The sequence below is a fragment of the Staurois parvus genome, unplaced genomic scaffold (genome assembly GCF_062004578.1).
Source record: "Staurois parvus isolate SC_StPar_1 unplaced genomic scaffold, SC_StPar_1.0 ptg001215l, whole genome shotgun sequence".
Classification (NCBI taxonomy): Eukaryota; Metazoa; Chordata; class Amphibia; order Anura; family Ranidae; genus Staurois; species Staurois parvus.
Window position 1 is genome coordinate 483,997 of NW_028319011.1, and position 72,089 is coordinate 556,085.

The 72,089-nt window shown below is 45.0% G+C and overlaps 1 protein-coding gene and 1 long non-coding RNA gene across 2 annotated transcripts in view; both read right to left on the reverse strand.

Annotated features, from left to right (window-relative positions):
• Positions 1-4,658: 4,658 nt before the first annotated feature.
• On the reverse strand, positions 4,659-30,931 carry LOC149438123 (forkhead activin signal transducer 3-like). The gene is made up of 4 exons (XM_089660223.1): positions 30,855-30,931; positions 30,663-30,754; positions 30,142-30,269; positions 4,659-5,533 (listed from the first exon to the last, which is right to left on the reverse strand). Exons 1-4 carry the CDS (start codon positions 30,929-30,931, stop codon positions 4,886-4,888), a joined length of 945 nt encoding a protein of 314 aa, XP_089516349.1. The 3' UTR covers positions 4,659-4,885.
• Positions 30,932-59,723: 28,792 nt separating this feature from the next.
• Positions 59,724-72,089, reverse strand: part of LOC149438124 (uncharacterized) — a 20,176-nt gene continuing 7,810 nt past the window's right edge. The window contains exon 2 of the long non-coding RNA XR_016307953.1: positions 59,724-60,086. This is a non-coding gene — a long non-coding RNA (uncharacterized LOC149438124). The remainder of the gene's footprint in view (positions 60,087-72,089) is intronic.

Consider the following 72,089-nt stretch of genomic DNA (forward strand, 5'->3'; position numbering starts at 1 on the left):
AATATCTTGTAATATTTGAAGTAGTTCCAATCTCAAGGGTCACCAGAGGGTCCCTAATACTAACAAATCAGCTAAAAATATATGACCGTATTTCCAAATGGTGATGGCCAGGGGAGTCTCACCTGGGAGCTGTGGAAGGATGACTCCGTGAGAACCCAAGGGGACAAACCAGAAGCGGATTGGGTGCTATCAGAATTGCACACCCATTTTCAAAGTAGTTACTATGGAAAGAAATTTGGATATACATTATATAAATTATCCTCCTTTTGTAAGCAATGAGAAGTTTATTCATTTATTAGATATTTATGTTGGAAACAAGTTATTTGTTAGACGTGTGTTGTGCCTCATTTAAAGTCCCAGGACAAATAAATTGGTTGTATGGTATACTCTGTTGGGGAAGCATACAAAGCTGTTCCATTACCTCATCTTGGCCACTCAGATTATTCCTCTCTCATTCCACTGTACAGCCCAATCAGGCAGAGAATTGTTCCAGAAAGCAAGGAGACAAGGATTTGGTCAGATGGCTCTCGAGCAGTTACAGGACTGCTTTGAGAGGACCAAATGGGAAATTTTTAAACATGGCCTAAATAGTGTTGGGCTGTATGTTCTAGTTGAACCTAAGTTCGACTTCAACACGGGCCATTTGTGTGTTGGCTGAGCACACAAACAGTACAGGTGTTCGGTAGGCTGTTCGCCTGCCATGCCCCACGATGCACTGCGCCCTGACAGTGCATTGTGATTGGTCAAAGCAATGCACCTGACCATACCAACAGTACCATGTACCACATACTCATTCACATGGGGGGGGGAGGGATCTGGGGGCCCCCTTTTTAAAGGGGGTTCAAGATTCTAATAAGCCCCCCACAACCACAGCTAAGAGTTGTGGGAAGGAAACCCTTTTCCCCATCAACATGGGGACAAGGTATTTTGGGGAAGGGGAGCCCCCCCATGCCCCAAAGTACCTCCCCCATGTTGAGGGCATGTATCTGGTATGGTTCAGGCGGGGGTGCTTGCTCGTACACGCCTTTCCTGACCTGCATGTTCATATAAGGGTCTGGTATGGATTTTAGGGGGGACCCCCCATGCCATTTTTTTTTGTTTTTATTTTGGTGTGGGGGTTGCCTTCAAAATCCATAGCAGCACCGAAGGGCTTGGTATGGATGGGAGGGGGAACCCCACGCCGTTTAAAAAAGAAAAAAAGTTTAATTGTTGGGCAATGCCAACAATTCTTTTTACATTCAGCTGTCAGAATCCCACTGACAGCGGAGACATTAATGAATGTCTCACTACTATAATACCGTGTGACTTAATATGACTCATGCCGGATATTTGTAACTGAGCGGGATCCTCCCACATACTCAGGTGGTACCGCTCAGTAAATTGTGTTTGAAGTTTGCGGTTGAACATTCTGTAGGTTTGGATGTTCAACCACGAACCGAACAGGGGGGTGTTCGGCCCATCACTAGACCTAAATACGTACACTGATACAATACTGAGTTACATCAGCACTTGTGTAGACTTTGTTACAGTTAGGAGCAGTGGTGTATTTAGGTTTAATGCTGCCCTAGGCAACACAAACATTGTCTGCCCCCAGGGACACCGACCAACAGAACCTGTCCCCCTTCCCCCTCCTGCAGAGAGAGCCTGACAACATTGACCAACAACACCTCTGCCCTCAACCCGGAAGAGCCTTCCACTACCCCCCCCCCCAGTGGTAGAGACACTCATCTTCACAGTTCTGGACATCCCTGCGAACAAAAGTTAGGCTCTACATACACCATCAGTCTATCGGATCCCATCTGGTTCCCACAGTGCGCGTCTCCCTCTCTTTCATCCTTTCTTCAGGGGGAGGGGGTGTAAGAGGAGCTGCCCCCTTGAAAAATGCCACCCTAGGCAAGTGCCTTGTGGTAAATAGGCCCCTGGTTAGGAAGCATATCAAGGTTTTTCCTAATCAGAAGCCCTGGATGACCAAGAGAGTACGTTGTCTTGAAAGAACGGGATGGTGCCTTTAGGGATGGGGATACGGTTAAGTATAGTGTTGCTAGAGCAAACCTAAAATTGAATACTGCAGAGAGAATGATGTACGGGAAGGTTGGAAAGGGATACAGGATATCCTAAACCACAGAGAGAACACTCACCAGGGTGCACATTTTATTATCCAATTGTCAAGGTCCTACCTTTTCCATGAGGTTATGTTACTCCATGTGCTGGCGTCCATCTTGGATTCTGCTGTGCATGATGGGAATCCTTTTATGCCTTCAGGTCTCTGTGGTCCATCCCCCAGAGGGGTGTGGCTGATGACATATAAGCCTGTGGCCCGCACATGCTCTTTGCACTTGTGTCTTTGTGTTGCTATTACTCTGTTCTGACTCTCGTGACTCTCCTGGTATCTGATTCGGCTTGTGACTTGACTATTCTTTGTATTCTCCTTTGATCTGACCCTCTGTTGCTGAACCCGGCTCGTGACCTGTGATTCTCGTCTGCTGTCCTGTACTGTTTTGTCCTGTTGCTGAACCCGGCTTGTCTGACTACTCTTTTGCCTCTTCCACCAGCTACATGCCATTGGCGGCGGCCATTACCGCAGCTGAGGTGCCTCAGGGGCCGCGACCTGGTTCCTGGCTGCATCAAGTCCATCCCCACCATCAGGGGCCCTGGTGAAGGGCAGCCTGGGACTTAGACTCCGCGCCCTGAGGGACTTCGGTCTGTGGGTGGTGGTTGTCGTCAGCCAGTGCGTTACATTGTTAGGCCTGCCTGTCCGTTCCTCGGCCCCTGCCCTGACACCAACGGGCTGAAGAATTCAACAGCTTTTTCTCACAAGAGGATGCAGTACCCCGGCAAACAATTTCTTGAGCTCGCACATGGGTGATGCCGCACCTGTGATACAGGAACACGAGGTGAGTCAGGCATTTAAATCTGTCAATTTGTGGGTCCAGATGGGGTCCAAGGGAGGGCTGTTAAGACCTGAGCCAACCACCTTGCAGGGGTCTTTACTAATATATTTAACTGATCATTATCATTGGCTGTGGTTCCAACTTGCCTAAAATCTACTATTACTCCCATACCAAAAGTAGCAAACATAGATAGTTTGAAGGATTGTGCTCACCCCGATAATGAAGTGCTTTGAGGGATTAGTGTTAAAACGTATCAAAACAGCCTCACCAGGTAGTTTTGTGACCAGGTGACCATTGTGGTGTGAGGCAAACAATTTGTCCCTAAACATTGGGGAGATCAAGGAGTTAACGGTTTTTAGGAAGACCAAAACTGACATGGTTCTATTCTACACCAGAGGAGACATGGTAGAGCCGGTATATGATTTTAAGTGTTTAGCTATTAAAGTTTTACTAAACCCTGCATTCACTATATCTGGTCCCCCCATTCCCTATATCCGCTCTGCCCGGACCCTGCATTTCCCTATATCCAGTCCCCCCAGACCCTGCATTCCCTATATGCGCTCTCCCCGGACCCTGCATTCCCTATATCCGCTCTCCCCGGACCCTGCATTCACTATATGCGCTCTCCCCGGACCCTGCATTCACTATATGCGCTCTCCCCGGACCCTGCATTCACTATATGCACTCTCCCCGGACCCTGCATTCACTATATGCACTCTCCCCGGACCCTGCATTCACTATATGCACTCTCCCCGGACCCTGCATTCACTATATGCACTCTCCCCGGACCCTGCATTCACTATATGCACTCTCCCCGGACCCTGCATTGACTATATGCACTCTCCCCAGACCCTGCATTGACTATATGCACTCTCCCCAGACCCTGCATTGACTATATGCACTCTCCCCAGACCCTGCATTGACTATATGCACTCTCCCCAGACCCTGCATTGACTATATGCACTCTCCCCAGACCCTGCATTGACTATATGCACTCTCCCCAGACCCTGCATTGACTATATGCACTCTCCCCAGACCCTGCATTGACTATATGCACTCTCCCCAGACCCTGCATTGACTATATGCACTCTCCCCAGACCCTGCATTGACTATATGCACTCTCCCCAGACCCTGCATTGACTATATGCACTCTCCCCAGACCCTGCATTGACTATATGCACTCTCCCCAGACCCTGCATTGACTATATGCACTCTCCCCAGACCCTGCATTGACTATATGCACTCTCCCCAGACCCTGCATTGACTATATGCACTCTCCCCAGACCCTGCATTGACTATATGCACTCTCCCCAGACCCTGCATTCACTATATGCACTCTCCCCAGACCCTGCATTCACTATATGCACTCTCCCCAGACCCTGCATTCACTATATCAGCTCTCCCATAGTACACAACATGGAAATGCAATTATTTTAGTAAATACTAAACCTGGAAACCATCTGGCAGGAGGTTCAGAAAAGAAAAAGGTGAGGACAAAATGACTCAGAGCGGGACTGAGCAGCTGCTCTGTGTCTTATGAATGCACAGAGTGCGGCTCAGGAGTTAGCACGCACCAGTGCCCCCATAGCAAGAGGCTTACTATTGGGGGAACTGGTCAAGAGGGGAGGAGCCATGAGCACCGGCAGGGGACCTGAGAAGAAGAGGATCCGGGTTGCTCTGTGCAAAACCACTGCACAGAGAAGGTAAGTATGACATGTTTTTTTTTTTTTTCAAATAACAAAGCTTTTACATCACTTGAGATTAAAAAACAAATTCAATTTTATTTGAAGTAAAAAGAAACAGACATGATAGAAAATGACTGATATATACATAGTTGACAAATGCCTTTGGACTGTAGGTCATGTTTGGTGCCACCTCCGCTGGACCATGTGCCACATTGGGTGCCAACATCATTGGGTAAGACTTGAAGTTCAGCTAGTCCTTGAGGCAAAAGTGACTAGCCCAAAACCAGCCTTGTCTCAACAACTGGCCAATCAGTAACCATTGGGTCTGTACCCTGGGTACACCCCACCCTGAGAAAATTTTGGCCCATAGATGTTTTGAGTATGTAGCCCCCCCCCGTGGTGTGGATACACTGGGATGTCAAAGACCGTATTATTGGGAGGGAAATCTGAAGAGGATATTCTGGTTCTGGCTTCAGAGGGTCTGGGCAGGGGAGGCATCAGACTGGGAGTGTAAATATCCCTCCGCTCAGGTGGAGCTTGAGTATGGGGTAGGCATGTAGTCACAGAGGAAGAGGGGAAGTTGGAGTAAAGGAGAGGGTGAATGCTGGGAGGGGACACCACATTAGGGGCCATGCATTTTGAATATGACTTTGGAAGGTTCCATAAGATGTTTGGGAAGGTTGCGGCAGGATCTATATTTGGGGGTTGGGTTTGTACTGAGGGACCAGCCTCTGCATCTGATCCGACCACAGTATTGTCTTTTGAAAGATGGGGGTGGTGAAAGTCTACAGATCTGTAGGGCTGTCCATGCAGGATACAAGGAGCCAGGTCAGGAGGGTAGCCTTCTTGCCGGGTGCCTCCCGTTTTCTGCAGCTTCATGGCATCCTCAGGAATTTGGCTCACATCAACCATCCAGTAGTTGCCCTTAGCCTGCGGCTTTAGTGGATCTTTTAGGACCTGCAAAGAGTGAGAAGACATTGGAGGCGTAGGCCGGCACAGCAAATTCACACAAATCTATTACGGGTCAGGTAACCAATCCTTATGGCCTATTTATAATACAGACAAATAATTTCCCCGGATCTGCCCCTATTATCATAAATGGTTATACTTTACATGGATAATATATGTACAAAATTAAAAAGGTTTGCTTTCTATAGAGTGGAAAACCGTAGGATCCCCCATCAGGTGTGCTAAGATTTTAGCTGGAGTTCTTTTTTTTTTTATCAAAATTGTATATAAATCTAAGTATGCACAAATATACAAAATACAAAAATCAACCTATTGCAGTGTTGTCTCTGCCCCTCCTGTGATGTTTCTGGCAATTTGAAAATTCTGGGAGAATGGTAAGGAATGGTTGCTGCAGGAGGGGCAATTCCCTCCACTGGAAGATAGAGCAATGCCCTGCGCTGGGGGGGGGGGGACAATACTCTGTGCTGAAAGGAAGAAGAGGGTCAAACCTGCAGTAGAGGTGGTGGCAATGCCCTGGGGTGGTCATATGAAGAATATAATGATGCAATAGGTAGAATCAGTGTGGGGTAATGGGAGGATGAGGGAGGGTAAAAACACAAGGTAGAGTAATGAAGCAGAGTGCACATCTACACATACCGGGGTGTATTTACTAAAGCTAGAGAGTGCAAAATCAAGTTCACTTCTGCATAAATACCTAATCAGTTTCCAGGTTTTACTGACAAATCCTAATTGAGCAAGCAGAGGTAAGAAGCTGATTGACTACCATGCACAGCTGCACCAGATTCTGAGTGCACCAGCATTAGGCTGGCCATACATTATACAATTTTCTTGAGCCAACCACCTTGCAGGGGTCTTAACTAATCATCATCATTGGTTGTGATTCCAACCTGCTTAAAAATCTACTATTACTCCCAAACCAAAAGTAGCAAACAGATAGTTTGAAGGACCATAGGCCAATTGTGCTCACCCCGGTAATAATGAAGTTCTTTGAGGGATTGGTGTTAAAAATGCATCAAAACAGCTTCACCAGGTAGTTTAGATGCTTGTTGTGTGGGGCAAACAATGTGTCCCTAAACATTGGGGAGACCAAGGAGTTAATGGTTTTTAGGAAGACCAAGACTGACATGGTTCCAGTCTACACCAGAGAAGTGGTAGAGTGGGTATCTGCTTTTAAGTTTTTTTGGGGTATTAAAGTGTTACTAAACACTGGACTCCACATTCACTATATCTGGTCTCCCACAGTACACAGAATATGGAAATGCAATTATTTTAGTAAATATAAACTGCTAAATACCTTCTCATCAGCAGTATATAGCAGTCTTGACTTCTATCAGTGTCCAGTAGAGCACTGGCTTAAGCTTGTAGGAGCTTACTTTCTTCTTTAGTGGCATGCAGAACCCCTGACCTCTGGACAATGCTGATTGGCCCTGTGCTAATTTCATGTACTGTCCCAAGAAAAAACCTCTAGCAATACACACCAAACTGAGCATGTGCAGAGTGTCTTCACACGATATGTCTTATCAGGATGTAACAGGGGGAACACTAAGGGGAGAATCAGAAGACAGGATCAAACAGCATTTTTACACACCGCAGAGGATTAACCCCTTAGGTTCCACGGTGAGTATAACAAGCATTCTTTACTGCATATAGTTAGTTAGGCTGAAAAAAAAAGTAATAATCCTATACCCACAGTTGATCCAGAGGAAGGCAAAAAACCCCAGCAAAGCATGATCTAATTTGCACCTGCTGGGGAAAAAATAAATCCTTCCTGATTCCCGAGAGGCAATCGGATATTCCCTGGATCAACTTTACCTATAAATGTTATATCCAGTTATATTCTGTGTATCCAAGAAAGAATCCAGGACTTTCCTACAGCAATCCACTGAGCTGGTCAGAACCAACTCTTGAGGGAGTCTATTCCACATTTTCACAGCTCTCACTGAAGAAACCTTTGTGTTTTGGAGATTAAATTTCTTTTCCTCCAGACATAAAGAGTGCCCCCTTGTCCTCTGATGACCTCAGGGTGAATAACTCTACACCAAGTTCACTATATGAACCACTGATGTATTTATACATTGTGATCATATCCCCCCCCCCTTATGTATTATACATGGTGATCATATCCCCCCCTTATTATACATGGTGATCATATCCCCCCCTTATTATACATGATGATCATATCCCCCCCTTGTGTATTATACATGGTGATCATATCCCCCCCCCTTGTGTATTATACATGGTGATCATATCCCCCCCCTTGTGTATTATACATGGAGATCATATCCCCCCTTATGTATTATACATGGTGATCATATCCCCCCCTTGTGTATTATACATGGTGATCATATCCCCCCCTTGTGTATTATACATGGTGATCATATCCCCCCTTAATCTCCTCTTCAAGAGAATAAACTCAGTTCCTCTAATCTTTCCTCATAGCCGATCTCCTCCATGCCTCATATCAGTTTGGTTGCCCTTCTCTGTACTTTCTCCAGTTCCCCAATGTTCTTTTTGTGAATTGGTGCCCAAAACTGAACTGCATATTCCAAATGAGGTCTTACTAATTATTTGCTCCGGGGTAATATGATCTCTCTGGAGTCTATACCTCTTAATATAAGAGGATTTTGCTAGCTATAGAAGCCTCAGCTTGGCATGGCATGCCATTATTAGGATTGTGATCTACCAGAACCCCCAGATCCTTCACCATTGATTCCCCAGTTGTACTCCCCCTAGTAAAAAAGGGTTCCAACACTGAACCCTGGGGTACACCACTGATGACCCCAGACCATTCATTAACTACTCTGAACACGATCTTTTAGCCAGTTTTCTATCCATTTACATATGGATTTTTCCAAGCCCGTAGACTTTACCTTACAAGTTAGCCGTGTGTGGGGAACTGTGTCAAACACTTTTCCAAAATCCAAGTATACCACGTCCACCGCCACCCCTGTCCAAGGTTTTGCTCACCCCCTCAAAAAGAAATCAGATTTGTTTGACAACTTCTGTTTTTCATGAATCCATGCTGTCTGTTGCTTAAAATATTTGTTTCCAGCAAGAACTCATCTATGTGGTCTTTTATTAAACTCTCCAGTATCTTCCCAACTATAGAAGTTAAACTAACAAGTCTGTAATTACTTGGTAAAGATTTTGACCTTTTTATATATAGGCACCACATTGGCCTTACAGCAATCCAGTGGTACTATGCCAGTCATTAAAGAGCCCCTACAAATTAGAAACAATGGCTTTGAAAAGACAGAGCTCAATTCTTTAAGGACCTGTGGGTGTATGCCATCTGGTCCAGGGGCTTTAGTCACCTTTATTCTGTATAAATATTTTTAGATCATATCAATTGTGAGCCAATGTGGATCATCTGGAGCTGTATCAGTACCATGCCCATTATGAACAAGAGCTCCCACATGCTCCTTTGTATATACAGAGCTGAAGAAGGCAATAAATTTGCCTTCTCTTTGTCCCCAGTCACCCCCTCTAGATTATTTAGTAAAGGGCCTACATGCTCGGACCGGACCTTCTTACTATTAATATATTTGAAGAATTTTTTGGGGTTGGTCCTGCTATCTTTTGCAATCTGTTGTTAGTTTTCAATTTTTGCGGCCTTTATTTCCTTTTTCCATATTCTGTTATATTCTTTGTAATGTTTAAACGATAATAGTGATCCTTCATTTTTTTATTTAATAAAAGTTCTTCTCTTATTATCTATAGCCTTTTTAACTTTGGCTATCAGCCACATAGGTTTGATTTTTAGCCTTTTAAACTTGTTGCCCATGGGATTATATTTTGCAGTGTGAACTCCCATTTCTGTGTTGTGTTCATCAATGCCAATATTCCCTCCCAGTCTAAGTCTTGGAAAATTACCTCTTGAACTTAAGCGGTTTTTATTTTTCCTGTATGTGCTCACCGTTTACAGTTAATAAATGAATTCATGTTATGGTCACTGCTAGCCAGATGTTCTTTTATATGCACATTCGTAAAAAGCTCTGCATGGTTTGAGATTACCAGGTCCAGCAGAGCATCATTCCTAGTTGGGGCCTCTATGAATTGTACCATAAAATTGTCCTGTAGTAGGTTTAAAAAGGTTTGCCCTTTAACTGTTCCTGCAGTACCATTACTCCAGTCAATTTCCAGGTAGTTAAAATCCCCCATTATTATCACTGTCCCAGACCTTTAGATCTGTGTAAGGAGCCGAGTCTCCATCTCCTCATTAACACTGGGAGGCCTATAACAAACTTCAATGACTACCTTAGTATGCACCCCCATGTGCAGTTCCACCCATAATACTTCAGCCTCATCACACTCCCCATCAACTAGGTCCTCTTTTACACTCGCTCTGAGATCACTTCTCATATAGAGACAGACACCACCACCTTTCCTATTACTCTGTCTCTCCGAAAGAGAACATAGCCAGGAATATTAATGGTCCAGTCAAGCGAAGAATGAAGCCAAGATTCAGCAATACCAATTAAATCATAGCTCTCCATGCAAAAAAGATTCCAACTCACCTATTTTGCTTGACAGACTTCTGGCATTGTTGAACAAACACTGACACCTTGTTCACACGTATTTTGCATATTTATTGTCATACAAATGGTACCGATTCCACTGGTTGTTTGCATCATGGGAACGGTCTTATCAGCCATAGCCTTCCCCCCATCTTCCCCCATTCCACCCACCAATAAGTACTGACCCGTCTGATCTGTCTACCCAGTTATAATCTAATTCTCCCTCCCCCCTTGATCCTAATTTAAATACTCCTCCAGCCTTCCCTTAAACCTCTCCCCCAGCACAGCAGACCATCTCTAACATATAGGTTGCACCCCAATGAAAAGTCAGCCCAGTGCTTTAGGAACCCAAATCCTTCCCTCTTACACCAGGTCTTCAGCCATGCATTGAGTTCTCTAATCTCCCCATCTTTCCCGAGTTGCGCATGGCACAGGTAATATTTCATAGAATATCACCTTGGAGGTTCTTTCCTGCAACTTGCAGCCTAATTCTTTAAATTGATTTTTAAGCAGCCTCCATCTTCCATGTATTCTGTCATTGGTTCCAACATGAACCAAGACCGCTGGGTCATGCCCAGCCCCTCCCAGTAATTTATTAACCCGGTCCACCACATGCCGAACCCTGGCACCAGGGAGACAGCAAACCATTCGGTTGAGGTGATCCTGGCGACAAATTCTATCAGTCCTTCTGGTCATAGAATCCTACTACTACTACCAGCAGCTGTCTAAGCCTTCCTGCACTACCCTCACCACCCCTCCCAGATGGTCTGCCATCCCGGCTGTTAGGGATAGCAGTGACATCCAGGGGTGCCACCCCCACATCTTCAACCAACTTGCCCAGCCTGTTTGGGTGCTCAAACCCAGGGCCAGCCTTCCTTCTCTATGAGCCCCTACCACTCCCTCATTACAGTAACCCATCTTCCTACCTGATAATCCTAATTATCCCCTCTGCCCTCCACATCAGTCCCATTAGCTACCTGCTCAGAGAGCAGAAGACCCCTTTCAAGGTTGATAGCTCTGCCCAGCGTTGCAACTTTCTCCTCCAGAACTCTAACACGAGATTCTAGAAAGGCAAGCCGCTCACATCTGTCACAGCGGTATCCATCCCGGAGCTGTTGCTCCATTGTTGCATACATGCGGCACACTGTGCACTGCACAAACCTTCCACCCCGCTAGCACTCATATCCCATCACAATACTAACAGGAAAGATCACTTGTCACTTACAGGTTAGTAGACTCCTCTTATAATCTCCTGTTTCCAACTCCATTTTTTATTTAACTCCACTTATTAAATGTCCACTTAGTTCAGTGGTTCTCAACCTTTCTAACGCCGCGACCCCTTAATACAGTTCCTCATGTTGTGGTGACCCCCAACCATAAAATTATTTTCGTTGCTACTTCATAACTGTAATTTTGCAGTAGGAGGAATAGTGCCACGTCATTGGTGTCAGTGGGAGGAATAGTGCCCCATCATTGGTGTCAGTGGGAGGAATAGTGCCCCGTCATTGGTATCAGTGGGAGGAATAGTGCCCCATCATTGGTATCAGTGGGAGCAATAGTGCCCCATCATTGGTGTCAGTGGGAGGAATAGTGCCCCATCATTGGTATCAGTGGGAGGAATAGTGCCCCGTCATTGGTGTCAGTGGGAGGAATAGTGCCCCCTTCATTGGTGTCAGTGGGAGGAATAGTGCCCCGTCATTGGTGTCAGTGGGAGGAATAGTGCTCCGTCATTGGTGTCAGTGGGAGGAATAGTGCCCCGTCATTGGTGTCAGTGGGAGGAATAGTGCCCCGTCATTGGTGTCAGTGGGAGGAATAGTGCCCCGTCATTGGTGTCAGTGGGAGGAATAGTGTCCCGTCATTGGTGTCAGTGGGAGGAATAGTGCCCCGTCATTGGTATCAGTGGGAGGAATAGTGCCCCATCATTGGTATCAGTGGGAGGAACAGTGCCTCATCATTGGTATCAGTGGGAGGAACAGTGCCCCATCATTGGTATCAGTGGGAGGAATAGTGCCCCATCATTGGTATCAGTGGGAGGAATAGTGCCCCATCATTGGTATCAGTGGGAGGAATAGTGCCCCATCATCGGTATCAGTGGGAGGAATAGTGCCCCATCATTGGTATCAGTGGGAGGAATAGTGCCCCATCATCGGTATCAGTGGGAGGAATAGTGTCCCATCATCGGTATCAGTGGGAGGAATAGTGTCCCATCATCGGTATCAGTGGGAGGAATAGTGTCCCATCATCGGTATCAGTGGGAGGAATAGTGCCCCATCATCGGTATCAGTGGGAGGAATAGTGTCCCATCATCGGTATCAGTGGGAGGAATAGTGCCCCATCATCGGTATCAGTGGGAGGAATAGTGTCCCATCATTGTTATCAGTGGGAGGAATAGTGCCCCATCCTTGGTGTCAGTGGGGGGAGGAATACTGCCCCATCCTTGGTGTCAGTGGGGGGAGGAATTGTGCCCCATCGTTGGTGTCAGTGGGGGGAGGAATCGTGCCCCATCCTTGGTGTCAGTGGGGGAGGAATAGTGCCCCATTGTTGGTGTCATTTGGGGGAGGAATCGTGTCTCATCGTTGGTGTCAGTGGGGGGAGGAATAGTGCCCCATCGTTGGTGTCAGTGGGAGGAATAGTGTCCCATCGTTGGTGTCAGTGGGAGGAATAGTGCCCCATCATTGGTATTAGTGACACCAATGATGGGGCACTATTCCCACTGACACCAATGATACTTACCTTGCAGACTCCTGCTCCAGCCTGGGCTCGCTCGCTCCCTCTCCCATGGTACCGACACTTACCTGTCAGATGTCTTCCTTCTCCGGCCGCTGTCCTCCTCTTCACTCGCTCGATCTTCGCGGTGCCGCTCGGCTCCTCCTCTCCAAGCTCCACCTCCTTGCCGGTGATTGGCCGCCTGTGTGCCTCTCCTGAGCTACAGTACCGGCGGCCAATCACAGGCGAGGATTGATCTCGAGGTGTGTCCAGATGACAGGGGCGGCATGTCATCCCGCCCACACCTGGAGACGGCGGTGGCAGCGGCGGTGGCGAGGAGCGGTGTCTCGGTTCCTAAGACCATCGGAAATATGTGTTTTCCGATGGTCTTAGGCGACCCCTGTGGAAGCGTCGTTCGACCCCCAAAGGGGTCGCGACTCCCAGGTTGAGAACCGCTGACTTAGTTAAAGGTCCAGCAAGCAAAATACAGGCAAGCTCAGAGTGAGCTCTACAGCAAGTTATATAGGACCTGTATCACCTGGGACCAATTAACCCCGCCCCTTAATTAGAAGAGTGAAGGAAGACAAGGAAAGGAAGAAAAAAAAGTGACAGAAAAAGGGATTTAAAAAAGTAAAATCTTTTAGCAAGACCCAAAGAAGAAAATAAAACAACTACAAGCACCAGCAGTCAGCAGCAGTCAGAAGTAAAATGTTTTCACATTTCCCACTCTTCAGTGATCAGCCAGCATACAATGCCAGACTGATTGTACTGTTGTGGGTTTAGTAACACTTTATGTCACCTGGAACACTCCAGCAACTATGGAAGAATGTTGTTCATTGACTAGAGTTCGGCTTTTAATACCGTTATCCCAGATCTATTGGTGGGGAAGATGCTGAAGCTGAATATGCCCCCTTCCCTTTGCTCTTGGACAGTGGTCTCCAAACTACAGCCCTGGGGCCAGATGTGGCCCTCTGATTGCCTTTATCTGGCCTTTGAGGCATTATTCCTGCCAGTCACACCAACAATGGGGCACTATTCTTCCCACTGACACCAACAATGAATCACTATTCCTTCCACTGACACCAACAATGAGGCACTATTCCTTCCACTGACACCAACAATGAGGCACTATTCCTTCCACTGACACCGACAATAAGGCACTATTCCTCCCACTGACACCAACAACGAGGCACTATTCCTTCAACTGACACCAACAACGAGGCACTATTCCTTCCACTGACACCAACAACGAGGCACTATTCCTTCCACTGACACCAACAACGAGGCACTATTCCTTCCACTGACACCGACAACGAGGCACTATTCCTTCCACTGATACCGACAACGAGGCACTATTCTTCCCACTGACACCGACAATGAGGCACTATTCCTCCCACTGACACCGACAACGAGGCACTATTCCTTCCACTGACACCGACAACGAGGCACTATTCCTTCCACTGACACCGACAACGAGGCACTATTCCTTCCACTGACACCGACAACGAGGCACTATTCCTTCCACTGACACCGACAACGAGGCACTATTCCTTCCACTGACACCGACAACGAGGCACTATTCCTTCCACTGACACCAACAACGAGGCACTATTCCTTCCACTGACACCGACAACAAGGCACTATTCCTTCCACTGACACCGACAATGAGGCACTATTTCTTCAACTGACACCGACAATGAGGTACTATTCCTTCCACTGACACCGACAATGAGGCACTATTCCTTCCACTGACACCAACAGTAAGGCACTATTCCTCCCACTGACACCAACAATGGGGCAACATTCCTTCCACTGACACCAACAATGCGGCAGTATTCCTCCCACTGACATTAACAGTAAGGCACTATTCCTCCCACTGACACCAACAATGGGGCACTATTCCTTCCACTGACACCAACAATGGGGCACTATTCCTCCCACTGACACCAACAACGGGGCACTATTCCTTCCACTGACACCAACAGTGGGGCACTATTCCTTCCACTGACACCAACAAGGTGGGCACTATTCCTTCCACTGGCACCAAGGGGGCACTATTCCTTCCACTGACACCAACAATGGGGCACTATTCCTTTCACTGGCACCAACAATGGGGCACTATTCCTTTCACTGACACCAACAAAGAGGCACTATTCCTGCCACTGACACCAACAATGAGGCACTATTCCTGCCACTGACGCCAACAATGGGGCACTATTCCTTCCACTGACACAAACAGTGGGGCACGATTCCTTCCACTGACACTAACAATGGGGCACTATTCCTGCCACTGACACCAACAATAGGGCACTATTCCTGCCACTGACACCAACAATAGGGCACTATTCCTGCCACTGACACCAACAATAGGGCACTATTCCTTCAACTAACACCAACTATTTCTCTCCATAAAACCAAAGATCGGGCATTGTTTACTCCCATGGCCCCCCTACAGTCTAAAGGACACTAAACTGGCCCTTTCTTTAGAAGGTTTGGAGACCCCTACTCTTGGATAAAGGATTTCCTGGTAGAGCGCCCACAGGGGGTCACACTGAGTAAGCATGTGTCATCCCAGGGTGTGGTCAGCATAGGAGTACCACATGGTTGTGTATTGAGTCCCCTTCTCTACTCTCTATACCCTTGTGATTGCACTCCCTGCTTTTCTACAAAACGTAACATCAAAGTTTCAGATGACACCACCATAGTAGGTTGCATCACAAGAGGGGATGAGAAGCATTACAGGGAAGAAGTGGCCAATTCAGTAGAGTGGTGTGAGGGAAACAATTTGTCCCTAAACACTGGGGAGACCAAGGAGTTAAAAGCTGATTTTAGGAAGACCAAGACTGACATGGTTCCATTCTACACCAGAGGAGACGTAGTAGAGCCGGTATCTGCTTTTAAGTTTTTAGGTATTAAAGTGTTACTAAACCACAGACCCTGCATTCACTATATCTGGTCTCCCCGGACCCTGCATTCACTATATTCGGTCTCCCCGGACCTTGTATTCACTATATCTGCTCTCCCTGGACCCTGCATTTACTATATCTGCTCTCCCCGGACCCTGCATTCACTAAATCTGCTCTCCCCGGACCCTGCATTCACTAAATCTGCTCTCCCCGGACCCTGCATTCACTATATCTGCTCTCCCCGGACCCTGCATTCACTATATCTGCTCTCCCCGGACCCTGCATTCACTATATCTGCTCTCCCCGGACCCTGCATTCACTATATCTGCTCTCCCCGGACCCCGCATTCACTATATCTGCTCTACCCGGACCCTGCATTCACTATATCTGGTCTCCCAGGACCCAGCATTCACTATATCCGCTCTCCCCGGACCCTGAATTCACTATATCCGGTCTCCCCGGACACTGCCCCATCCTTGGTGTCAGTGGGGGGAGGAATTGTGCCCCATCCTTGGTGTCAGTGGGGGGAGGAATTGTGCCCCATCGTTGGTGTCAGTGGGGGGAGGAATCGTGCCCCATCCTTGGTGTCAGTGGGGGAGGAATAGTGCCCCATTGTTGGTGTCATTTGGGGGAGGAATCGTGTCTCATCGTTGGTGTCAGTGGGGGGAGGAATAGTGCCCCATCGTTGGTGTCAGTGGGAGGAATAGTGTCCCATCGTTGGTGTCAGTGGGAGGAATAGTGCCCCATCATTGGTATTAGTGACACCAATGATGGGGCACTATTCCCACTGACACCAATGATACTTACCTTGCAGACTCCTGCTCCAGCCTGGGCTCGCTCGCTCCCTCTCCCATGGTACCGACACTTACCTGTCAGATGTCTTCCTTCTCCGGCCGCTGTCCTCCTCTTCACTCGCTCGATCTTCGCGGTGCCGCTCGGCTCCTCCTCTCCAAGCTCCACCTCCTTGCCGGTGATTGGCCGCCTGTGTGCCTCTCCTGAGCTACAGTACCGGCGGCCAATCACAGGCGAGGATTGATCTCGAGGTGTGTCCAGATGACAGGGGCGGCATGTCATCCCGCCCACACCTGGAGACGGCGGTGGCAGCGGCGGTGGCGAGGAGCGGTGTCTCGGTTCCTAAGACCATCGGAAATATGTGTTTTCCGATGGTCTTAGGCGACCCCTGTGGAAGCGTCGTTCGACCCCCAAAGGGGTCGCGACTCCCAGGTTGAGAACCGCTGACTTAGTTAAAGGTCCAGCAAGCAAAATACAGGCAAGCTCAGAGTGAGCTCTACAGCAAGTTATATAGGACCTGTATCACCTGGGACCAATTAACCCCGCCCCTTAATTAGAAGAGTGAAGGAAGACAAGGAAAGGAAGAAAAAAAAGTGACAGAAAAAGGGATTTAAAAAAGTAAAATCTTTTAGCAAGACCCAAAGAAGAAAATAAAACAACTACAAGCACCAGCAGTCAGCAGCAGTCAGAAGTAAAATGTTTTCACATTTCCCACTCTTCAGTGATCAGCCAGCATACAATGCCAGACTGATTGTACTGTTGTGGGTTTAGTAACACTTTATGTCACCTGGAACACTCCAGCAACTATGGAAGAATGTTGTTCATTGACTAGAGTTCGGCTTTTAATACCGTTATCCCAGATCTATTGGTGGGGAAGATGCTGAAGCTGAATATGCCCCCTTCCCTTTGCTCTTGGACAGTGGTCTCCAAACTACAGCCCTGGGGCCAGATGTGGCCCTCTGATTGCCTTTATCTGGCCTTTGAGGCATTATTCCTGCCAGTCACACCAACAATGGGGCACTATTCTTCCCACTGACACCAACAATGAATCACTATTCCTTCCACTGACACCAACAATGAGGCACTATTCCTTCCACTGACACCAACAATGAGGCACTATTCCTTCCACTGACACCGACAATAAGGCACTATTCCTCCCACTGACACCAACAACGAGGCACTATTCCTTCAACTGACACCAACAACGAGGCACTATTCCTTCCACTGACACCAACAACGAGGCACTATTCCTTCCACTGACACCAACAACGAGGCACTATTCCTTCCACTGACACCGACAACGAGGCACTATTCCTTCCACTGATACCGACAACGAGGCACTATTCTTCCCACTGACACCGACAATGAGGCACTATTCCTCCCACTGACACCGACAACGAGGCACTATTCCTTCCACTGACACCGACAACGAGGCACTATTCCTTCCACTGACACCGACAACGAGGCACTATTCCTTCCACTGACACCGACAACGAGGCACTATTCCTTCCACTGACACCGACAACGAGGCACTATTCCTTCCACTGACACCGACAACGAGGCACTATTCCTTCCACTGACACCAACAACGAGGCACTATTCCTTCCACTGACACCGACAACAAGGCACTATTCCTTCCACTGACACCGACAATGAGGCACTATTTCTTCAACTGACACCGACAATGAGGTACTATTCCTTCCACTGACACCGACAATGAGGCACTATTCCTTCCACTGACACCAACAGTAAGGCACTATTCCTCCCACTGACACCAACAATGGGGCAACATTCCTTCCACTGACACCAACAATGCGGCAGTATTCCTCCCACTGACATTAACAGTAAGGCACTATTCCTCCCACTGACACCAACAATGGGGCACTATTCCTTCCACTGACACCAACAATGGGGCACTATTCCTCCCACTGACACCAACAACGGGGCACTATTCCTTCCACTGACACCAACAGTGGGGCACTATTCCTTCCACTGACACCAACAAGGTGGGCACTATTCCTTCCACTGGCACCAAGGGGGCACTATTCCTTCCACTGACACCAACAATGGGGCACTATTCCTTTCACTGGCACCAACAATGGGGCACTATTCCTTTCACTGACACCAACAAAGAGGCACTATTCCTGCCACTGACACCAACAATGAGGCACTATTCCTGCCACTGACGCCAACAATGGGGCACTATTCCTTCCACTGACACAAACAGTGGGGCACGATTCCTTCCACTGACACTAACAATGGGGCACTATTCCTGCCACTGACACCAACAATAGGGCACTATTCCTGCCACTGACACCAACAATAGGGCACTATTCCTGCCACTGACACCAACAATAGGGCACTATTCCTTCAACTAACACCAACTATTTCTCTCCATAAAACCAAAGATCGGGCATTGTTTACTCCCATGGCCCCCCTACAGTCTAAAGGACACTAAACTGGCCCTTTCTTTAGAAGGTTTGGAGACCCCTACTCTTGGATAAAGGATTTCCTGGTAGAGCGCCCACAGGGGGTCACACTGAGTAAGCATGTGTCATCCCAGGGTGTGGTCAGCATAGGAGTACCACATGGTTGTGTATTGAGTCCCCTTCTCTACTCTCTATACCCTTGTGATTGCACTCCCTGCTTTTCTACAAAACGTAACATCAAAGTTTCAGATGACACCACCATAGTAGGTTGCATCACAAGAGGGGATGAGAAGCATTACAGGGAAGAAGTGGCCAATTCAGTAGAGTGGTGTGAGGGAAACAATTTGTCCCTAAACACTGGGGAGACCAAGGAGTTAAAAGCTGATTTTAGGAAGACCAAGACTGACATGGTTCCATTCTACACCAGAGGAGACGTAGTAGAGCCGGTATCTGCTTTTAAGTTTTTAGGTATTAAAGTGTTACTAAACCACAGACCCTGCATTCACTATATCTGGTCTCCCCGGACCCTGCATTCACTATATTCGGTCTCCCCGGACCTTGTATTCACTATATCTGCTCTCCCTGGACCCTGCATTTACTATATCTGCTCTCCCCGGACCCTGCATTCACTAAATCTGCTCTCCCCGGACCCTGCATTCACTAAATCTGCTCTCCCCGGACCCTGCATTCACTATATCTGCTCTCCCCGGACCCTGCATTCACTATATCTGCTCTCCCCGGACCCTGCATTCACTATATCTGCTCTCCCCGGACCCTGCATTCACTATATCTGCTCTCCCCGGACCCCGCATTCACTATATCTGCTCTACCCGGACCCTGCATTCACTATATCTGGTCTCCCAGGACCCAGCATTCACTATATCCGCTCTCCCCGGACCCTGAATTCACTATATCCGGTCTCCCCGGACACTGCCCCATCCTTGGTGTCAGTGGGGGGAGGAATTGTGCCCCATCCTTGGTGTCAGTGGGGGGAGGAATTGTGCCCCATCGTTGGTGTCAGTGGGGGGAGGAATCGTGCCCCATCCTTGGTGTCAGTGGGGGAGGAATAGTGCCCCATTGTTGGTGTCATTTGGGGGAGGAATCGTGTCTCATCGTTGGTGTCAGTGGGGGGAGGAATAGTGCCCCATCGTTGGTGTCAGTGGGAGGAATAGTGTCCCATCGTTGGTGTCAGTGGGAGGAATAGTGCCCCATCATTGGTATTAGTGACACCAATGATGGGGCACTATTCCCACTGACACCAATGATACTTACCTTGCAGACTCCTGCTCCAGCCTGGGCTCGCTCGCTCCCTCTCCCATGGTACCGACACTTACCTGTCAGATGTCTTCCTTCTCCGGCCGCTGTCCTCCTCTTCACTCGCTCGATCTTCGCGGTGCCGCTCGGCTCCTCCTCTCCAAGCTCCACCTCCTTGCCGGTGATTGGCCGCCTGTGTGCCTCTCCTGAGCTACAGTACCGGCGGCCAATCACAGGCGAGGATTGATCTCGAGGTGTGTCCAGATGACAGGGGCGGCATGTCATCCCGCCCACACCTGGAGACGGCGGTGGCAGCGGCGGTGGCGAGGAGCGGTGTCTCGGTTCCTAAGACCATCGGAAATATGTGTTTTCCGATGGTCTTAGGCGACCCCTGTGGAAGCGTCGTTCGACCCCCAAAGGGGTCGCGACTCCCAGGTTGAGAACCGCTGACTTAGTTAAAGGTCCAGCAAGCAAAATACAGGCAAGCTCAGAGTGAGCTCCACAGCAAGTTATATAGGACCTGTATCACCTGGGACCAATTAACTCCGCCCCTTAATTAGAAGAGTGAAGGAAGACAAGGAAAGGAAGAAAAAAAAGTGACAGAAAAAGGGATTTAAAAAAGTAAAATCTTTTAGCAAGACCCAAAGAAGAAAATAAAACAACTACAAGCACCAGCAGTCAGCAGCAGTCAGAAGTAAAATGTTTTCACATTTCCCACTCTTCAGTGATCAGCCAGCATACAATGCCAGACTGATTGTACTGTTGTGGGTTTAGTAACACTTTATGTCACCTGGAACACTCCAGCAACTATGGAAGAATGTTGTTCATTGACTAGAGTTCGGCTTTTAATACCGTTATCCCAGATCTATTGGTGGGGAAGATGCTGAAGCTGAATATGCCCCCTTCCCTTTGCTCTTGGACAGTGGTCTCCAAACTACAGCCCTGGGGCCAGATGTGGCCCTCTGATTGCCTTTATCTGGCCTTTGAGGCATTATTCCTGCCAGTCACACCAACAATGGGGCACTATTCTTCCCACTGACACCAACAATGAATCACTATTCCTTCCACTGACACCAACAATGAGGCACTATTCCTTCCACTGACACCAACAATGAGGCACTATTCCTTCCACTGACACCGACAATAAGGCACTATTCCTCCCACTGACACCAACAACGAGGCACTATTCCTTCAACTGACACCAACAACGAGGCACTATTCCTTCCACTGACACCAACAACGAGGCACTATTCCTTCCACTGACACCAACAACGAGGCACTATTCCTTCCACTGACACCGACAACGAGGCACTATTCCTTCCACTGATACCGACAACGAGGCACTATTCTTCCCACTGACACCGACAATGAGGCACTATTCCTCCCACTGACACCGACAACGAGGCACTATTCCTTCCACTGACACCGACAACGAGGCACTATTCCTTCCACTGACACCGACAACGAGGCACTATTCCTTCCACTGACACCGACAACGAGGCACTATTCCTTCCACTGACACCGACAACGAGGCACTATTCCTTCCACTGACACCGACAACGAGGCACTATTCCTTCCACTGACACCGACAACGAGGCACTATTCCTTCCACTGACACCGACAACGAGGCACTATTCCTTCCACTGACACCGACAACGAGGCACTATTCCTTCCACTGACACCGACAACGAGGCACTATTCCTTCCACTGACACCAACAACGAGGCACTATTCCTTCCACTGACACCGACAACAAGGCACTATTCCTTCCACTGACACCGACAATGAGGCACTATTTCTTCAACTGACACCGACAATGAGGTACTATTCCTTCCACTGACACCGACAATGAGGCACTATTCCTTCCACTGACACCAACAGTAAGGCACTATTCCTCCCACTGACACCAACAATGGGGCAACATTCCTTCCACTGACACCAACAATGCGGCAGTATTCCTCCCACTGACATTAACAGTAAGGCACTATTCCTCCCACTGACACCAACAATGGGGCACTATTCCTTCCACTGACACCAACAATGGGGCACTATTCCTCCCACTGACACCAACAACGGGGCACTATTCCTTCCACTGACACCAACAGTGGGGCACTATTCCTTCCACTGACACCAACAAGGTGGGCACTATTCCTTCCACTGGCACCAAGGGGGCACTATTCCTTCCACTGACACCAACAATGGGGCACTATTCCTTTCACTGGCACCAACAATGGGGCACTATTCCTTTCACTGACACCAACAAAGAGGCACTATTCCTGCCACTGACACCAACAATGAGGCACTATTCCTGCCACTGACGCCAACAATGGGGCACTATTCCTTCCACTGACACAAACAGTGGGGCACGATTCCTTCCACTGACACTAACAATAGGGCACTATTCCTGCCACTGACACCAACAATAGGGCACTATTCCTGCCACTGACACCAACAATAGGGCACTATTCCTGCCACTGACACCAACAATAGGGCACTATTCCTTCAACTAACACCAACTATTTCTCTCCATAAAACCAAAGATCGGGCATTGTTTACTCCCATGGCCCCCCTACAGTCTAAAGGACACTAAACTGGCCCTTTCTTTAGAAGGTTTGGAGACCCCTACTCTTGGATAAAGGATTTCCTGGTAGAGCACCCACAGGGGGTCACACTGAGTAAGCATGTGTCATCCCAGGGTGTGGTCAGCATAGGAGTACCACATGGTTGTGTATTGAGTCCCCTTCTCTACTCTCTATACCCTTGTGATTGCACTCCCTGCTTTTCTACAAAACGTAACATCAAAGTTTCAGATGACACCACCATAGTAGGTTGCATCACAAGAGGGGATGAGAAGCATTACAGGGAAGAAGTGGCCAATTCAGTAGAGTGGTGTGAGGGAAACAATTTGTCCCTAAACACTGGGGAGACCAAGGAGTTAAAAGCTGATTTTAGGAAGACCAAGACTGACATGGTTCCATTCTACACCAGAGGAGACGTAGTAGAGCCGGTATCTGCTTTTAAGTTTTTAGGTATTAAAGTGTTACTAAACCACAGACCCTGCATTCACTATATCTGGTCTCCCCGGACCCTGCATTCACTATATTCGGTCTCCCCGGACCTTGTATTCACTATATCTGCTCTCCCTGGACCCTGCATTTACTATATCTGGTCTCCCAGGACCCTGCATTCACTATATCTGGTCTCCCTCGACCCTACATTCACTATATCTGGTCTCCCAGGACCCTGCATTCACTATATCTGGTCTCCCTGGACCCTGCATTCACTATATCTGGTCTCCATGGACCCTGCATTCACTATATCTGGTCTCCCTGGACCCTGCATTCACTATATCTGGTCTCCCTGGACCCTGCGTTCACTATATCTGGTCTCCCCGGACCCTACATTCACTAAATCTGCTCTCCCCGGACCCTGCATTCACTAAATCTGCTCTCCCCGGACCCTGCATTCACTAAATCTGCTCTCCCCGGACCCTGCATTCACTATATCTGCTCTCCCCGGACCCTGCATTCACTATATCTGCTCTCCCCGGACCCTGCATTCACTATATCTGCTCTCCCCGGACCCTGCATTCACTATATCTGCTCTCCCCGGACCCTGCATTCACTATATCTGCTCTCCCCGGACCCCGCATTCACTATATCTGCTCTACCCGGACCCTGCATTCACTATATCTGGTCTCCCAGGACCCAGCATTCACTATATCCGCTCTCCCCGGACCCTGAATTCACTATATCCGGTCTCCCCGGACCCTGCATTCACTATATCTGCTCTCCCCGGACCCTGCATTCACTATATCTGCTCTCCCCGGACCCTGCATTCACTATATCTGCTCTCCCCGGACCCTGCATTCACTATATCTGCTCTCCCCGGACCCCGCATTCACTATATCTGCTCTCCCCGGACCCCGCATTCACTATATCTGCTCTACCCGGACCCTGCATTCACTATATCCGGTCTCCCAGGACCCAGCATTCACTATATCCGCTCTCCCCGGACCCTGAATTCACTATATCCGCTCTCCCCGGACCCTGCATTCACTGTATCTGGTCTCCCCAGTCCCTGCATTCTCTATATCTTGTCTCCCCGGACCCTGTATTCACTATATCTGGTCTCCCCGGACCCTGTATTCACTATATCTGGTCTCCCCGGACCTTGCATTCACTATATCCGGTCTCCCCGGACCCTGCATGCACTATATCTTGTCTCCCCGGACCCTGCATTCACTATATCTGATCTCCCCAGACCCTGCATTCACTATATCTGGTCTCCCCGGACCCTGAATTCACTATATCTGGTCTCCCCGGACCCTGCATTCACTATATCTGGTCTCCCTTTACCCTGCATTCACTATATCTGGTCTCCCCAGACCCTGCATACACTATATCCAGTCTCCCCGGACCCTACATTCACTATATCTGATCTCCCCGGACCCTGCATTCACTATATCCGCTCTCCCCAGACCCTGCATTCACTATATCTGGTCTCCCACAGTACACAGAACATGGAAATGCAATTATTTTAGTAAATATAAATTACTAAACCTGGAAACCATCTGGCAGGAGGTTGGAAAAAGAAAAAAGGTGAGGACAAAACGACTCGAGGAAGGTTTCTTTCTTTCCAATAGCTATCAAGGCCCTAAATGGTCATTTTGAGTATTATTATCTCGCTCCAAGTGACTTGGCTTGATGTTGTGGTCGTCGTTTCTTTTAGGCTTTTATCTGGGGGGATGGGGACAATGTTCACATGTGTGCATGTTGAGAATGTTATATGTTCATGTGTGTGTGGAGTTTTTTTTTTTATAGAATTTCATTGTGATTTACGTTGCAATGACAATAAAGTACCTATCTTTTTTTATTTCAAAAAAGTTTATTGGTGAATTACAGAATTACAAAGGAACTTGTAAAATACAAGAGGATAAGGCAGTCATCAATAGGTACAACATGAGAAAACAGAGATCATATGCAAGAACATAGACCGACAAATAACTAGGCCACAACCGGGTTATGCATGTAATACTCAGGCAGCATGAAAAGGCATAATAGAGGCTGATAACAGAGAACCTCATGTAGATATACCTCAAGGCATAGGCCCGCAATGGGGGGGCGAATGTAGTGCACATACAAAAAATGTGGCGACAGTCGTTATGTAGCAAAGGTATCTGAATACAAACGAAAACTGTCGTAGAGACTCTAATAAGTATAAGATAATATTGATGTAGTTATGCCCAATGATCTCTTGAAGACTACATAAAGTGCAGAAGAGTGTGTGAGAAGAAAAGGAAAAGAGTGTGGGAGATGGGAGAGATGAAAGAGAAGAGAAAGAAAAAGAGAAAAAAAAAAAAAAAAGGGGGGGAGGGGGTAGAGGAAAGGGGGAGGAAGGACAAAGGGAGAGGGTGGAATAAGGGGAGGAGTAACGTGCGAATTAAGTGTCATCGTCTATACGTTAGGATATAAACAGAAGTAGACAGAACCTGAACCGCCACAGGGGACATGCAAATGGGGGCAGATACACTTAAGGAAACACATTGCCAGCCATTCGGAAAAAGAGAAAGGGGTGTCATAGGAGGGTGAGCTGAATTAGATCAAGTAGATTGGTCCATGAGGGACTGATATGCAGGGGTGGTCTGAAAGTGAGTCCAACAGGCCCAAGTGTGGGAAAATTTGGTCAGGGTATCAAGTGCAGTCGCAATCAGTTTTTCCATCTCCGCCACTTTGCCCAAGCGGATAAGCCAATCTTGTATGGAGGGACGGCGAGTGGAGCCCCAAAATACAGGTAAGCAGAGTCTGGCTGCGTTGACATATGCATAGCTAAGGATTTAAAATACTGTCCCCACGGAAGGGAGGAATAGTGGAGGAGGAACTGAGTCAGAGAAAGAATCAATGGTAAGGTAGTTACAGACACCACAATCCGATAGACCTCTTGCCAGAATGGTTGAATGATTGGGCAAGACCACCAGATGTGGAGAAATGACCCATCTGACGTCCAGCATCTCCAACAGCTGTTGGGCAAGGATTCTCTCTTGTCAGGTATCACTAACACCATTGATCCTGCAGGTTTGTCGGCCACCAACGCCCCCTTGACGATGGAGGAGCTGCACTCTGCGGCTAAATCCTTCAGGCGGGGCAGGACCCCGGGCTGCGATGGTCTCCCAGCAGAGCTCTATGTAGCGCTGTGGGACCTCGTGGGCCCGGACCTGCTCGAGCTGTACGAGGAGATGGTGGTGGAGGGCAGGATGCCTCCTTCGTTGAGGGAGGGAATGATCACGATCTTGTACAAGCGTAAGGGGGAGAGATGTGACTTGAAAAACTGGCGTCCCATCTCTCTCCTGAACGTGGACTACAAGATCCTCGCCAAAGTCCTGGCTAACAGGCTGAAGGCCGTCATCGGACAGATCATCCACCCGGATCAGACTTGCGGCATTCCTGGCCGCAGGATTGCAGACAGCCTAGCGCTCGTCCGGGACACGGTCCAATACATCAAGGACCGCCGTGTGCACGCGGCCCTGGTCAGTCTTGATCAGGAAAAGGCCTTTGACCGTGTCTCCCATGGGTGTATGTGCAGAGCCCTGCGCAGGTTTGGTCTTGGGGAAATGTTTTGTCGGTATGTTGACCTGATGTATAACGACATTTGTAGTACTGTGCAGGTGAACGGCTGGAAAACTGACCCCTTCCCGGTCCTCTCCGGGGTCAGACAAGGCTGCCTTCTTTCACCTCTGCTTTTTGTTTGCTGTATAGAGCTCTTTGCCGAATGCATCAGACGGAATCCAGAGATCGGGGGAATCACCGCGCCGGGACCAGACAGAAGGGAAGTGAAGTGCTCGCTCTACATGGACGACGTGACGGTGTTCTGTGCCAACCAGCGCTCCATCGACCTGCTCGTCCAGACCTGCGAGGACTTCGGCCAAGCTTCGGGGGCAAAAGTCAACTGCGGGAAGTCAGAAGTCATGCTGTTCGGAAAGTGGTTCCTGCCTTCTTCTGCATCCATGCCCTTTGGCATCAAGACAGACTTCATGAAAATCCTGGGAGTTTGGTTTGGTGCCGAGGGTGCAGCCCTGAAGTCTTGGGAGGAGAGACTGTCAAAGATGCGACAAAAGTTTGGACTTTGGAGCCTCAGAGACCTCACCATCGAAGGGAAGACACTGGTACTCCGCAGCGAGATTCTCCCTGTGTTGCAGTACCTCACCCAGGCCTGGCCCCCACGGGTCAACACCTGTAAGGCCATCACCAGGGTGGTGTTTCACTTCATCTGGGGCTCCAAGATGGACAGAGTGAAGAGGGCAGTCATGTTCAAGGAACCCCTCAAGGGCGGTAAGGGCGTGCCCGACATCGCCACCCAACTGAGGGTGTTCTTTGCCTGCAACTGCATCCGCAGAACTTTGCCAAAAAGGATTATGGACTCTGGCAGGAACGTAATGTCACGCTTCTTCCTGTTGCCTCTCTGGAGGTCCCTCGGATGGGACAATTGGGACAGTTCCATCCCCTACAACTGGGACACTCCTTGGTACTACCTGGATACCTTCAAGTTTATCAAGGAGCAGGGGCTACAGGGAGTCAAGCCTGACTTGTGGAAGCCAAAGATCATTTACAAGCTCATCAGAGCAAGTGACATTTTGGAGTCGGTTCCAGGCCTGCCTTCAGACACCTGCAAGGTGGTCTGGAGGAATGTTTCTTCAAACATCCTCACCAACAGGCACAAGGACCTGGCATGGATGGCAATCCAAGGGGGGTTGCCTCTCAGGACATTTATGCATGCCAGGAACCTGAGCAGATACAGACACTGCCCCTTCTGCATCATCCACGAGGAAACGGTTCATCACGTTTTCTGGGAGTGCTCTTTTGCTCAGGACCTGTTGAGGGCCCTGGAACCTGAACTCAAGCACTTTGTGCCACAGACAACCATCACACACTTTGGGGTGTTGAATGGACTTTTCTGTGGAACGTTTTCTCTGGAGGACATTGACAGCGCCTGGCGGGTGCTGTGTTGTTTTAAGGACGCTTTATGGTGCGCCAGGAAGCACCTCATCCACCAGCGGGAGAGGATGTACATTGAGGACTGCCGCAGACTGATCCTCAGTCTGCTCAGGGACTATACCTTGATGGACTTTAAGGAGGAAGAGGACGTCTGAAGATCTCCCCTTCCCCCTACTCCCCCTTGCGTGTCTTTGTCCTTTCAATAAAGCTTCGGGCCTGTGACCCTTTCCCCCCCCCCCCCCCACACCCGATGCTTATTGTATATTGTAACTAATCGTATCTTGCATGACTTTGTAATGGTAGGAAATGTTCTTTGTCTTAGGATGCTATGGTCTCGGGGTAAGCGGCGTTATGCATGACGTGTTGGTCTGGGGATTCGTCCGCCACGCACATCACGTCAGGCATCATACCGCTGAGTGAATGTATTATCGAATGTATTTATCGTATGCCTGGAACTATATTGCAATGTGGTGCGCTGCGTCGCAGTATAGGGTGAGCTGTACCCCGATAACGAGTATCATGTTTTTTTATACTTATGTAAAGTATCCTAAAAAAAAAGCTGTTGGGCAAGGAAGGGTTGTAGCGATGAATTCTTGAAGGAGTTCGGTACCATCTGGAGGCCAGTTTGTAGCTGTTTTCTTGCGTCGAAACATTGAGGGAGCATTTGTGGGAGTAACTAAAAATTAGGTCCAAATCTGAATCCGACAGGTTGGTATCCAGCTCTCTGTTCCATGCACGGCATGAAGGAAGAGAATTGTAGGTCCTACTCCCAACAAGGAGGGGGTACACCTCTGAGATCAAATGCTTTTGGGGTTCGGCTTTAGAGCATGCGGATTCGAAAGGGTAAGAGGACGGGCCCAGTTGTGACGGTCTTTATGCGAAAGCAAGAAGTGTCTCATCTGGAGATAAGCCCAGACAGGGAAATCACAGATACCCAGGCTGTCTAGTAATTCAGCAAATGTTTTCATCCTGCCTTTATGAAGAAAGTGTTTTACTATAATCTGAGGGTGCGGCCAGTGTTTGGACAGGAAGGCTTCATGCATGCCAGGAGGGAAGTCTGGGTTAAGGAGTTGGGCATATCAGAAATGGATACAGACTTACAAGCCAAGCGGAAAATTTTTAAGGTGGGCCCCAGCAGAGGGTGTGTGAGAAGGACTTGAGGGGTATGCCTTGGTAGGAGCCATGGGATCGACGCCAAGGGTGAGGGTGAAAAGGCATTCTCCAAATGGACCCAATCTTTGGTAGCCGAGCGGACGTGCCAATCGATTATGCGGGAAAGGTGACAAGCCCAATAATAGCGGTGAAGGTCAGGGAGCCCAATTCCTCCTCTAAGTTTAGGAAGGATCAGTTGGGAGAATGCAATGCGTGGCCGCTTATGGTCCCAAAGGAATAGGGAGCACAATTTTTTACAGAAGGCAAAAAAAGCGAGTGGCAGAAGAATCGGCAATGTTTGAAAAAGAGAGAGTAGACGGGGGAGTATGTTCATTTTTAGTATCGCCGCCCTTCCGAACCAAGAGAAGCAAGGGCGATGCCATTTAGTGAGATCCTCCTGTATAGAACGAAGGGCGAGAAGGAAATTTTTGGTGTAGAGGTCGTCAAGATTACAGGTAAGTTGCACACCAAGATAAGAGAGGGCATTCCTTTCCCACTGAAACGGAAAGTGAGACTGACAAAATGAAACCAGGTCAGGGGAAAGAGAGATGTTAAGAGCATAGGACTTAGAGAAGTTGATTTTAAGATTCGACAGAAATTGAAAGAAAGCGAAGTCTTTCAATAGATTCGGCAATGTGGTATGGGGGTCGACAAGAAACAGGAGGATGTCATCCGCATAAGCAGCAAGCTTACAGTATATTCTTTGCTGCCTTGATCCCTTTGATATCAGGATTTGAGCAAATTTCCTTAACAAAGGCTCAAGGGATAAGACGAACAGGAGCGGGGAGAGGGGGCAACCCTGGCGTGTTCCATTTCTTAGGTGGAAGGGGTTTGATAAGTGTCTCTTTACCCGGACTCGAGCTGTTGGATCAGCATATAGGGCCATTATGAAGTTTAGCATTCTCTCCCCCAAACCCAACGCCATCAAAGACGCCTTCAAGTAGTCCCATGCAATCCTATCAAAGGCCTTTTCAGCATCTAAAGAAAGAAAAAATCCAGGAGTGTTAGATTTACAAAGCCAATGTTGGAGATTAAGGGCCTTAATGGTGTTGTCCCTTGCTTCTCTACCAGGGATAAAACCCACCTGATCTAAATTGATCAGGGCGGGAAGCAAGGGGAGGAGCCGTTTAGCAACAATTTTCACGAACAATTTGATGTCAACATTCAGCAGGGAAATAGGTCTGTAATTGGGAACCAGAGTATCGTCCTTACCGCTTTTGGGGATAACCATAATGTAAGCCTCTAAAAGTCGGGAATGTGACTGGGGAGACTGAGAGAGAGTATTGAAAGCGGAAAGAAAAGGGGCACCTAGGATGTCTTGGAAGGATTTATAATATGCTACTGAAAAACCATCAGGACCCGGGCTCTTACCAGGTTTCATCTGCTTTACAGCGCACTGTTGCTCAATCAGGGTCAGATCTTTTTCCAGAGAGTGAGCCTGTTCCTCAAAGAGAGCAGCTGGGCTATAAAGATGAAGGAATTCAGAGATCAGGGAAGCTCTGGATTTTGTCGGTCTGCAGAGGGGGATGTTCAGGAGGGAGATTATATAAGGATTTATAAAACTGTTCGAAATGGGAGGCAATGTCGGGGTTGGATGTAGCCACCGTGCCATCGGAGCCTCTGATTTTATGTACCGTCATGCTGGACCATTTCTCGTGAAGAGCACTAGCTAGAAACTTCCTGCTCTTATTTTCGACTTCATAGTACAATTTTTGTGAAAGAATGTATCTTTTTTTGACCACCGTACCCAATTCTGTGAGAAGTTGTATGCGGGTGTTCGTAAGTTCTGACAAGGTCAACGCAGCTAGAGTCTGCTTATGGGCTTTTTCCAAAGATTGAATCCTGTCCGTAAAGAGTTTCAAACGCTCGTCTGTCTCTTTTATGTCTTGTCGCTATAGCTATGAGTGTACCGCGAATGACACACTTATGGGCTTCCCACTGCGTGAGGGGAGAGGTGTCTGAAGAGCAATTCAAGGAGAAATACTCAGTCAGGTTGTAACGGATCTCTTGTTCAATAGCAATGTCAGTAAGAAGGGAAGCGTCCAGGCGCCGGTACTTCGAGCATATGTGTTTTTCGGGAAACCGCAACATCATGGTTATGGGATGGTGATCGGAGAGGACCATCGGTTCTATGGAGGCAGCATGAAGGAGTGGGAAATCTGACTGTGACAAGAAGAAGTAATCTATCCTAGAGTATTTGTTATGTGGTGTGGAACAGAAAGTGTAGTCCTTAACAGTAGGGTAGAGAGTTCGCCAGGAATCGTGTAGTTGCAAGTGTTGTAATTGTAAGCGTATCTGCTTAAGAGCTTTGTAAGGCAAAAAGGAGCTGCCCGAAGAGGAGTCCAACAATGGGCTTAAAGGGACATTCAGATCTCCCCTTAATATCAGCACACCCGTTTGGAAAGCGGCTAGGGCAGAGCTGAGCGAGCATGTGAACGAAACCTGTTTGGCGTTGGGAGCATAAACGTTAGCAAACGTGTTGGGTCGATTGGCGAAGGAGCTCTTTATAAACAGATATCTACCTTTGGGATCCAGAAGAGTATCTGTCATATTAAAGGGGAGATGTCTGGCGAGCAGGATGGCGACCCCTTTCGATTTAGCTAAGGGATTAGTGGCGTGGAAAACTGTAGGAAAGCGGAAGTTAAAAAGCTTGGGAATAGAATCTTGACGGAAGTGCTTCTCCTGGATAAAGACTACATCCGCTTTTTGTTTATGCAAGTAGGAAAGCAGCATGGAGCGCTTTTCTGGCGTGTTCAGGCCCTTAACATTAAGTGAGAGAACTTTCAAGGACAGTTGTCCTGGCAAAGAGTTGGGGGAGGGCATATCTACAGTTCAATGTCGTATAAATCTGATGATGCAACACATGGGGGTCAGGGGAATGAAGAGGGAATGAGAGAAGGAAAGAAAAACAAACAAAAAAAAAAAAAAAGGGGGGGGGGGAGAGGGAAGGAGCAGTCCCAGGGAAGAGAAATAGACAGAGAAGAAAAAGTATTAGAGATAATCGCTCATATCAAATAAATGCATACAATGTGACTCTTCACTGCAAAATACTAAGAGAATAATGAAATTAAAATAAAAGAATGAAAATCGTATAATGTGACTCATCACTCCAATAGTGCAAAAACATGTATAGTGTCAGACCTAAAATAAATATCTGTGCCCCTCACTTCAAACCGTGCTCACACACTAAATTAATACAATATCTAAAATTGTGCCTTCCACTTGAAAACAAACGTGCTCATACACTTCATATATTAAATATTAGATCATGTATCAACACACCCCCTAACAAACATGGGGCTAAACATAAAGTGCTGAAGTGCAAGAAACGTGTCCACTCTTCAAAATGATCAAAAAAATGTCCAATCAGTGATGAATAAAATCATGCAATGTGTAATGGTGTTCAACAATTCCGTGATTGTGCCAAAACTTTTCTTCTGTATGTGGCTAGATTGCCTCCTCACCTCCTCCCTGTGACCCCTAGGGGCCAACACGCTTGCAGGATCACCCTGGATCCTTAAATCATATGGTTCAGCAGCCTTCTTCCTCCAGTGGATCTCCTTGTGGGGCTCCTATTGCCCCTAATCAGCCCAGATGTCTCTAGAGAACAGTGGCTCACCCGCCCAGTGAGCCAAAAAAAGAGACCCTCTAAGTGTAGTATTAGTGCAAATATGACTCCTTTATTGCAAAAGAAGGAATAACACTCACATAGTTCGCAGTTCTCCCTCCTCACCGATGTGTGGGTATACTGCATGTGTGTGGGACTTCCTGGGTATACCAAGATGGCGTCGCACGCCGGAGGTGCGTCACCGCGCACCGGAAACTGCGTACTCGCGTACCTACGCGTTACGTCACTGTCTGCTCGTGACTTCCTTGGGGTATCGCATTATGAATGCAGCTCCTCCCTTTATACTGGACCTATTAATTAACGGCAATCACGGCATACCTTGCATGTATTCAGCGGTGACCGCGGCCATTTTCTCGGAGACATACCCCTATTCTAACCGCGGCCACTTTATTGGTGACCTTCTTTATTTGAAATGCCACATATTACACCTTAGACTATGTGGGGAAAAAAACGTAATCTTTAATCCACATACCCACGCTGATTTCATTATTTACCGGAGTCCCGGAATCCCGGTAAACTAAATAATTAAAATATACATTATTTCAATAATATTAAAATTAATAAGACTTATACAAATTGGACATATATATAAAAATAATACCCATCAATATAAAGATATTGAGGAGCTAAATTGCAACCTACCACTAGGGGATGGATGGAGAGGATGACCTTATGTTCTACCTGACACTCAGAATATAATTAAAATATATAAATATATATATATAAAAATAGAAACATTCTAAAAATCTATCCCTTCATCATGCAATCTACCCACACATTAACATGATTGAATACAACCCTAATAAATACAGTTGATGCATAGAGAATCAATATTTCATACTAAATAATTATAACAGCCATAAAATTAAAAGTAAAAAAATAAAATTAAAATTAAATGAAATTTATAAAAAGAGAAATTGATTATAATAGTAAAACCACATATAAGTACCAATTAGAATATCTATACTAAAATTAGAGAAATATTGGTAACGCAATTTATATCTAATTCAAAAGTCACTGATAAAGCAATTTAAGTCGAATTCGACATTTAACCCTTTGGGAACTAGTGTGTTCATGCAATACATCCACCTGGACTCAGCCTGACTCAGCGATTTTATTTTATTAGTCCCCCTCCAATGCTTCTTAAATTTCTCAATCCCCCAAAATTTCATTTTGCTGGGGTCCTTATTATGATATATGGCAAAGTGTCTCGAGACACTATGTTTTGTAAATCCTTTATTAATATTTTGAACATGCTCCCTGAGCCTTTTCCACAGTGGCCTCTTTGTTCTGCCTATATATTGGAGTCCACAATCACACTCCAAACAATACACAACTCCCTCAGTTTTACAGGATATAAAATCATTAATCAAATATTCATGACAAGTGTTAGGGGGTGTGTTGATACATGATCTAATATTTAATATATGAAGTGTATGAGCACGTTTGTTTTCAAGTGGAAGGCACATTTTTAGATATTGTATTAATTTAGTGTGTGAGCACGGTTTGAAGTGAGGGGCACAGATATTTATTTTAGGTCTGACACTATACATGTTTTTGCACTATTGGAGTGATGAGTCACATTATATGATTTTCATTATTTTATTTTAATTTCATTATTCTCTTAGTATTTTGCAGTGAAGAGTCACACTGTATGCATTTATTTGATATGAGCGCTACACTATTTATATATACAGTTGCAAGAAAAAGTATGTGAACCCCTTGGGATTACGTGGAGTTTTGCATGAATTGGGCATAAAATGTGCTCTGAACGTCATCTAAGTCACAACAATAGAAGAACACAGTCTGCTGAACATAATACTACACAAACATTAGATGTTGCCATGGTTTAATTGCACATAATATGTAAACATTCACAGCGCAGGGAGGAAAAAGTATGTGAACCTTTGGACTTAATAACTGGTTGACCCTCCTTTGGCAGCAATAACCTCAACCAAACGTTTCCTGTAGTTGCAGATCAGACCTGCACAATGATCTGGAGTAATTTTGGACCACTCCTCTTCACAAACCTGTTTCAGTGTAGCAATATTCTTGGGATGTCTGGTGTGAATCGCTCACTTAAGGTCATGCCACAGCATTTCAATCGGGTTGAGGTCAGGACTCTGACTGGGCCACTCCAGAAGGCGTATTCTGTGCTGTTGCAGCCATTGTTTTGTTGAATTACTTGTATGCTTTGGGTCATTGTCCTGTTGCATCACCCATCCTCTGCGGAGCTTCAGTTGGCGGACAGGTGGTCGTACGTTTTCCTGCAAAATGTCTTGATAAACTCTGGAATTCATTTTCCCATCAATGACAACAATCTGTCCAGGCCCTGAGGCAGCAAAGCAGCCCTAAACCATGATGCTCCCTCCGCCATGTTTTACAGTGGGGATGAGGTTTTGATGTTGGTGTGCTGTGCCTTTTTTTCTCCACACATAGTGTTGTGTGTTCTTCCCAAACAACTCAATCTTGGTTTCATCTGTCCACAGTATATTTTGCCAGTAGTCCTGTGGAATATCCAGGTGCTCTTTTGCAAACTTCAAACGTGCTGCAATATTCTTTTTGGACAGCAATGGCTTCCTCTGTGGTGTCCTCCCATGTACTCCATTCTTATTTAATGTTTTCCTTATTATAGATGTGTCAACAAAAATGTTAGCATGTGCCAGAGATTTCTGTAGGTCTTTAGCTGACACTCTGGGGTTCTTCTTTACCTCATGCAGCATTCTGCGCTGTGCTCTTGCAGTCATTTTTACAGGACAACCAAGCCTAGGGAGAGTAGCAACAGTGCTAAACTTTCTCCATTTGTAGACAGTCTGTCTTACTGTGGACACATGAACATCAAGGCTTTTGGAGATACTTTTGTAACCCTTTCCAGCTTCATGCAAGTCAACAATTCTTGATCGTAGGTCTTCTGAGAGCTCTTTTCTGTGAGGCATGGTTCACATCAGACAGTGCTTCTTGAAACCAGTAAACCCAAAACAGGTGTGTGTTTTTTAAGGGCAGGACAGCTGTCAGCAACACATCGATATCATCACACTGAGTGGAGTCAAGGTTGGCTCACTCCTGGCTCCAATTAGCTCTGGGAGAAGTCATTAAGCTAGGGGCTCACATACTTTTTCCTCCCTGCACTGAAAATGTTTACATGTTATGTGCAATTAAACCATGGCAATATCTAATGTTTGTGTAGTATTATGTTCAGCAGACTGTGTTCTTCTTTTGTTGTGACTTAGATGACGTTCAGAGCACATTTTATGCCCAATTCATGCAAAACTCCACGTAATCCCAAGGGGTTCACATACTTTTTCTTGCAACTGTATATGATTAACACTGTTTTTGGTATCAGTTTTTGAGTGTTGGCAGCTTTAGGTTAAATATACTTCCTTTTATAGCGCAGGAGGACTTCCGACCCTTTGATTAGAGATAATCGGCTTGAGGAGAAGACCCGCTTCTCCACGTAAGAGAAGAAGAATCAAGAAGAGAATAAAAGGATCAGAAAGGAAAAAAAAGGAAGACAAAGGGGAAAAGGAGTATGGAAGAAGGATAGTAATAATAATAGTAGCCGAAAAAAAAAGGTTTCAGTAAAAACAGAGCCTACTGTGTGGGGAACGAAGTAGGCGTTGAACCAGGAAGAGAACAACCGCCGGCCGGTGGCTTCTTACAAAGAGTAAAGAAAAAAAATGTAGGGTTCTGTGGGGAAGGGTTTGAGAGGGGAAAATGTAACAATGGGCCCTCGGCGCCAAATATGTAGGGTAAAGTCACGGACAGGGGCGGACTGACAACTCATGGGCCCCCGGGCAATAGGGGATTATGGGGCCCATGTGTCCTTGCCCAAACTCAAAATAGCCTATGAAAAAGGTACCAGGGACATCTCATGGAACCCCCTACTGACCCCGGGCCCTCGGGCAGTGCCCGAGTTTCCAAATGGTCAGTCCGCCCCTGTTTACGGACCGTCTCTGGAAAAACGGCATGTCTTAGAGCATATAGGGATTGCACACGAGGAGGGTGGAAAAAGGGTGCCACAAGGGGGGTAGGGAACCAGCAAAGAAGCACCGCTGCTTGTTGCAAAGGAAAAAATACCATGGTGCAGGTGAAGCAGGTACATAAGTGAAAGTCAAGTGTGCCTAGAAGAGATCAGGTCTGGTATAAGAAATATGTCTATAATGGGTGTTGATAGGGGCCATAGTGAGTAGTACAGGCATACCTGAAAGAGAGGCAAAAGTATAACAATGCAACATATGCAATGCATGTGAAAAACAGTGCAATAACAGGAAAAAATAACATAAGGCCCCACGTCTACATACACTGACCAACTATGCTCCATAGGATCAAAACCTGACAATGTCCATATGCAATTGGGAAAAACTGAGCAGTATATAAGAAAAAGTGGATTGGTTAAGGCCCCTATTGTGGCAGAGGAATCGAGCATCACCTCTCGCATGTCTGAGAAAAGGGAGCAAGGATGCAGGGGATAATTACATGAAAAGTTCAGAAAGGCATGGAAGGCCCCAGGCCACTCTCCCACACAGGATCAGATAATGGTTGCAGGCTGGACGGAGAGGAAAAAAGAAAAAAAATTCTAAAAGGAGTTATCAGGCGGTGGGCGGAGAGAGGTGATGCTCGTTCACAAAGCCAAAATCATGTTAACTTATTAGCTGCAGCAATCCCCTCGGAGCATCTCTCTGTGCCTTACATACAGTATTCCCGCCTCCCAATCCCTCAATCAGGAAAAGCAAAAGACCTCCATTACATTCACATATGTTATTATACTATACGGAATAGGTAGGGATAGCTTCCAGCCGAACAGGATAGGCAGAGTGACACGAAGCCAGAGCAGGATGGGCCGAGTGCGCCCGGGCGTTCCCATGGATGCAGCAGGGTGCCTTCGGATGCGGCGGAATGACGTTCTAGAGTCTCAGGGAAGATAAGGCAGAGGATGATGGTCATCCAGGAAGCTTTCGTGATGTTGAAATGTGGATGAGCTTAAATAGGGATGCGTAGCGGAAACCAGATGGATGCAAAAGGTCCCGTAGTGGGACCAGGACTGCTCCGGTACCAGCTGCGGAGGTAGAGTTTGGGATTGGTTCTCCGAGGCGGGAGGCAGAGCTTACTGCAGCGTGGTTAATACTTTTCCCCGTGGAAGGGAAAGAAGGAGGAGAAAGGCCCATAGAGTATACAAGGGTCAGTGACTGCGAGTGGACCTTCTGGAGTGTTGGTTACATACTGTGCAAGTGTATAGGATATTTAAGAAATGGAAGTCCAGTGAGCATTGTAAGGGAGGTAGAGAGACAGCAAAAACTCTTGGAGCAAGGCAGTAATGAGACGTGAGAATTAATAGTAAGTGTCTGTCACCTGTTGGAGAGTGCGCAGGAGGATCAGGAGTATGGGCGGATGTAGGGTTGCTAGACTTCATGTTGCGGCTTCCTAAGCGCCGGTGAAGCCATCGGGCTGGAGGTGGCTGCGGAGCCCCCTCCAGGGAGTTTCGGAGGAGTTGATGGGACTGAGCGGCGTCTGCGGGGGAGTTGGCTTTGCCAGTCCATTGCACTAGCTTCATGACTCGTGTCTTGAGCAGATGGCAACCTCATGGACCTATACCAGTCAGGCAGGTCGATCAGTGGGATATCCAAGAAAGTGCAGAAGGTGGGCAAATCTTCGGGGACTCTAAGTTGGAGGTGCGCCCGCTGGCTTGTGCACAGAGGCAGAAGGGAAACCGCCATCTGTAAGGAATATTGCGTGAGCAGAGGGTATCCAGTAAGGGGTGCAATTCTCACCTTTGGCGCAAGGTCATACTGGATAAGTCCTGAAATAGATTTATTTCTGCCCCCTCATAAAAGAGATGTCTTCTGTCCCTGGCACTAAGGATATCCTCTTTGAGAGGAAAACTGACAAGGCAGAAGATGATATCTCTGGGTGGGTCTGTGTCTCCCCACCAGGACGGATCGCCCTGTGCACACGCTCAAGGTCAATCGGGGTTGCTGGGGGGCGACCGAGGAGGTCATTAAAAATGGCTACTACCGCCCTAGGAATATCATTTGATTCCACTGATTCTGGTAGGCCGTGGAGTCTAATATTATGTCTGCGTCCACGGTTGACCAGATCATCAATATGCCTGTAAAATTCACGGATAGTAGAAGTGTGTAGCGCTGACTGTTGCTGTATATCAGCTATGGCGGACGTATTATGTCTGGAAGAGAACTCCACCTGATCCAATCTTGAGCCCAATGACTGGATATCTTCACGTAAGTCATTCAGGGCGATAGTGAAAGTGACCTTTATGTCCGCGGCCACAGTGTGAAGATCCCTTAGTGATAGGGATTGAGTAGCGGAGGAGAGATCGTGCTGGGGAACTGTGTCTGGTGCTGAGTGCGTGGCAGAGCAGAGAGAGCTGGCCATGTCTGCGGCTGCAGGGGGAGCGGAGGAGGGGGATAGAGAGGGAGAGGGAGAAGGCTGCGGCCCTTCCTTCTGTTGGGAGCGGAAGAGCTCCTTTATATGTCTTCCCTGGTGATTTGGTCCCCGTGGGGACCATGACTGGGCATCGGAGGTCATCCGGTCTGATTTCCCCATAGCTGGGAGAGCCTGTCTCACCCGTCCCCGCAGTGCAAGGCTAAAGCACGTTCCGGCCGGCGGGAGTTCCGGGACTAAGCGGCCATCACAGCTTGCGGCAAACCACGCCCCCTAAAGTACCTATCTTATCTTCCAGTACTTTTTACAGAGTATATAACTAGAGAATTACAACACTGATGATAAAGTTAAACTGGTTGTGAAGGCTGAAGGATTTGTTCCTTTATGCATTCTATGCTTGAAGGTAAAAAGCCTTCTGTGTGTTGCTCCCCCCTCAGCCCCCCCCCCAATACTCACCTGAGCCCCCTCTTGATCCAGCGATGTACACGGGTCCCATGTCTTTCTTCTCATTGACTGAAACACAGCAGCTGGAGCCATTGGCTCCCATTGCTGTCAATCACAGCCAGTGAGCCAATGAGGAGAGAGTGGGGGTGGGACCAAGTCGCAGCTCTATGTATCTTATGAATGCACAGAGTGGGGCTCAGGAGTGAGCACGCACCAGTGCCCCCCTAGCAAAAGGCTTACTATTGGGGGCACTGGTCAAGGGGGAGAAGCCATGAGCACCAGTGGGGGACCTGAGCAGAGGATCCGGGCTGCTCTGTGCAACACCACTGCACAGAGAAGGTAAGTATGACATGTTTGTTATTTAAAAAAAACGAAACAAAGCTTTGATATCACTTGAGATTAAAAAACAAATTCAAATTTATTTTAAGTAAAAATAGACAGACATGATAGAAAATGACTATGATATATACATCTTTGACTAATGCCTTTGGACTGTAGGTCATGTTTGATGCCACCTCCGCTGGGCCATGTGCCATGTTGGGTGCCAACATCATTGGGTAAGACTTGAAGTGCAGCTAGTCCTTGAGGCAAAAGTGACTAGCCCAAGACCAGCCTTGTCTCAGCAACTGGCCAATCAGTAATAATTAGGTCTGTACCCTGGGTACACCCCACCCTGAGAAAATTGTGGCCCATAGACATTTTGAGTATGCATGTAGCCCCCATGTTGTGGGGGATGTCAAAGACTGTATTATGGGGAGGGAAATCTGAAGAGGAAGTTCTGGGCGGGGGAGGCATTGGGGGCATCAGACTGGGAGTGTAAACATCCCTCCGCTCCGCATAGGTGGAGCTTGAGTATGGGGTAGGCATGTAGTTATATCGAGAGGAAAAGGGGAAGTTGGGGTAAAGCAGGAGAGGGAGTATGCTGGGAGGGGCCACCACATTAGGGGGCACATATTGTGAATATAATGTTGGAAGGTTCCAGAAGATGTTTGGGAAGGTTGCGGCGGGATCTATATTTGGGGGTTGGGTTTGTACTGAGGGACCAGCCTCTGCATCTGATCTGACCACAGTATTTCCGTTTGAAAGATGGGGGTGGTGAAAGTTTAACAATCTGTAGGGCTGTCCATGCAGGATATAAGGAGCCAGGTCAGGAGGGTAGGCTTCTTGCCGGGTGCCACTCGTATGCTGCAGCTTCATGGCATCCTCAGGAATTCGGCTCACATCCACCGTCCAGTAGTTGCCCTTAGCCTGCGGCTTTAGTGGATCTTTTAGGACCTGCAAAGAGTGAGAAGACATTAGAGGCGTAGGCCGGCACAGCAAATTCACACAAATCTATTACGGGTCAGGTAACCGATCCTTACGGCCTATTTATAATACAGACAAATAATTTCCCCGGATCTGCCCCTATTATCATAAATGGTTATATTTTACATGGATAATATATGTACAAAATTAAAAATGTTTGCTTTATATAGAGTGAGAAACGGTAGGATCCCCTATCAGGTGTGCTAAGATTTTAGCTGCAGTTCTTTTTTTATCAAAATTGTATATAAGTCTAAGTATACATGAATATACAAAATACAAAAATCAACCTATTGGAGTGTTGTCTCTGCCCCTCCTGTGATGTTCTGACAATTTGCAAATTGGTAATTACTTTTATTTTTTAAACTTGGAAAGGTAACTTTCTTGGAGGATCTTTTAATTTAGGGAGTACATTCATTAAATTAGAATTGGCCTTTTTACACAAATTTGCAATTGTTTTCTGTTTGTTTGATTTATTATTTTATAATATTTTAGACTTTTAAACATGGGAGGTGTATTAATAATAACCAAATTAACACGGAATGGGTAACTATGACTAAATAGTTTTTGTTTTTTTTTAATGGTTGAACTGGATGGACTTTTGTCTTTTTTCAACAAGACTAACTATGTAACTATGTACATAATAATTGATTAATAATTCTTATTTAACTACCTGCCGACCGCAGATAGCTGAATGACGGCTGCACTGCGGCCGGCCAGTTCTGGGTGGACGTCATATGACGTCCCCCCAGAACGCTCTCTCCTGCCAGGGGGCGCGCACCCGGCGATCTCCGTGATCGCTGTGTCCTACGGACACAGCTGATCACGAGATGTAGTAAAAGGCCGATCATACCGGCCTTTTACCACGTGATCAGCGGTGTCCAATGACACGCTGATCACAGGGAAATGCAAGTGCCGGTTCTCGGCTGCACTTTCCTCACGCTGTCAGATCGTGAGGAAAGTACTGCCGAGAACCGGCAGTTGTCAGAGCGGGGATCGGCACCGACCATCAGGGCACTGATGATCAGTGCCCTGATGATCGGTGCCCAGCAGTGAGACCCGCAGGTTCCGCCCAGCAGTGCGCCCACTAGCTCCGCCCACCCATGCCCAGCAGTGCCCCCACCTGTGCCCAGCAGTGCACCCACCTGTGCCACTCTGCAGTGCCACCTACCTGTGCCCAGAAGTGCCACCTACCTGTGCCCAGCAGTGCCACCCACCTGTGCCCACCCTCCTGTGCCCACCAGTGCCACCCACCTGTGCCCACCCACCAGTGCAGCCCAGCAGTGCTGCCAGTCAGTGCCACCAGTCAGTGCCCAGGGATTGTGCCAGTCAGTGCCGCCAGTCAGTGCCCAGCAGTGATGCCAGTCAGTGCCGTCTATCAGTACCCATAATCAGTGTCACCTATCAGTGCCGCCTATCAGTGCTGCATATCAGTGCCGCCTATCCGTGACCCCTAATTAGTGCTGTCTATCAGTGCCGCCTATCCGTGCCACCTCATTAGTACTGCCTATCAGTGCCCTTTAGTGCTGCCTATCAGTGCCCATCAGTGCCGCCTATCAGTGCCCATCAGTGCTGCCTCATCAACGCACATCAGTGAAGGAGAAAAAATACCTGTTTGAAAAATTTTATAAAAGAAACAAATAAACTTTTTTTTTTCAAATTTTTTGCACTTTTTTTTTTATAGCGCAAAAAGTAAAGCGCCCAGTGGCAATTAAATACCACCAAAAGAAAGCTCTATTTGTGAGAAAAAAATGATCAAAATTTCATATGGGTACAATGTTGCATGACCGCGCAATTGTCAATCAAAGTGCGGCAGCGCTGAAAGCTGAAAATTGGCCTGGTAAGGAAGGGGGTATAAGTGCCTGGTAGGCAAGGGGTTAATGGGCATTACATATGTATTATTAATGAGAGTTAAATAAGCCATATTACTTATTGGTTTAGGGGTAATGGGGATCAGTTTTGAAGCTACTTTATTTCTCTTGCTTGTAGCAGAAATGTTTTTAAAACATTTGACACCCCAGTAATAAAATCTCCATTTTAAATCTATGATAGACATACCTTGAATTTACTATCTTATATGTTATAAATAAGGACATGTATTGCAGCTCAATATTTCCCGGAACAATCTGCAATTGGTGAACACAGTGGAGAAAGAACGCGGAGCAGGAGAAAACATCTAGGGAATTATATACCCAGCAATGATAAATATACTGTATCAAGCAAAATGTATATTAAAATACTTTTGTCAGTTTATAAATACGGGGAAATTAATTTTGGAGCTGCTGGCATGGCACAATTGTTACCATTAGGTGCCACATTTCAGATAATATAATCTATTATTAATGGATAGATTCCAAGTGGAGCTCAGCTCCTGAAAATTTACATTTTTTTCAGTAATGCAGCCTTTCTGAACCTTTTCAATGCAGAGGATCCCTTGAGAAAATGCTGTGGTCTCAGGGAACCCTTGCTAATAATTGCTATATATACAACTCATGACACATTGGGGTTTATTTACTAAAGCTGGAGAGTCCAAAATCAGACTCCCTTCTGCATAGAAACCAATCAGCTTCTAACCTCAGCTTGTTCAATGAAGCTTTGGCAATGAAACCTGGAAGCTGATTGGTTTCTATGCAGAAGGGAGTCTGATTTTAGTAAATAAACCCCATTAGGTCAGTCGGAACAATTTTCTCCAAGCTATGGCCCTCCAGCTGTTGAAGTACTACAAGTCCCATCATGCCTCTGCCTCTGGGAGTCTTGCCTGTGGCTGTCAGGGTCTTGCAAGGCCTCATGGGACTCACAGTTCCCATACACCTGGAGGGCCATAGTTTGGAGACCCCCGCTCTATATGCTATCTATGATCATTGGGAAGAATTCCCCCCCTTTACAGATAAATAGATCATTGGTGTCAGAGTGAACTTATCTGAGAGGCAGAAATTGCTCATCGCTCAAGGAACCCTTAGTAACCTCTGGGGGAACCATGGTTGAGGAACCCTGGTGTAATGTGTTGTTTGCTATTATATAAATTAAGGAAAATAACAAAGGCCACATATTAAACTGAATTATATAAAACTGACCATTATTAGGCTATAGTGACTGTGGGGTTGATCTACTAAAGATGGTTCAGCTGGTTGGTGCATCTGTGCATGGCAGCCAATCAGATTCTAACCTCAGCTTGTTCAATTAGGCTTTAGAAATAAAACCTGGAAGCTGATTGGTTTCTATGCAGAAGTGCTGGAGATTCTGAGCGTACCAGCTTTAGTCAATAAACCCCACTGATCCTACTTATTACAAGTTGAAAGGGTAGAAACAAAGGAATGGTGAAAGACAAAGCAATCTAGCAAGTGTGCACCTTTCTATGTTTTGTTTTGGGTTTTTTTTGAGTTTTTGTTTTCCTTTTTTCAAATTGTATAGATCTCTACCTTCGCTGGATGTCTGTTCTGTATTTTTTTTGTACAATAATACTTTCTAAGGTTTACGCGAAACTTTCCTCCTCTAGTTTCAGTCCGTGTCCTTGTGTTCTTGATCTTGCCTTCATATTGAAATTCCTGCCCTCCTGAACCTTATTCACCACCTTCATGGATTTAAAGGTTTCAGTCATGTCCAACCTTTCCATTATTTCCTCCAGGCAGGACATATTAAGTTCCTGAAGTCTCTCCTGATATGCTTGGTCCTTCAGATCTTTCACCATTTTTGTTTCCCATCTCTGGACTCGAACTGTCTTATCTGTATCTTTTTGTAAGTGAGGTCTCCAGAACTGGGTGCAATGGGGGTTGACTTGCTAAAGGCAAACAGGTGGTCACTTTGCAAGGGAATTTTCCTTTAACTTCGTGAATATGGTAAAAATTCACTTTGCAAAAAAAACCCAACCATGTGTAAGAATAATATTTTTTAAAAACTGTATTTTCGCATACACATGATTGAATGATGGAAGTCCAGAGATTCATAGTTACATAGATAGGCTGGCCATACATTATATAATTTTCTGTCCAATTTCTGCCCAATTTTCTTTAGTATTTTTTTCAACTGTGTAGTGCAAGGGCCCACCTACTTGGATACAATTGAAAGTGTTGTTAAGTTTGACCTTCTATTATATTTATTATTTTTGGTAAATCTAAACCAAAAATCTCAAGAAAATTGTAAAATGTATGGCCAGCCTAATATTGTATAGACTTACAATTTCCTTACAATTTCTGCTCAATTTTCTTTAGATTTATCATCAACTATGTGGTGCAAGGGCCTGCCTAATTGGATACAATTGAAAGTGTTTAAGTTTTCTGGTAAATCTAAACCCAAATCCTGAAGAAAATTGTATGATATATGGCCAGCCAAAGGTTGGCCATACATTATACAATTTTCTTGAGAATTTTGCTTTAGACTTACCAAACACTATATAATATGAGGTCAAACCTAAACAACACTTTCAATTGTATCCAATTAAGCAAGCCCTTGCACTACATAGTTGAAGGTAAATATAAAGGAAATTGGGCAGAAATTGAACAGAAAATTGTATAATGTATGGCCAGCCTTAGTCTGGCTGAAAAAGACAAAAGTCCATCCAGTTCACCTCACTCATCACACTTGGAGTATATTATCCTGCAAAGTGAACAGCCTATTTGCCTTTAATAAAGTCAAGTAACTCCGGCCAAAACTGTTTATTGTAAAAGTGGAAAATGAATTTAGTCTGAAGAGGAAGCAGAGTTTTGGATGGAGTGGGATCGGGGTAAAACCTTTTGTCCAGATGTCTTACTGTCTGCCTTCATTAATGGAAGATCTTCCACACTTTGTCCAAAACCTAATATAAAAATGTATAAAAAGTAAAACCTTTTTTAAAAAATTTGGATAGAGTAGAAAATGGTGAAAAGATTTCTTTTCACTTCCTATACTATAGACCAAGGGTCTCCAAACTATGGCCCTCCAGGTGTTGAAGTACTACAAGTTCCATCATGCTTCTGACTCTGGAGGTCTTGGCTGTGGCTGTCAAAGATTTGCAAGGCCTCATGGAACTTGCAGTTCCTCAACACCTGGAGGGTCATAGTCTGGAGACCCCTGATCTAGACAACACAGGACATCTTTCCAAAAGAATGGAAATCTACTCTTAAGCTGGCCATACACTTGTAGAACCTGACCAGAATATTGGGGGTTGTTTACTAAATGTAAAATCTGGTGCAACTCTGCATCATAACCAGTCAGCATCTGGTGCAACTCTGCATCATAACCAGTCAGCATCTGGTGCAACTCTGCATCATAACCAGTCAGCATCTGGTGCAACTCTGCTTCGTAACCAATCCGCTTTCAGGTTTTATTGCCTAAGCTTAAGGCTGCATTCACACTTGAGCATTTTGTAGCTTGAAACTCTAAGCTCCAAAGAAGCTCAAACTTTTCAAAAATCAATTGTTCTCTATGGTGCCTGTTCACACCTGATTGAGCAGACAGGCACCATAGAGAACAATTGATTTTTTTAAGTTTGAGCTTTTTTGGAGCTTGGAACTACAAAACACTCAAGTGTGAATGCAGCCTAATTGAACAAGCTGAAGTTAGAAGCCGATTGGCTACCATGCACAGCTGCACCATATTCGGAGTGCTCCAGTTTTAGCAAATATCCCCCCCCCCCATGTGTCCATTTCTGGAGACCTCACTTACAAAAAGATATTGATAAGATAGAACCAGTCCAGAGATGGGTAAAACAAATTGTGAAAGGTCTGGGAGATAAAACATATCAAGAGCAGCTTCAGAAACTTAATATGTACAGTCTGTCTGGAGGAAAGAAGGGAAAGGGGAGACATGATTGAAACCTTTAAACACATGAAAGGGGTGAATAAGGCTCAGGAGGGCAGGATTTTCATTATGAAGCCAAGATCAGGAACACGGGACATGACCTTCAACTGGAGGAGGAAAGTTCAAAACTAACCTTAGACAGTATTATTTTACTGAAAGGGTAGTTGATGTTTGAAAGAAACTCCCAAAAGAGACAGTGAGCAAGTCAACAGTAAATGGCTTAAAAACATGCTTGGGGCAAAAACAAAACAACCCCCCCCTCCCAAAAAACAAACAAAAAAAAACTGGTCAGACCTGATGGACCACTCAGTCCTTTTCTGCCCTCACTTTTCTAGGTAGTGAGTTCCTCTAAAGTAAATGGCTTCAAACATGCTTGGGACAAGCATAGATCTATACTCAGACAAAGAATGTTAAAAAAAAAAAAGAAAGAAAGAAAGAAGAGGGAAAAAAATACACAACACAAATAAAAAAACAAGTTTAAATAAAAACAAAAAAAACAGGCAGACTCAATGGACCGCTCAGACCTATTTCTGCTGTCATTTTTCTATGTTTCTATGTAGAACCTAATTCGAAAATGTTTGTGTTCTGAATGTTTTTTAGGCTGACCATAAATGAATAGAATTCTGAACAAAAATTTTTAGGCAACTTTTTTATTACTATTATTATTATAATACAGGATTTATATAGCGCCAACAGTTTGCTCAGCACTTTACAATAGAAGGGAGACAATACAATTACAATACATTTCAGTACAGAAGGAATAGGAAGGCTAGGAATAGGAACTTTGTACGAAAATTCTCAGAAAATGTGTTTGTCATTTGAAAGATTTAGTTTGCTTGACTTTATTTTTTTTTCAAATTCTATTTTTACTTAAAACAACGGAACAGCAGAAGACACATATCATGTATCCATATAAACATACACAAAATACAGAAGAACGGTATCAAAAGCGATACAAGCATGTATAAATTCCAAAGTAGTACAGGGAAAATGCAATCCCAAGGCAGTGTACAGGGCAACTCAGTGCACACACAAATGTCAAAACCCCCCTGTAGTTTAACCCCCCTGGCGGTATTCCCGAGTGTAGCTCGGGGTAAAATTTCAGTACCAAAAGCGGTAACGCCGAGCTACACTCGGGCTTACCATGCGGCGCTTCATAGGGATTCCCTGCAGAGCTTACCTTGTCCTACGCTCCCGCGATGTGTCCCCTGCAGCGTCCCCAGCCATCTCCTCCTGCCGATGCCGGCATCCGGCTTCTGTGTTCCGGTCCCTGTGACGTCGGGAAGTACGGGTGCCGGAACCCGCGGGAAATTTGAAAATTTAAAAAAAAGTCATTTTTTTCCAAACAAATTTTACATAGTAAAACATTGCTGTTTCAACCCATTTCACATACATTTTGTCCCGAGTGCTTTGTCCTGTGCCCTGCCTGTATTTTGTCTGTTCTTTCCGCCTGTAAACTTAGAAAAGTCCATGGCGTCCAAAAAGCGTCCCTTTAGATCAAAAGCAGGTTTAGATCAGCTAGAGAACAGTGATAGTAAATCAGAACCACTTGCAGAATTGAGTGATAATGATTCGTGGGGGAAATTCGTCATCAGACACTGAAAACGATTTTGCGACTTTGCTCAGCGATGTGCGAACTTGGCGCTCTATTTCAAATATCAGTGTTTTTGGTTTGATTATATTATTGAATTAAATGTATTATTATTATATTATTATTTTTTATGAATATTTATTAACCTCCCTGGCGGTATGATTATTTCAGATTTTTGGTGCTGAAAGCGGTACCATTTTTTTGCATGGAAATATGTATTTTTTTTATTGTAGGCTGTAATTTTTAGGAAAAACTCACTGAAATCTGTCCGAACAAGAGTCTAGTAAACATCCCGGGTATGATAACATTTGAAACACAAAATCATAAATTATAATTTAATAAATAATATAAAAATAATAAAAAATTTAATTCAATAATATAATCAAACCAAAAACACTGAAATGTGAAATAGAGCGCCAAGTTCGCACATTGCTGAGCTCAGTCGCAAAATCGTTTTCAGTTTCTGATGACGAATTTCCCCCACGAATCATTATCACTCAATTCTGTAAGTGGTTCTGATTTACTATCGCTGTTCTCTAGCTGATCTAAACCGCTTTTGACCTAAAGGGACACTTTTTGGACGCCATGGACATTTCTCAGTTTCCAGGCAGAAAGAACAGACAAAATACAGGCAGGGCACAGGACAAAGCACTAGGGACAATATGTATGTAAAATAGGTTGAAACAGCAATGTTTTACTGTGTAAAATGAAAAAAAAAAAAAATGACATTTTTTAAAATTTTTAAATTTCCCGCCGGCGGCGGCGGCGCCCATACGTCCCGACGTCACAGGGACAGGACACAGAAGCCGGATGCCGGCATCGGCCGGAGGAGATGGCCGGGGACGCTGCAGGGGACACATCGTGGGAGCGCAGGGTAAGGTAAGTGAAGAACACATGCCGGAGCAGCGCCGCATGGTATTCCCGAGTGTAGCTCGGGGTTACCGCTTTTGGTACTGAAATGTTACCCCGAGCTACACTCGGGAATACCGCCAAGGAGGTTAAATTATAATTTATGATTTCGTGTTTCAAATTTTATCCTACCCGGGATGTTTAATAGACTCTTGTTCGGACAGATTTCAGTGAGTTATTCCTAAAAATTACAGCCTGCAATAAAAAAACTACATATTTCCATGCAAAATAATGGTACCGCTTTCAGCACCAAAAATCTGAAATCATCATACCGCTAGGGGGGTTAAACAAAAAGAGAGACAAAGAGATAGGAAAGAGCAATAAGTCAGAAAGCACAGGAGAGAAAGAGGAGGAGAGAGAAAGTGAAAGAGAGAAAAAAAAGGCTGGAGCAAATTAGTCTGCTTCATTTTAACCCCTCGCCCTTCAGAGGATCCCCCCCCCCTTCCTGACCAGGCCATTTTTTGCAATACAGCGCTGCGTTACTTTAACTGACAATTGCACGGTCATGCAATGCTGCACCCACATGAAATGTATGTCTTTTTTTTCCCACACAAATGAAGCTTTCTTTTGGGGGTATTTGTTGGGCTCTGCGGGTTTTATTTTTTTGCACTGTAATCAAAAAAAGACTGACAATTTTAAGAAAAAAACAATATTTTTTACTTTTTGCTATTAAACATGTCCAGTAGAAATTTTTTAAAAAAAAATCACATTTCGTCATAAATTTCGTCATAAATTTCGGCCAAAATGCATTCTGCGACATGCCTTTGCTAAAAAAAAAAATCCCAATACGTGTAAATTAATTGGTTTACATGAAAGTTATAGCATTTACAATGGCGGTATGGATACTGATATTTTTTTTTTTTCTTCTAGTAATAGCGGGACTGCGACAGGCATTCTGACACTGGGGGGGACTGACTAACTGCCACTGACATCCCCAGTAACACCAATACAGTGATCAGTGTTAATAAAAAGCACTGACACTGTACTAATAGCACTGGGCAGGAAGGGGTTAACATCTGGGGCGATCAAAGGGTTAACTGTGCACCTTGTGTGTGCGCTTGTGTCAGCACATTGCTTTCTATGGCTCTGCTCTTGCAATACAAAGCAGTGTGCAGGAGCTGACAGGGGAGAGATCTATATTTTTTTGCATACAGACCTCTCCCCATCAGCGATACTTGGTGATCTCTGGGTGATGGTGGGGGAATCACCGGCCTGGACCCGGTGGTCAACAGCTAAGGCCGGCAATGGTGGTGTGGTTAAGGCGTGCGTGCCCCCTACCCGGAATTGCAAATTCACGTAAGTCCTCAACCAGGCAGATCCATAGAGAGGGAGAAAAGCAGTTATGAGTTATCCCATCAACAACATTTATTACGTCCTGCCAGTATTGCATGACAGCCAGGCAGGACTAGAAGACGTGTGAAAATCTCCCAGTGAGTAGTTGTAGAGCACCCCGGCCAAGAGATTGAGGAAAGCCTCACGTGGAGCGTGTATAAGGTGTCATCAGCTCTAAGTATCTTTTTAAATGTAATAAGTTTATCCTTTATGGAGACTAAATGCATGGAAGGAAGGTCCCACATCTCCCTCCTATCATCAGTGTCTAGGTCTAGAATGTCCATCAGCCACTTTTGCATGATTGAGGACAGGTAAGGAATGGCTAGCAGGGTGAGATGGCTGTAGATAGTCCAGGTGGGTTTCTCAAAGCATGTCGTCCTAAGTGTTCAAGATCGGATGGGATTTGTGTGGAAACTGAGAGCCAAGAGCATGGGGCAACTACAGGAATCAAGAGACATGAAGCTGGGAGGTTAAAATATGAGGAGAGGTTAAAAAAGAATAAAAGGGTTTGGTTTTTGACAATATGTGACAAGGTTTTAATTTTACACTTGTAGGTGGTTGTTTGTCTGATTTTCTCATCATATATACTAGGCGTTAGGAATTTGTTTGTTCAAGAAAAATTTCCATCCTACTCCTTCGAATTTTCTCATCACTGCGGTCAAAAATGAACAGCAATTTGTCCGCACTAATGATTAGAAAAACAAATGACCTTTAGAACCTTCTTTTCCCAAGAATTGTCATTTAAATTCTACCCATCTATGGCTAGATTTAGTGGAGTGAATCAACATTTGTTTTGACTGCAGTGACTACAAAATTGAAAGGAGCAGGATAGAAAATGTTTAAAATAAAACAAAAACTAATCTCTAACAGTGTATGTGATTTTTTTGTTCAGGAAAATGTATTCATTCCAAAATCAACTGTTAAAAGCAAAAGAAATTTTGAAGTATCTTTGTATGAACATTTGTTTGTTACATTCAATATGTTGAAGAATGCCATTCAAACATTAGTTTGAAAATCTACTAGAGTACGGCCAGCTTTAGACAGTTGTCATTAGAACAGCTTGTCCCACTGGATGATGATTTCCCCTCTGTACCTCTCCAGGTGACAATTTAACATTTTGTATTTTTTTTTACCTTCATTCTTGTTTAGAAAGTATTATGACCACATATCTAAAATGAAAATAAATATATAAAAAGTTAAAAAAAATCTTTATTTTGTATTGCAAAAAAGATAATCTTCAATTAAAATCACTTAAGCTTTAAAGAGTTGCATTTAAAACAACCCTTTTTGAAAGCCATGAAAGGCCACAGGTATAGAATATTGTATCAAAAATCTTTTTGAAATAAGGATGTCCCTGGACAGTCACAAGCAGAGAAGTATGATAGAAAAAAAAAAACTTCCTTAGAGAATTTTCGAAAAGCTTTGAACAGTTCCTAATTGTAATATCAAAAGATGTAAGGATACTGTTAATGGAATTCCGGTGTTATATTTCACACCACATGGTAAGATAATAGTCCACATCTCTTAGATGTAGTATCTCTAAAGGATCCTGTCTTGTCTTAGGAGAGTTTTCCTAACCTCTTCATTTTTCATATGGAGGCTAGAATGCAAAAAAAAAAAACAGACAATCATTCGTCCAATATTCTCATTGTGTGTTCGGGGCTTTGGAGGTGCCGGGGTCTACAGGGAACAACAGGTACTTAGTCTGATTGACCTGGAGGCTCGTAAGTTCTGTTAAAAGACTTGTAAGCCTTGCAGGGCTCCTTGAAGGGAGAGGCCCAGGTCATTTAGGAAGAGCAGGAAATAGTCCGCATACAGGACCTCCAGCCAACCAATCAAATGACTCCTAATGTTGAGCGAGACATGAGGTGCCTCGACAATAGGCTCCATGTCCATAGCAAGCAGGGCCGGAAAGAGTTTGGGGCATTGTAGAATCAACTTCATATTTACCAAAACTCTATAATGTTAGGACCTACCTAATCTATCCATTCAATTTGTATCCAATCAGGCAAGCCCCTTGCACTACATGGTTGTTAGTAGTTCTAAAGGAGATCCTACAATCAGATACAAATGTGTTGAGGTGTAATGGAAGTATTCTCAGTTTACCATTTACACAAGAACATGGAATATTTATGGCTAATTTGACATTTCTGACACCATTCCTGTGATCAGTTCCATTACTTTTATGAAAGTGACTTTCCATAATGTGCCTTGAGGAGTCTCACTTCTCAGCCTTAATCTTGATCACAGTAAATAGTACATGCCAGAAGTCTAAAGTAATTAATCAAAACCCCAATGTTCTCCTGATGTATCCCATCAGGGGGAAACACACACTCCTCCCCCTCCATGAATGATCTCCACTCCCTGTGTGCCTCCAACCTTCATTTATAACTCAACAACCCCAACCATGGTGAGGGAGGCCTGGAGCCTTGTTCATAAACAGTGCCTGTTATGCAGATTGCCATGTATCTCAATGTGTGCAACCATCACAACATCCCATTGTCAGGAGAGGAGATCCCATGAATTCAAAATACAAATAATTCACCCGCAGGAATTATTATAAAGGTGGAAATTGACTGATGGACATAGGAATTCTATGCTGAGCCCCCCAGAAAGGAGTTATTATCTCTAGATGAACATAGAAGGCCCATAAGTTAGTATGGAATTCAGGCTAGATCAGTCCCCACCCCACCTGAACAAGACAAACCATCCCCTCCCCTTCCACTCCCCCTTACTCCCCCCCCCCCCTTTTTTTTTCTTCTTTCCTCTCCCACTAGGTATACCTCTACTAAATGTGTACAATCATCACAACATCTCATTGTCAGGAAAGTAGATCCCAGGTATTCAAAATACAAATAATACACCTGCAGGAATCTTTATAAATGTGGAAATTGATGTTTTATTTGATTATTTATTCATTCATTTTTTATTATTTTATGACAAATCTCATGAATTTAAAATGTGCTTTCCCCTTATAGATTGTGAGCATCATAGACTTCAATGTGTGAAGACAACTCGGTAGTATATATACCATACAGGAGAATAATAGTTCATCTCACCGCTAACCAATAGAAAGGTCAGGAAATTGTTACTAAGCTATCAATGTCCAAATCATATAAAGGGATCTCTGAACTTTTCAGTGCGAGGACCAATATCTGCGGGCTAAAAAAATATATGAGTTACAAGAGAATGAATCCATTTTCCTTTGAGTTTTTTTTGTAATTGGCACAATATGATTCATAACAGAGAAAGAACTTCACTAAAGCAAAGCAAAGACATTTCAACTAAACCTGAGCCATTAATAAAGGTCAAACAAAAATACACCCATTCTGCACTATTCTCATCAAAGTCCCCTTTGTATCAGGGTCCCCATAAGAGTTTCTTTTACATCAGGGTCCCCATCAGAGCCCCCTCTTACATCAAAGTTCCCATCAAAGCCCCATCTTACATCAGGGTCCCCATCAGAACCCCCTCTTACATCGAAGTTCCCATCAGAGCCCCATCTTACATCAAGGTCCTCATCAGAGCCCCCCTTATATCAAAATCCCTATTAAAGCCCCCATCAGATTCCCCTCTTAGTCCCCTCTTACATCAGGGTCCCCATCAGAGTTTTCCCTTACATCAGGGTTCCCTTAGAGTTCCTTTTACTTCAGAGTCCTCATCAGAGTCCCCTCTCACTTCAGGGTTACCATCAGAGCCCCCCTCTTACATCACATTTCCCATCAGAGTCCCCCCTCACATCAGAGTCCCCATCAGAGCCCCATCTTACATCAGGGTCCCCATCAGAGCCCCCTTATATCAAAGTCCCTATTAGAGCCCCCATCGGATTCCCCTCTTAGACCCCATCAAAGTCCCCTCTTACATCAGGGCCCCCATCAGAGTTTCCCCTTACACCAGGGTCCCCATCAAAGTTTCCCCTTACATCAGAGTCGCCATCAGAGTTGTCCCTTACATCGCGGTTCCCTCAGACTTCCTTTTACAGTTGCAAGAAAAAGTATGTGAACCCCTTGGGATTACGTGGAGTTTTGCATGAATTGGGCATAAAATGTGCTCTGAACGTCATCTAAGTCACAACAATAGAAGAACACAGTCTGCTGAACATAATACTACACAAACATTAGATGTTGCCGTGGTTTAATTGCACACAACATATAAACATTCACAGTGCAGGGAGGAAAAAGTATGTGAACCTTTGGACTTAACTGGTTGACCCTCCTTTGGCAGCAATAACCTCAACCAAACGTTTCCTGTAGTTGCAGATCAGACCTGCACAACGATCTGGAGTCATTTTGGACCACTCCTCTTCACAAAACTGTTTCAGTGTAGCAATATTCTTGGGATGTCTGGTGTGAATCGCTCTCTTAAGGTCATGCTACAACATTTCAATCGGGTTGAGGTCAGGACTCTGACTGGGCCACTCCAGAAGGCGTATTCTGTGCTGTTGCAGCCATTGTTTTGTTGAATTACTTGTATGCTTTGGGTCATTGTCCTGTTGCATCACCCATCCTCTGCGGAGCTTCAGTTGGCGGACAGATGGTCGTACGTTTTCCTGCAAAATGTCTTGATAAACTCTGGAATTCATTTTCCCATCAATGACAATGGTCTTTAGCTGACACTCTGGGATTCTTCTTTACCTCATTCAGCATTCTGCGCTGTGCTCTTGCAGTCATTTTTACAGGACGACCACGCCTAGGGAGAGTAGCAACAGTGCTAAACTTTCTCCATTTGTAGACAGTCTGTCTTACCGTGGACACATGAACATCAAGGCTTTTGGAGATACTTTTGTAATCCTTTCCAGGCTTCATGCAAGTCAACAATTCTTGATCGTAGGTCTTCTGAGAGCTCTTTTCTGCGAGGCATGGTTCACATCAGACAGTGCTTCTTGAAACCAGTAAACCCAAAACAGGTGTGTGTTTTTTAAGGGCAGGACAGCTGTCAGCAACACATCCAATATCATCACACTGATTGGAGTCAAGGTTGGCTCACTCCTGGCTCCAATTAGCTCTGGGAGAAGTCATTAAGCTAGGGCCTCACATACTTTTTCCTCTCTGCACTGTGAATGTTTACATATTATGTGCAATTAAACCATGGCAACATCTAATGTTTGTGTAGTATTATGTTCAGCAGACTGTGTTCTTCTATTGTTGTGACTTAGATGACGTTCAGAGCACATTTTATGCCCAATTCATGCAAAACTCCATGTAATCCCAAGGGGTTCACATACTTTTTCTTGCAACTGTACATCAGGGTCCTCATCAGAATCCCATCTCACTTCAGGGTCCCTATTAGAGTCCCATCTTACATCAGGGTACCCATCAGAGTTTTCCCTTACATCAGGGTTCCCATCAGAGCCCCTTCTTACATCACATTTCCCATCAGAGTCCCCCTTACATCAGGGTCTTCATCAGAGTCCCCTCTCACTTCAGGGTTCCCATCAGAGCCCCCTTACATCAAATGTCCCATCAAAGCCCCCTCTTACATCAAATTTCCCATCAGAGTCCCCCCTTACATCAGGGTCCCCATCAGAGCCCCCTTATATCAAAGTCCCTATTAAAGCCCCCATCAGATTCCCTCTAAGTCCCCATCAGTGTCCCCTCTTACATCAAAGTCCCCAACAGAGTCCCCTCTTACATTAGGGCCCTCATCATAGCCACTCTTACATCAGAGCGTCCATCAGAATGGCCCCTCACAGAGCAGTCCCCCCTTACATCAGGGACCCCATCAGAGCAGAGACTGTGCACATCAGCTGTGGGTCAGATAACATCTTGTAGCCAGCATCATGTGGCCCGCGGGCTGTGGTTTGGAGACCCCTGATATAAAGTAATACCGTGAAGTACATTTTATATCGCTGCAGAATACACTATGTATCCACTACATTAACTTCAATATATAATTAGTAACAATAATCCCAAGAAATAATGTATTATATATGTACAAATAAACTCAAAATTAAGCATAAAATTGCCAACCTATAAAAATTGTGTTTAATTTGCAGAAAATGTTGTAATGTTGAAAACTGTTGTAATTCCTACACCGTTCACCTGATTTGGATGTAAATACCCTCAAATTAAAGCTGCCAGTGTGCATTTAAAGCACATCTTGTTTGTTTCATTTCAAATCCATTGTGGTGGTGTATAGAGCCAAAAATGTTAGAATTGTGTCGATGTCCCAATATTTATTGACCTGACTGTATGTAACATATCTGGAAAGAATTACCTTCCCAGAAGTGTGTGTATTCATGTACAACTCGTGATTGTCAAGGGAAGTCTGGAGCTTCAGCTAGTCACCAAACTAAAGAGATCAGATTTCTCCAGATATCACAGATTATATGAGGTGACTCTATAACCCGGCCTTGTATATTTGATAGCTCTGGAGACTCGTCTCTGTCATCTCACTAATGAGATTGCTTAATGCAATATCCTTCTTCTGGCAGTCTCAACAATGACTTATCTTTTTCTGGGGTGAAGGTAAAAAATTGTATCTCTAGATATGAAACCACCAATGACTGGTGTGTCTCACACTTTGAATGGGAGTGGTAAGCTTGCAAGCTATATACTTGGAGACCTGGTTACCAGTCCATGCACTTGAACAAGATTTCCGTACGATGATGTACTTTTAATGTATTTTAGGCTTGTTATTTACCCGTGTAAGTCTTCATTGTGTCTCTCAAAAGCCCCAAGACTGTTCCTGGGCACCGCCATCTTGTGATGTCAGCAGCTCCAGCAGACCCAGAGCTGTCACTCTAGTGACACTCTATAGCAGCCTTTCTCAACATTTCCAACACAGGGGAACCATTGAAAAAAAACTTTCCAGTATCAGGGAACCCCTGGTAAAAATGAATGTATGTACAATTCATGATACATTAGTGTGATGGTCAGTGAGAAGAATGCTTCTCAAGCCAGCCATACATGGAAAGAAATTTTGCCGGTTCAGCAGGGACCAGCCGAATTTCAATCCATGTATTCACTAGTTGGTTGTACTCAAGTCGATCTATCGATCGAATTGTGTACAACCAACCTGTTGAGATTTTCCTGAATGATCAGAGCCACTATAGCCAGCAACACTGATCATTGTTTTCTGTTGCCAGTGAAGGCTCCCCACTATCAGAATACAATAGGACGGTGGGAGGATTTCCCCACCCTCATTGAATGCGTGAATGGGGGAATCAACTCTTTTTTTTTTTTTTTTTTGCAATTATACATGGCCCTTACACATTGGGAAGAATTACCTCTTTACAGATAGCTAAAAAGATCATTGGTGTCAGTGGGAACTTACAGTTGTGCTCAAAAGTTTACATCCCCTGGCAGAAATTGTGAAATTTTAGCATTGATATTGAAAATAAGACTGATCATGCCAAAAAATGCTCTTTTATTGAAGGATGATGATCATATGAAGCCATTTATTATCAAATAGTTGTTTGGCTCCTTTTTAAATCATAATAACAGAAATCACCCAAATGGCCAGCATCAAAAGTTTCCATCCCCTGGAATGTTTGGCCTTGGTACACACACAGTGACACACACACACACACACACACACACACACACACAGTGACACACACACACAGTGACACACACACAGTGACACACACACACACACACACACACACACGGGTTAAAATGCCAGTTAGAGGTTAATGTCCCACATATGTGGCTTTTTAAATTGCAATTAGTGTCAATGTATAAATAGTCAATGAGTTTGTTAGCTCTTACATGGAAGCACTGACTAGGCTAGATACTAAGCCATGGGGATCAGAAAAGAGCTGTCAAAAGTCCTGCGTAACAAGGTAATGGAACTTTATAAAGATGGAAAAGGACATATAAGGATGTCCAAAGCCTTGAATATGCCAATCAGTACTGTTAAATCACCTATTAAGAAGTGGAAAGTTCAGGGATCTCGATACCAAGCTATGGTCAGGTAGACCAAGAAAGATTGCAGACATTACGGACAGAAGAATTGTCTGGGATTCAAAGAAAAACCCACAGACAACCTCAAAAGAAAACCAGGCTGCTCTGGAAAAAGATGGTGTGGTTGTTTTTCAGGAGTACAATACGGTGATACTTGAACAAAAGGAGCTGTTTGGTCGAGGTGCCAGAAATAAGCTTTTACTGCGCCAATGCCACACAAAAGCCCGGTTACAATATGGCCGACAACACTTTGACATGCCTAACCGGGCCTTTTTGTGTTATTGATGCAGTAAAGGCTTCTTTCTGGCACCTCGACCATGCAGGTTATTTTTGTTCAAGTGTCATCATATTGTGCTCCTTCAAAACAACCACACTGTCTTTTTCCAGAACAGCCTGTATTTTTCTTGTGGTTACCTATAGGTTTCCCTTTGTATCCTGAACAATTCTTCTAGAAGTTGTGGCTGCAAGCTTCTTGGTCTACCTGACCTTGGCTTGGTATCAAGAGATCCCCGAACTTTCCACTTCTTAAAAGGTGATTTAACAGTACTGATTGGCATATTGTATTAGGTACACATTGCTAGTGCCAAGAAAATATCCCCCACACCATTACACCACCAGCCTGAACCATTGATACAAGGCAGGATGGATCCATGCTTTCATGTTGTTTACACCAAATTCTAACCCTACCATCTGAATGTAGCAGCAACCTTCCCATTCTCCTCTGATCTCTGACATCAACAAGGCATTTTCGTCCACACAACTTCCACTCACTGGATATTTTCTCTTTTTTGGACCATTCTCTGTAAACCCTAGAGATGTTTGTGAGTGAAAATCCCAGTAAGATCAGCAGTTTTTGAAATACTCAGACCAGCCCGTTTGGCACCAACAACCATGCCACATTCAAAGCTACTGAAATCCCCTTTCTTCCCCATTCTGATACTCAGTTTAAACTTCAGTAAGTCGTCTTCACCATGTCTAGATGCCTAAATGCATTGAGTCGCTGCCATGTGATTGGCTGATCAGAATTTTGTGTTACCAAGCAATTGAACAGGTGTACATAATAAAGTGGTCGGTGAGTGTATACAGTATATGGACAGATAAGAACACAACAGAACAGCCAAAAGAAAATCATACTGTACTATACATATTTTATCAGATTTATTTATATAAAATAACACATCACAAATGTACACGTTAGCTACAACTAGACAGAACATCAAGTTTATTTCTCCACTTTAATTCTAGGTTCACAAATGCAGAAAATCATGTTGCAATTTAAAAAAACTATGATGAGATCTAACCTCAAACGCATGTCATCTTTTATGTCTGAAGATTAGTTACATCATTTCTATATGAGCAATGACAATGATTTCTTTTATCTGTACATTTACCAACTGCTGCATAGTTGACATCACATGACCACCTGAGGACTGTCACCTGCCCACAGCGGAGCTATCTTCCATTGTGTGGTAGCACGGATTACTAATTTGGCAGTGAAATTTACTGACCTGTAAAAAAAAAGAAAGCCTTTATGGATTTCTGAACATTTATATATAAAAATAAAATGAAATTCACATGAACCGCAATGCCTTCCCATCAATAAAAGTAGTAGATTCGGTCGGAGTAAAAACTGTATTGAGAAATGTATTATCTGCCACTTAATGAACATTGAGGTAAATGTGGTTCACCAAAGAATGCAATAAAGTACAATTTTCAAACAATGGTGGAGTCATAACACAGTCGCTCCGCTAGATCACTGCTGGCACCGGAGTTTCAAGAGACACAGCTGGCCTTGACACAGAGTATCCATATCATTCCAAGGAGAAGACAGTTATGTTCTTAGAGCAGATTTTGTCCAGCCAAAGTGACTTGGCAGACTGGTGCTGGATTTCACTTTCTCAGCCTATACTGAGGATATTCTGCGTGATAAGATGCAGTCATGGCGCCTGTGACATACAGAAAATACCTTTTATCTATATTGACTTCACATAAGGTAAACCTGCCATAGCAAGAATGTAGAGAGGTGACAGGGCCTCTTTATGTGGATGTGCCTGACAGGTTTGGAGAGTTTCATTATTCTACAGAAGGGGCTCATGGGATGAGCCTTTGGATGTCAAACCAAATGGGAAACAAGGAATACTTCTGTTATGTAGAAGGGGAGCTGTCCACTCTTCAACCAGTCCCAGGGTAGGGACCTGCCAGAACAGTATTCTATAGAGCCCCACAGAAACCATACTACCCTTCCTGCATGTGGCGGCATCTGTAGGGTGACCCGTCCTGGCTTTACCGGTACCTGTTGACAGTCACCTGTACACCTGCTTCAGGCCTTATACCACCAGTTACCAAAGAGATACAGGGAGGGTTAGTGTTAGGGTTACAGGGAGGGTTAATGGAAGGGTGTGTTGGGGTTACAGGAGGGCTAATGTTAGGGTGTGTTGGGGTTACAGGAGGGTTAGTGTAAGGGTGTGTTGGGGTTACAGGAGGGCTAATGTTAGGGTGTGTTGGGGTTACAGGAGGGTTAGTGGAAGGGTGTGTTGGGGTTACAGAGAGGGTTAGTGTTAGGGTTATAGGGAGGGTTAGTGTTAAGGTGTGTTGGGGTTACAGGGGGGTTAGTGTTGATCTTAGTGTTACAGGGAGGGTTAGTGTTAGGGTTACAGGGGGGGGGTTAGTGTTAGGGTGTGCTTGGGTTACAGGAGGGTTAGTGTTAGGGTGTGGTGGGGTTACAGGGCGGTGTTAGGGTGTGTTGTGGTTACAGGGGGGTTAGGGTGAGGGTGTGTTGGGGTTACAGGGAGGGTTAGTGTTAGGGTGTGTTGGGGTTACAGGGGGGTTAGTATTGATCTTAGTATTACGGGGAGGGTTAGTGTTAGGGTTATAGGGAGGATTAGTGTTAGGGTTATAGGGAGGGTTAGTGTAAGGATGTGTTGGGGTTACAGGAGGGGTAGTGTTGGGGTTACAGGGGGATTAGTGTTGATCTTAGTGTTACAGGGAGGGTTAGTGTTAGGGTGTGCTGGGGTTACAGGAGGGTATTGGGGTGTGTTGTGGTTACAGGGGGGTTAGTGTTAGGGTCTGTTGGGGTTACAAGGGGGTTAGTGTTAGGGTCTGTTGGGGTTACAGGGGGGTTAGTGTTAGGGTGTGTTGGGGTTACAGGAGGGTTAGTGAGTCACATGCCTGATGAAGGGGTCCTGCGAGACTCCGAAACGTTGCCTTGCCTATGTGATGGTTTATTAAAACCTTTGGACTCACATTGGTGATCCTCGGTGTGCTGGTGACATTTTTTCCTTGTTCACACAGACCGTCTCCAAGTCCAAAATCACACAGATTTACTCTCATCACAGTATTGTTTGGTTGCTCCCCAGTCTGTCCTGCACAGCAAACTGGTTCCAGGTTGGAGCATTCTCCCTAAGCAGCCTGGGAGTTTTATAGAGCCCAGAGCTCCTAACCTGCTACAGCTGAGCTCATTAAATCATCAGTGAGCTAAACAGGCTCACTACACAGCACAAAGGAGAGACAGTCAGTGTAGAGCATGAATCTGGGACAAATATACCTCCCATCCTGGACACATCCCCTAGTTCTTCCTGGCTTTCTGTCACAGGTATATGTTGTCTTTTTTTCTTCAATTATTAAAGTGTATGTTATTCCAAAAAAAATTGTTAAAAACTGTCCATTTTGGTTTTGGTTTTTGGCCAAGTGCATCCTGAATTTTCGTTTTCGTCACGAGAATTTTCATTTTGGTGCACCACTACATAAATCCCTTTGAAAGTCTGAACTAGCAATTTATTTTCAGACCTTTATTAATCTGCCGTATTGCTGTTTACGACAAAGGGAAGTTGCAGGCAGAGTGGAGTGAGTTATGAAGCTTAATAACCTTCTCGGAGCTTTTTGTTTCCCTCATTAACGTATAAGAATAGTTGGAAAACTTCCTGAGTGGAATACTGAGTGGAGAGGCATTACAAAAATGAAAACTTATTTCCTTGAATTCTGATTAGTGGGAAGATACAGCAAGCTCTTCATCTAACAACTATAACACTGCAAACAATGCTGGTTTTTACATTTATATTTTTTACATTTATATTGCTTATTTAAAAGGGTTAGTCCTTCCAAAATTTATATATTTTTTATTCTTTTACATAAAACCAGAAACCACCAAACTCTGCACTTTTGGTTTCACCTCCGATATCAATTTATCTGATGAGTACCCTCCAATTACCTTTTGGGGCGATAGTGCAGAAAATCTAACCAAATCCAATGCAATGATCCCCTGAAGACATCATAACAGACAAAGCGTGCTGGGTGGAGCCTCGCTAACTACGGCTGTTTATGTCACCTCTGGTGACGCAGGTTCCAGTGTCATGGAATGCACGGAGCCAATGGAACCCTAAGCTGAATTCTTATTATTTGCATGCTGGTGCGTTGGACTGTTTTTTAAATCTAATAAAAGCGGTATTACACTATTGGGAGTCCTCTTTTTATGATGGAGCTGCCGGGAGCTGGTGGAGAGTCGGGGGAGAGCTAGAAGGAGAAAGCTGTGGAGGCATGACACAAGCGCAAAAGACCTTCTTATGTATGTATGGGGTTCCATGAGATCTGGTGAGTGGCGCCCACTAAGGGGTGCTGGAAGGTGATACACGAGCACTAGAGTGACTGGGGAACAAGTCCCTGGTTCAAGAGGACTTTATTGCAGTCACCATTATATGCATTTCAAGAGCACTTTATTTTAAGAACACTGTATTGCAGTTATGGTTATATGCATTATTTAATGAACTACAACATCTCTGAAAGATACACAAGAGAAGAATTATACTGACATTTTAGTATTGCACTTTATGAGTAATCTACCTCATTACTGTACTTTAGGATAATGCACTTTGTTTTTTTGCATGTTTGTAAAGAATTATATATGTGGAGTATTTTTTGGAGTACATTTATTGTATAAGGTTTGGGGTATTTAATCTAAATGTGCTGCACCATTTTTGGTTATGATATATTTTTTAGATGTTGGGAAGTTATACCTTTCAACAATTTTCTTGTATCTCTTTGGAGACTCTTTAGGTGAGATATCTGCCTTGTGTTCCCAGGTCTGCACAACTGCTGTAGCCATTAAAAGGCTTCCCACCCAGACCAGGATGAGTTAGAACCTGCCAACATGATTAGGAACATTCAAAACTCCAAAATGTGAAGGAACAGAGCCAGGAACTACAAAAGAGACATCCCATGGCTGGAGTCATCAAGAGATATAGGAAGTCAGTGGGCCAGTCCAACCAAAACTGGTATTTATGTTTTTGGTAAATGTTGGGGAGTTATATCCTCCAACATGTTCCTTCTATTTATTTGGATATTCTATTGGTGGACCTTCTGTCTTGTTTTCTCAGGTCTGCATAACTGCTGTAGTGGCTATAAAGCTTCCCACTCAAAACAGGATGAGCTTCATCCTGGTCAGGAACACTCTAAACTCCGAAATGTGAAGGGACAGAATTTGGAAATACACAAGACACCCCATGGGGCAGCACACTGCCTAAATAGTTAGCACTCCCGCCTGGCTGTACTAGGGTTGTTGGTTCAAATCCCAACCATGGCACCACTTGCCTGGAGTTTGCATGTTCTCCCTTGCCTGCGTAGGCTTCCTCCGGGTACTCCGGTATCTTCCCACACTCCAAAGACATGCTGGTAGGTTAGTTGGAATATGTCTAAATTAGCCCTAGTATGTATGAGTGTGAGTTAGGGACCTTAGATTGTACAACCCTTGAAAGTTAGGGATTGATGTGAATGTACAATATATATGTAAAGCGCTGCGTAAATTGACGGCGCTATATAAGTACCTGAAATAAATAAATGTCTTGAGTCATCAAGAGATATGGGAAGCCAATGGTTGAACCCCAGCCTGGAAGATTTCATCCATAATTGAAATATCATTTTTTCCCAAGCTCAGACCAGTTTTGAAAGGGCATACTGTATGTTGGCGACAAGGAGGCGACAATGTGGGAGATTGGGTAACTTACATTGTATGTGAGTGTATAAGTGTATGTAGCTTTTGGAATACAGTGTTTTCTCTTGGATCCAAAGTAGCTGCTATTCTTTCTACCCCATCCTCACACTTCGCTCTACTCACTTTGTCTATGGACACTTGCCCGGTTCAATCTAGAACTGTAGTTTCCCATATTCTGATGTTGGCTTGTCTAACTATGACTTATAACTAGAAATCAATGAACTCCTAATATATTAACTCCTAATAGATCCATAGAGTTCATTTCCATTTTACCTATGAGATGTTCCTTGTGTTTAGTAACCAAGGCCTTAAGGCTTTTAATGCTAAGTGGTCAATTTGGGACCATATGTTTAATGTTATAGGAAAGTAGAGAAAATTGTGGACTCGCTAAAGCTCCTTTATCGGATGTTTCATGACCAATGGTGCTTGTTGAAAGGGTTTTCCTTATTCTTTTCTTTAGGTTGTTTGTGTAAACTGCGCAATTTACTTTTGATATGCTATACTGTACAACTGAGATAGCTGTACATACCTTAGATAACCTAGTTTACCACAGATATGAGTATTGTCTACAATTTTTGTATCATTCCTTTGGTTTTGAAGATTTTGATGGATAATGCTGTCTGTACCTATGATTTAATAATAAAAACTACTTAAAAGTGTGTGTTGTGTTGGTGGTGCTGAGTGAAGGTTCTTCACCATTCAGACATTGATCATATCATCAATCAGACCCCAGTCAGTGACCCATACTGTATAACCAGTTGCTTCCTGCACAGACCTGCGAACACAGCGTTTGGCAGAGGCAAGTCTTCCAGAACCAACTTTCTTGCAGATCCGAGACCTCCTAGGACCGTATGCCTACAGCCTCAATGGCAGCTGATGCTGGCACACTCACCTTTTACCGTCTCCTGCTTGTAACTATTGGTACTTAACAATATAGTAAAAAATGAAATTTATACAACTGGGACCTAGATTAATCTAAATTCTTAAACCATTGACAACCGCTTGTGGTCCAAAAACACCAGGCTGGCACATCCATCAGGTTTCCGTTATTTTGTCCACCCCGTCTATATGTACACATATTACAGCTGACAATCTCTTATCTGTTGATAATAATAGTGTTCCTGAACACTCAGGCACCATATTTCTTTCTATCTCACTTAAATACTCAGATATCTAATTCTGCCTATACAGAGCCTTGAAAACATACAGATAAACCAAAATTATAGGGAAATGTGTGCCTGGCTCCCTCAGGCTTTTACCTCATTTTCCTATTAGGAAATGTGATCTTGTTAATGCAGCTTCCTATCAGCATTTTCGTGGCACGGGGAAGATGAGTGAGACATCGGCCTCAAGAGCTGGAGAAACATACAATGGATAGGAAGACTCTGCTTCTCCAGCATTATCGCTTCAATTTATCAACCAGAACAGCTCTATTTTCATAAAACTGTATGCAACGGGGAGACCAGAAATCCCAACAAACAAAAGATTGGGTATATAATACTGTGTTGCGTCTAACTCAGCCTTTCCTAAACCAGGGTTTCGGGGGAATCCAGAGGTTCCTTTAGAGCAGTAGTCTCCAAACTGTGGCCCGGAGTGAATGTAGCCCTTGGCTTGCTTTCATCCCGCCCTTGGGGCACTACTCCATCCAGTAACTCAACAATGGGACATCATTTCTGCCACTGACACCAACAATAGGGCGCAATTCCTCTCACTGACACAAATGATAGTCTACAATTCCACCCAATCACACCAATGATGGGGCACTATTCTTCCTAATGACATGAACGACGGGGCGCTATTCCTTCCACTGACACCTACAGTGGGGCACAAATCCTCCTAAACACACAAAGGATGGGGCACAATTTCTCCCACTGGCACCAACAATGGGGCACAATTCCTCCCAAAGACACCAACAGTGGGGCACTATTCCTTCCACTGACACCTACAGTGAGGCACAATTTCTATCACTGACACCAATGTTAGATACAATTCCTTCCAATGACACCAACCATGAGGCACTATTTCTCCAATTAACATCAATGATGGGGCACTGTTCCTCCCAATGAGACCAACGGCAGGCCACTAGTCCTCCCACTGACACCAATGATGGGGCAAAATTCCTCCTACTGACACCAACATTAGGGCACAATTCCTCCCACTGACACAAATGTTGGGGCACAAGCCATTCCACTGACACCAATTATGTGGCACTGTTCCTCCCGCTGACACTACTGATGAGACACTATTCCTCCCACTGACACCAAAGATGGGGCATTATTCCTCCCACTGACACCAAAGATGGGTCACTGTTCCTCCCACTGACACCAATGATGGGGTACTATTCCTCCCACCAACACCAATGATGTGGCTTTATTGCTCCCAATGACACCAATGATAGGGCACTATTCCTCCCCTAGTTCCAAAGATTTAGCATTATTTACTCCCAGTGAAGCCAGGACATTTTCTTCTTTGACTTCCTACAGTCTGCCCCCCTTAAGTCTGAAGGACAGTAAACTGGCCCTTTGTTTAGAGAGTTTGGAGACCCCTGCTTTAGAGGTTACTAGGGGGTTCCTTGAGAAGAGAGTAGTGGCAGATTGCGTACACTGACCACCAACGTAAGAAGTGACTTTTACACCGACCACCACCGACAATTACTATTTTTGCTTTAATTTCCTAATTAACCCCTTGCTGACCATGTAATGCGGAGCAAAGAAAGGGGCTCAGCATCCATAGAGGTCTGAGGAGAGCATGCTAACTGCACTTCAAGCACCCTGACCAAGCTGTCAGTGACAGCTCTTGATCAAGGCTGCTAACTAATAGCCATCGGTCTCCCAATCATGTGATCACTGTGGGAGCCAATCACAACATGCCGCCTCCTGGGCATTGAAGCCCAGTTAAAGGGTCACCAGCACAGCTTCTGTATCAGATGACTGCTGTGATTGGCTCCCACACTGGTCACGAGATCAGAAGCCTGTCCTGCTGGCTCCCAGTCAGCAGCTTTGAGTCAGTATGATCAAAGAATGCTGTCAACCTCAGACCGGCGTGGATGCATATGTAAGAGGTATAGAAAATAGGCAGCCCCATAAAATTAAAATCCAAAGCCTAATACCTAATATAACAGTAATCTATCTTTGTCAATAGAAGATACTAGTGATTACATTTTTATTGTACCATCACAAGAGGGCAGAACTACTTCCTGTGATAATAGGAAGACACAGAAGTAGGAACTAAAAAGCTAACACTTTGTTTCCTACAAGACAGTGATTACAGTGAACATATCCAGTCACATGTAATTAAGGGTTTTCTGTGTTTGTTACAGGTAAGCAGGAGGCTGTTTAACATGATAAATAGGACAAAATGACTTAACATGTACCCTGGTGATCAGTGAATGCCGCTGTTACTATTATGCAATCAGATTACTTGTAGCATAAATGTGAATATATATTGCAGCTATGTGATTTGGCGCTAAGATACAGGGAATGTGATTTCTCTATTGTAATACGCTATTGTTATGCAGAATAGGTCACTAGCATATCTGCAGAGGTCTAGATATTCAATATTGCGATTAAAGGTGTTTATTAATGTATATGAAAATACTTATTAATGTATATGGAAATATTTAGTAATGTATATGGAAATATTTAGTAATGTATAGAGGACAGTGATTACAGTGAACATATCCAGTCACATGTAATTAAGGGTTTTCTGTGTTTGTTACAGCCATTCCTAATAAAACACTTCTGGTTTCACCCGACCCATCCTTCGCACAGTTGAATTATTTACCGTATGTGCAACAAAATTGGCGCCCAACGTGGGGCCGGGTGAAAGGCACGCCGAAAGGTCACGGAAGTGAAAAGGAGTGACTACGCTGTCCGTGGTGAAGTTACAGAAAAACATTAGGAGTATGGATATCGAAAAGTTGCAAGACGAAATCAGTGGACACCTGATTCACATGACAGTCGATGATCTCATGGAGACTTGCCAGTTTATAAAGGCCTCCGAAGCAAGTATGGCAAAAGGAAAAACCCGGCGCCATTACATGCGGATAGTGAATGAGGTGTTAGATGAACTGGTAGAGACTGAAAGTGAAGAAGTGGTGACACAATTTCTGCAGGCAACCAAGAAATTCATTGGTGAGTTAGAGAAGAGAGATAACATGGAAGCACCAAGCGATAGTGGCAAAGACCTTCAGGCAGAACAACAGTTAAAGGATTTAAAACAGCAATACTACAGTATACAGGAAAAACTTCAAGAAACGGCCAAGATGATAGAGGGACAGATGAAAGAACTTAGCACTAAAGACAAAGACTCAAAAGGAAGTTCTGCAAATGAAGACCCTAATCTAGTTGCTCAGAGACTTTCCCATACTAACTTGCCAGAAGTTACAATCAGAAAGGACTTTAAAATTGCTGGTCAGATAGGTGAAAAGGAACAGAAAGATAAGCTGTCCTATACTAACCTCATGTACCAGATTGACATGGGACTGCAAAAGGGGTATCCAGAGTCAGAGCTTGTGGAAGCTGTGGTGAAAGCCATTAGTCCTGGGTCAAGTCTCAGAGGCATGCTAGAGCTGAAGAGTGGACTGACCCTAGTGCCACTCAAGAGAATCCTAAAAAGCCATTATAAAGAGGAAAATGCTTCCGAACTATACCAACAATTGATCAATATATCACAGAATAGTAAAGAGACTCCCCAGAACTTCCTATTTAGGGCCATTGCATTGAAGGACCGTTTGCTGTTCGTTTCACAAGGGGAAGGTTCAGATGAACACTTTGGCACTGAATTTATACAAAAGAAATTCTTAAGGTCAGTGGGCACCGGACTGAGAAGTGACCATATCAAGTTTCAACTAAAACAACACTTGGACGATCCTACAGTCTCAGATGAGTTGCTCATAGAGAAGATGAATGAGGCTACAAACATGGAGATGGAAAGGGAGCAGAAACAAAAGAAATCTGAGCACAGTAACCTGACGAAGGGAAGAGAGTGCCAGGCCAACATCCTCCATTGTTCTCAGGTACCAGGCACCATCCCTTTGCTTCCATCACAAACAAGTAGTCTGGCAATCCAACAGCCTTCAAAGAGTAACTCTGACCTTGAAAAGATTGTAATACAGTTGCAACAAGAAATATTCGATATGAAAACACTTCTCCAAGATTAGAGAACTCGACAAGAACATGGCTTTGGAGGACCTAGAACAACTGTTGGACGAGGGACAGGGACTTGTCAATCTTGTGAAAAGACTGATCAGAGAACTGCATGTGACCATTGCTTTAACTGTGGTCGAGCTGGACATAGGGCGAGACAATGTAGAGCGGCCAAACAAAATCAGTTAAACGGGAGAAGGTTGCTGTTAAGGGACCGACAGTAACCTGTGCCAGAACCAAACCTGCGTCCCAAAGTGCAAATCATGTCAGTAGTAAAGAAACCAGTCCCCAACCTACCATCAGAGCTCTGGCTGGAAAGTTAAACGCAGGCTACTGGAGGAAAACGTCAACCTGCCCTGCTCAAAGTCTATCCCCGACAGCTGAAAAATTGCCAACCAATGTGAATGGCATCACTTTGAAAAAGCACAACAAGCTACTGGGTCTTATTGGAAAGAGATGCCTTGTGAACTGTGAAATGGACAACACTCCTGTCCATGCCTTATGGGATACTGGCTCTCAGGTTAGCATTATCAATGAGGGCTGGAGACAGCGAGTACTGCCACACACTGTGCTCCGATCGTTTGAAGAACTGCTGGGACCAGGGGTACTCCAAGGGAAAGCAAATGAGACAGAGATTCCGTTCTCAGGTTGGATTGAGGTAACCTTTCAGCTTACATCGAGCAGTAATACTACCAAACAGTTATTAGTACCACTAGTAGTCTCTGAGGATGAGAAAGTGGCTGAGAAGCCAATTATCGGCTATAATATAATTGAAGAAACATTCAAAGAGACAGTTGCTGATGGGAAGAAAGTTATCCCAGGTTTTGTGGACATATTAAGAACAGCTTTGGAACTGCCAACCCCCAAAGCAGAAGTCCTTGTAAGCTTACTACAAGCCAACTGTAGGGAAACCAGTGGTGCTATCGTAAAGACTGGTACTGAGAACCAAAGAATCCCTGCAAATACTGTAACATACATCCGGTGTAGTGCTCACACCAAACCGTCCTTGCAGGCTCAGACAGTTTTGTTTACACCGAGTGAGGCTTATCACCTGCCGGATGGACTGCATATTGGTGAGACACTAGTCTCATTTCAAAGAGGACAATTCTCCAAACTGACCATTCCAGTTTGGAATACAACTAAACGGGACATTGTGTTACCAGGTCAAACAAAGATTGGAGGTGTAGAGCCCATAAAAACAACATATCTGGCTCAAGTACAATTGAAACAATCAGCAAATGTGTTTACTAATTCGGTGACCTCTGAACCACAGACACTCAAGGTAGGACCAAAAGGGAAAATTGGAAATCCAAATGAGACTTATCCGCGGGTGGGGGATGATAATCATGAGTGCTGGGACCCGCCAGTGCCTTTGAAACACCTCCCTCCTGAAGATCAACAAATCGTCAAAGAAATGCTAAGGGAAGAATGCAATGCTTTTGCCAAAGATGACTCTGATGTAGGATGTATTCCTTCTTTACAGTTACAGATTCGTCTCAAAGACAGTACACCAGTCACGAGAACTTACATGTCTGTGCCGAAACCACTGCACCAAGAAGTTAAGGAATATCTGCAGGATCTGATAAATCGAGGATGGATTGCAGAATCAAAATCATCATATTCCTCACCCATTGTGTGCGTAAGAAAGAAAGATGGCAGTTTAAGACTGTGTTGCGATTATAGAGAGTTGAACCAGAAGTCCATTCCTGACCGTCATCCAATTCCTAGAATCCAAGACATGCTGGACAGTCTAGGAGGAAGTTCATGGTTTTCTGTGCTAGACCAGGGGAAAGCATACCATCAAGGATTTATGGAAGAAGCCAGTCGACCATTGACAGCATTCATTACACCTTGGGGTTTGTATGAATGGATCCGAATACCCTTTGGTCTGAGCTCTGCACCAGCCGAATTCCAACGCAGTATGGAGACATGTTTAATAGGACTGAGAGATGAGATTTGCCTGCCATACTTAGATGACAACCTTGTTCATAGTAAATCATTCCAGGAGCATGTGGAGCATGTCCGGTCAGTACTCCAACGTTACCAACAACACGGAATCAAGTTAACAGCCAGGAAGTGTGAACTTTTTCAAAATAAAGTCAGATTCCTGGGCAAGATTGTGTCAAAAGAAGGCCACTCTATGGACCCGGCTGACACGGCACCTGTTCTTGCCTTAAGAAACAACCAACCAAAGACTGTCGGAGAACTCAGGAAACTATTAGGATTTATTTCCTACTATCGCCCTTATGTTCAAAACTTCTCCAGAATTGCCAAACCTCTCTATGAACTATTGTCAGCAGGTTTGACACCTACCACAACCTCAACACCAGATAACCAGACAAAGAAGAGGAGGAAACCAATCCCAAAGTCAAAAGGTCAAC

Bases quoted from the DNA above. Each gene is read 5' to 3' on its own strand.
- LOC149438123 (XM_089660223.1), bottom strand. From the start codon at position 30,931: ATGACGGTACATAAAATCAGAGGCTCCGATGGCACGGTGGCTACATCC. The intron at 30,755-30,854 runs GTTTTATAAATC...TCATCTTTATAG, and splicing joins ATTGCCTCCCATTTCGAACA to CCCAGCTGCTCTCTTTGAGG. The intron at 30,270-30,662 runs GTAAGAGCCCGG...TTCTTTCTTTAG, and splicing joins TGTAAAGCAGATGAAACCTG to ATGCTGAAAAGGCCTTTGAT.